This window comes from Amblyomma maculatum, chromosome 8 (genome assembly GCF_055883805.1).
Source record: "Amblyomma maculatum isolate TAMU_Amacu chromosome 8, ASM5588380v1, whole genome shotgun sequence".
NCBI lineage: Eukaryota > Metazoa > Arthropoda > Arachnida > Ixodida > Ixodidae > Amblyomma > Amblyomma maculatum.
In genome coordinates this window covers 3,642,497-3,714,585 of record NC_139351.1, presented here as the reverse complement: position 1 = coordinate 3,714,585, position 72,089 = coordinate 3,642,497, and the positions used below count along the sequence as shown (strand labels likewise).

At 45.5% G+C, this 72,089-nt stretch overlaps 1 protein-coding gene across 1 annotated transcript; it reads left to right on the top strand.

Annotated features, from left to right (window-relative positions):
- Positions 1-27,329: 27,329 nt before the first annotated feature.
- Positions 27,330-53,910, top strand: LOC146180459 (midnolin-A-like). Its single transcript, XM_084576056.1, has 5 exons — positions 27,330-27,640; positions 37,984-38,071; positions 42,443-42,499; positions 43,786-43,956; positions 44,857-53,910. Exons 1-5 carry the CDS (start codon positions 27,480-27,482, stop codon positions 45,346-45,348), a joined length of 969 nt encoding a protein of 322 aa, XP_084432182.1. The 5' UTR covers positions 27,330-27,479; the 3' UTR covers positions 45,349-53,910.
- The last annotated feature ends 18,179 nt before the right edge of the window (positions 53,911-72,089 follow it).

Sequence of the window (72,089 nt, the reverse complement as noted above, 5' to 3'; positions counted from 1 at the left end):
TTCTTATTCGGCATGCTGGCGCCGGTTGATGTGAGTGATAATTCACAGATAGCCGACCACATGCGGTCGGCTTTTGTACATATATGCGTCGCATATTCATGAAGGAATCAATCCTATCGCCTGTGTATATATATTATATATATGCTGCTCACATCAACGGCGCTAACCATCCCAAACATGAAGATTTTCAAATAGCACATCAAATTAAGTGCGTCTTGTGGAAATGCATATATATATATATATATATATATATATATATATATATATATATATATATATATATATATATATATATATGTGAAGGAAAAAAGCCAACAGTCGGCGAGGCCAAGGAAAGCATTGGGGATTGTACTTTGTCAATTTTTTTTCTTTCTTTTTTACTTTTTACTTCGGTAATCACGTAAATTAGTATGTAATCTGTTTACGGGAAAGATAAACACAAAGTAGAAGAAAAAACAACTTGCCGATGGTGGGGACCGAAATCACGACCTCCGAATATCGCGTCCGGTGCTCTTCCAACTGAGCTACATCGGCTGCTGTCCCACCTGCTACTTTCTTGGGTATTAATGTTGTCTGTATACGAACCTTGAGAGTGTTCACCAGCGCCGCCACCAGCTCAATTGGAAGAGCACCGGACGCGATATTCGGAGGTCGTGGGTTCGGTCCCTACCATCGGCACGTTGTTTTTTCTTCTACTTTGTGTTTATCTTTCCCGTAAACAGATTACATTACTAATTTATGTGATTACCGAAGTAAAAATTAAAAAAAAAGAGAAAAAAAGACAAAGTACAATCCCCAATGCTTTCCTTGGCCTCGCCGACTGTTGGCTTCTTTCCTTCATGTATAACGAGTACCCTCATTTCCCCTTGACATATATATATATATATATATATATATATATATATATATATATATATATATATATATATATATATTCCGGTAGGAGGGGGTCGTCAGAAAAGCTTGGCGGAGCGGCGAGCGAGGTTGAGCGGCGAAAAGGCGAAGGAGAACGGCGTCTTGAAGACCTCTAACCACCAGGCGGAGCGGGACTTTCTGGTGGGGGTGATGAACGTCGGGGATAATCATCGAATGAACGGGGGTTAGAGCCGGAGAAGCGAGGAGGGTAGTCTGCTTCAAATGCGTCGTAGCCGCGGCGTTCATTTTGGAGCCTGTCGGGAAATATGGCCTCGGTACCCGCAGTAATAACAAACAGGGCGGGCTGGGCGCCAGGTGGGGTAGTATGTCGGCGCCGCGGCAGGTGGTGCCAATGCGGCAACATGAGCAGTGGTAGGCGCCGGTGGCGTAGGCGCTCCAACCGCAGGCGGCAAGGACGTGACCTGGGCGTACGTTGGCACATGACAGATGATAGGAGCGACCGGTGTTGGGGGGAAGAGGTCATTGTGGCCAGCTCTTCTTTGACAATGCTACGCAGGCCGGCACTTGAAGGATGTGGCTCAGATGCAGGGCGGCACAAATTACCTTGAGCCGAGAGCTCTTCACGAATTAATCTGCGAATAAGCACACGGAGGTCAGCGTCGACAGTGAAACCAAAGGAAGTGGGATCAGGCTGCAGGCGTATTGACTGTAGTTCGTCAAGGCGTTGACAAGTCGATATGATGTCGTCGATGGTTGTAGGGTTCTGCACGGCCAGGGCGTTAAAGGCGAGTGGCGCGATACCTTTAAGGACGTGCCGAACCCGCTCGGCCTCTGTCATGGTGTCATTTATGCGCCGGCAAAGTGCAAGAACATCTTCTATATAAGAGGTATAGGTCTCATTGGACCGCTGAGTCGGGCTTCTAGCTTCTTCTTGGCGGACTCCATGCGAACAGTAGGAGCGCAGAAAATCTGGCGTAACTTTTGTTTAAAGGTAGCCTAGTCCGGAATCGCCGATTCATGGTTTAGGAACCACGTTTTGGCCACATCCGTCAAATAAAAGGACACATTAATTAGTTTAAAAGAATCGTCCCACCGGTTGAAGGCATTGACCCGGTCGTAGCTGTCGAGCCAGTCATCAGCGTCATCGCCGCGGAGACCGGCGTACATCTGCAGGTCGCGCTGACGGCTACTGACAGTCCAAGTGGCAAGGGGAGCTGGGGTAGAGTTGGTAGAAGCCAGAACAGCGGAGTGGCCCTCTTGGGTCATGACGATGGTGGTCGGGGTCAAACGGCGGCCAGAACGGAGCTCCAGGTGGACGCAGGTTACGAAGCAGCGGGGAAATCAAGGCGCACCTCCACCACGTGTAAGGTAACGCGAAGGTCGGACTTGGCGGATCAGGTTTTATTGAGACCTGAAGCCGTGGTCGCACACTGCAGCCAACCACACTCCGCGATGACGATGGGCAGCGATGACAACAGGAGAACAGAGGACAGCGAGATGACGTTTAATGAATCTGTGTGCGTGCCTAGCGCGCACTTTCCTGCCCGCGCCACTGCCCTCGTCTTCCTCCTTCGTCCGTAAAATGACCCGGCGCCACCGAGCGATCGTCCCGATCGTAGATGAGGAAGTTTACCGATGATGATTCCATGGCATGATGAAGGGCGTGTCTAGATGCTTGAAGAAGAGGAAGAAGTAAGAATAGAACGGCTTCGGTACGATGTCTGATGCGTGGGTGATCCGCCTCTCCTAGAGCTGTCAAGCATCCGTCACCAGAGTCCATGGGACCGATGGCTCAAAGTCACGTCGGGCAGCTTGGGCGGGGGTTGCGTGTTCGTGTCCATCGGCTCCTTCGGGTCCTTCGTCTCGGTTCTGATTGCTCTGCCTGTTCTCCTTGTCTTCAGGTCCGGGCTGGGGGCTTGGCGGTGGTAGTTGGTCAGGTCTGGGCTTTAAGGGCTCGGGCGAAGCTGCTCGGCGATGTCCCTGGACCCTCGGTTGATGGTCCCGGCTTACAGATGGCGTCGATGCTTCAATGCGAGGATGGGGATGACCTACGCTGCACCTCCAACCAAAAGGTTACGTGGCGGCAAGCGATGACAACTGGAGAACAGAGGACAGAAAGAAGATGCTCGATGGTCGTGACGTGACATTTAATGAATATGTGTGCGGGCCTATAGCGCGCGCTCTCATGCCCGCGCCACTGCGCACCTTTCGCTGCAGCCGGCGATCGAAGCGCAGATGGTCATGATTGAAGTATATAATCAGCATAGCATGCATCACACCGCATGCTTGTATTTACATTTCTTGAGTACGGCGCGTAGCTGTTACCTTGGCGAACTCGATCGTGTTCTCGTTGACAAGTGCCATTTATTACAACGCACAGGCCAAAAGCATTGCGGCTGGATAATGGCAAAACTTCGTTGTCATGTACTATTTGAAAATTCATCAAGTTAACCGGGACATTGGCGTCGGCTGACGCGATGTTGCACACAGTCGGCCGCAGCTTGTTGGCGACGCCAAGCTATAGCCAAGGCTAGCAGACGACCCGGCCTGCACTCTACCGTTCGTTTGGAAGCTGGTGGTGCCGATGCTGCCTGAACTGCTGGAACTGGTGCAAAGAGTGCAGCTGAATCGAACAGACATTCAGTTTTGCTGAACTTTTCGTGAACTAGACCTGCACGACATCTGCACTTTTTGAAACGAACGGCGTGGTGCAGAGGGCGCCATGTTGCATCGCTGAAACGAATGGCGGAGTGCTGCACCACGTGAACCAGTTCACGTAGTGCAGGTGAACCGTGGGGATCAGCAGCCGGCGGCGCTCGCAGAAACGCACGCGGTGTATGTCTGCTTCCGAGTTTACGGCGGGTTTGTGGGCGATGAAAACGTGGCACATGCAATGAATTAGCGATTTACTGTTTAGAGTGTTCAAATATTGCAAACAGCAAAAAAAAAAAAAAAAAAAAAAAGATCGTAGATTTCGCCGATGCAGCAAAAAAAAAAAGGATACGGATTTTAGGAAAACAAGACACGCAACCACCCGTCTTTTAGATTTACTGGCATCGCTTTGCACGCTTTTTGCATTGTACGGCGCTCACAGGCCTGATCTTATCGCCTCTTCAACAGCGTGCGCGTGTCTTATACGAGTGAGATAGGTAAATTTAGTGTCAAGCCCACGGAAATCAAGGTTCGTGCTCTGACCTGCAGTACTTAAGATTGAATCGATGCAGTCTGGTTCAATATATCGTACTTGACTCAAGGATTAAGCAGGTGAAATGCAGCACTGACAGCGTACTGCCCGGTGGGTTGGCGTAGACTGAGTGGACATCAACTCTGGCTAGAAAACCAGGCACAAGTATTCCCCAAAAATGACATTACGCCGACACTGTACAGGAAACCTCGCCGCACAGGAAAGCTGACTGCTCACGTGTAGAGCGGTAAGTGGACCGAGTTTGCAGAGCTCACAACAAGGCGAATGCTTCTTGCGGTAGATAATCCGGTGTTGCACTTTTAAATGACTCTAAATGATTTCCTGAAACTGAGGGAAGTATAAGGAATTTCTGATGTGTGAGATATTTATAAATAATAAAGTAGTAGTGTAACTATTAATGCGAGACATTACTTCGCTATGTTCACAGATTTCTGACCGCGTCCGCAAAATCGTGTCCACAGCAGTTGTGAGTAACTAAGAAGTGGTGGAGGTTAATGAGTGGTGTCAATCGATAGAGGGTGACGTAATGTGTGTCCGAAAAATAATTGGGTCAAAAAGGTAATTATGTAATTAATTAGAGGCAAAACACGCAAAATCGTGTCAGCAGCAGTTGTGAGTAATTGAGAAGTGGTATAGGTTAATGAGTGGAGTCATTCTATAGAGGGTGACGTAATGTGTCCGTAAAAATATTTAGGCCAATAAGTTAATTAGGTAATTAATTAGAGGCAGAAAATTTAAAGGTAAAGGCGAAAATGGTCTCATTAACCAATGGCTTGGTGTCATATTTGAATGTATCAAATACTAATATAGTTAATTAAATTAGTCAAGGCGACGTCAAGGATGTGACGTCACGCAACCGGAAGTAGAGCCGAAAAAGGGCTTAGGAAGGCATTGGCGCGCAATTTGAAAGTACTAAAGACTAAAATGGGTAAACAAGAAGTGAATTAAGCAACTAGAAGCAACTAACAGCAGCATCCGTGCTTTCGCATTACTCCAGTGCAGATTCTGCAGTGCTCTTTAATTTTTTTTCAATGACAATGAATTTCACCATGTGACAGAACTTTTACACACGTAACAAAATTTGGTACTATCAGCGATTAATTTTCAGTGAACTTCTAAGTGATCGAGGTAAACCTTTCTTATCCGAGGTTGTCGAAGCGCTCCTGCGCGAATGTCAAACCATCCACCGGACAGCCAGCACTTACCACCCTCAACCCAACGGCCTCACACAGTGCTTCAATCGCACACTGGCTGACATGATGTCCAAGTACAACGCCTTCGATCACTCCGATTAGGACAAGATTCTCCCATTTATAACATATGCCTATAACACCACCGTTCATGTAACTACCGGATTCTCACCATTTTGTACGGGCGTGAACCTTCGTCTCTATTCGACACCATCCTCCCATACCGTCCTAATATCTCAGAATATATATTGATTTTAGCAGCTGCCAGGCACGCTGAAGAATGCCGCAAGCTGTCTCGCTGGCTTACTTCGGACGAGCAAGCCCAGAAGAAAGCGCGCAGCGACAGCAATCACTCTGTCAACCAATTCTCTCCCGGTGCTCACGTATGGCTCTGGGTCCCATCGACACCACCAGGTCTGACCAGCAAGTTTACTGCCAAATACCACAGACCATATCTAGTGCCCCAACAGACTTCTCCTGTCAATTATCTAGTTGAACCGCTAGCCGCTTCCCCCGACTTTCGCCGCCGTGGGCGTGAGATCGTTCACGACGACCATTTGAAGCCTTATTATCCGGCTATCTTTTCGTCTCCTTGAGTCGCCAGGGTGGCTCCTCTTTTCTGCGGGGGCCAGATTGTAAAGAAGAAATTCTAATTAAGCGGACAGATCGCTGAGAAAGAGGAAGTGCTTTTGCGGACTACCTGTCTACAAGTTAAGCCACCACCCCTCCGGTCTTGCTCGCTACCAGTGCCCGCTACCAGTTCCTGGATAGCTATAGCTATAAAGCGTACGACCTATTTCTAGACATTTTTTTGTCCTCCTATACTGCTGCTTTTCCGTTGCAAAGGGCTAATTAATACGGAAACAGAAAATAGGAAGCCTTGGATCACTGTAGGGCTTCACCAAAGAATAAAAAAGAACACAAATAATGTTTTATAAATTCCTTGCAACTAAGGATTGTAATTTAATTTTTGAGTTTAGGCGTTTTCGGAACAAATTAAATAGCTACCTAACGAAAGAAAAAAAAAAGAACGTTAATATATGAATCACCATTCTCCACAATAGAATCAGACCCGAAAAAATATGGAAAGAGGTCCAATTTCTTAACAGGAAAAAGTCTGGATGGCAGCACACCTCAACAATTGAAAATTAATACTATGATCTTAGAACGACAGCCCTTAGCTGATGTCATAAACGACTTTGTGAATACAGCAATACCTCAGGCGGACCAGGTTGAAAATGGCTGTAGCTATAGTTACTCAAACGAATTCTCTTACGCTGTTTGGCGTCAGTCCGGCGGAAGTCGCCAGGTTAATAAAATTATTAAATGCCGCTGCTGCGACTTGGTATGACAATATTAAGATCATCATTATCAGTCGGACTATACACTGCAGGGCGAAGGCCTCTCCCATATTCCTCCAATTAACCCGGCCCTGTGCTAGCTGCATTCACTTGATCCCTGCGAACTTAACCTCATCCGCCCACCTAACTTTCTGCCGCCCCTGGCTACGCTTTCCTTCCCTTGGAATCCACTTTGTTACCCTAAGCGGCCATTGGCTATCTTCTCTTCGCACTACATGTCCTGCCCATGCCCATTCTTGATTTCCACTAGAATGTCAGCAACTTTAGTTATTTCTCTGACCCACTCTGCACGCTTCCTATCTCAGCGTTCCCCTACCATTTTTCGTTCCACAGCCCTTTGCTTTGCTTTCCAAGTTGCTCTATGGCATGCTGGTGTGGGTAGCTCTCACCAAAGGTAATTATGAGAGAATATTGGTCTTGTAGAAGCGCGTACTTCGAATCCTAGACAATTATAAAGTTCCGGAAACCTACACACGCAGCCCCTTTTCTCCAAACATATCCTGCCTCCAAAAAAGTACAATTTAAGGCTAACGCAACTCATATACTAAAACGTTATATACTGACCACCATACTTCTGCCAGAGATTAGAAATCCAAAAAGAAAGGTTAAAACATTCCTAACGAACTAGGGCAAACTGCTTAACCTCCATGAATCTGATGTTCACTTTCTGGGATTCGCAATCCCCTGCCCCCATCATAACGACCGCGTAATTAACACGCGTGATTACGCGCGTTCTTAGAGAGGACCGCGAAGAGAGGGCACACTGGCCACCCGTCACAACCTCCCTGTCTCCCGCGCCGACACCGCGCTAAAGCCCCTGGTTTCCCTATTTCCTTCCGGCCGAGCCGGGACACCTCAGCGCGTATGTCGCAACTCGCTAGGGGGCTTTTCGGTGGTAGAGCGCGCACGCGCGCGGTTCATGATTTCCACCGAGGAAACCACTGCCGTCACCGCGAATACCCAGTCACCGTACAACATGCTGTCAGCACGAAGCCGTGCCAGGTAAGCAGACTTCCACTCACCTCCCTGCGTGTGCTTCCCATGCATTAGGTGGTTTAATTCCACCCCGTACATGAGCGGGGCGTTCGCTCGCTACGGCGATTGTATTCGAGTGTTGCGCCTTGCCGTGTAATCGAGCACAATAAACTCTGTTCGAGTACGTAACTCGGTGTTTGTCCCCTCTGGCCCGAACCCGCCTCAGTAGCGATTTCTCGCACCGCGGGTTGGGAGTCACAGCACTGTCTGCTAGGGCTGCGCATCTAGGAGGGAAGCCGGCGGAGGCCACGACGATCGTTGCGGCATCGAAGGGCAAGCCGTCCTGGGAGGCTGCGTTCCTGCGCCCAGGGCCTGCTGTCACCGGCAACTAGGCCAACAAGAAAAACGATTTCCGGTCAACCACAGAATGAGTGAGGCCTCATTCTCACAGCCGGTGCTCCTCTCCGTCGCGGCGGCACCGGCGGGGGACACCGCACAAACACCGTGGTACCAGAGGTGCTGGAATTGAACGGAAAGATGGAAAAGGGCGTGGTGACAGTTAACCAGGAAATAAGAAAGTTAAGCCTGGAGAAGCGTTTCGAAGTGGTTGAGGTAAACAGGGAGGTACATAAAGCAGGTTTTGGTAGGGCTTTTCAGCGAGATGGCATTCATTTTAACGGAAGGGTGGGAGCAGAGATCGGCTCCTGGCAGGCAGGGCTGTAGATTTTTTAGGGAGTCCACGAGGACTCCGTGCACAGAGGTAGTTAGAAGTGAAGCAGAAGAAAGTGTAATAATGGAGGCTGAGCCCCCAAAAATGGCATAGAGTAGGTCGAGAAAGAAAAGTACAAAAAAGAAATTTAACACTAGGATCAGCTACATAAACATGCAAGGAGGTAGAAAAAGAGCGAAATGGCTAGAGATAGAACAGCAGTTGAAGGATGACAAAATAGGTGTGTACTCTCTTTGCGAGACTCATCTCAGGGATCTAGAAGATCCGCCGTTTATAGAAGGCTACGTCTGGGAAGGGTGCAACAGAACGAGAACGGAAAAAAAGGGTGGAGGGGTAGGTATGTTGATACACCAGGGAACAAATTGGCAAATAATTAAATCATCTTGTAAAGAGCATATCTGGGTTTCAGGAACAATTGCCGGCATAAGGACATGGCTAGGGGTAGTTTATTTAGGAACAGGACATCAATGCAGGCAAGAAAACAGGGATCTTGTTGAATGTCTCAGTGACGACATAAGCCAGTTTGCAAACGGGGCCTATATTATTCTACTGGGGAACATGAACGGCCACATCGACGATCTGGATGGATACACGGATTGTACTGGGAAGCTAATGCTAGATTTCTGTGAGCAACACGATCTAGTTATAGTAAATAGAGAAACAAAATGTGAAGGCCAAATCACGTGGGAATTCCGCTACAGGCAGACGACCATTGACTATTGTCTAATGTCGCAGGAAATTTATAGCAAGGTCACAAAAATGGAAATATACGAAGAATGGGAGTGTAGTCTGGGAAGTGATCATAAACGTATTAGTCTGCAGATGGGGCCCTTGATGAAAAGAGAAATGAAACTTAGACAAAACGTAAACGCAAAATTAAACGACAATCAAATAGCGCAGATAGCAGCAGACATAGAGGAAGCCATAGAGAAAAGCCCCATGGAAGACTGGGATTATGAACAGGTAGAACTACTCATAAGGAGGAAAATTCAGGAGGTTAAAGTAGCAAACCGCTGGAATGGAAAGAGGAAGCCACGGAGCTGGTGGAATAAGGAAATCAGGGAAGCTATTGAACAACGACGGGCTGCTTCAAGGGAACACCGAATGGCAAAGAAAGCACAGGTATCTCAGGAGGAAATCGACCAAAAATGGGAATCATATCGACAAAAGAAACTGCAGGTGCAGGCCCTCGTCCAAAGTAAAATAAGACAGTCCACCGATCGCTGGATGGCTGATATACATGATGCCTCTAGAGGCGGAGCAAGAAAATTCTGGAACCATATAAGCTGGCTAGGGAAGAAGAATCAAAGAAAGCAGGATCGGATTCAAGATAACGAGGGAAATTGTTTAAAGGGAGATAACGCAGATAACTACATTACTATTGAACAACGACGGGCTGCTTCAAGGGAACACCGAATGGCAAAGAAAGCACAGGTATCCCAGGAGGAAATCGACCAAAAATGGGAATCATATCGACAAAAGAAACTTCAGGTGCAGGCCCTCGTCCAAAGTAAAATAAGACAGTCCACCGATCGCTGGATGGCTGATATACACGATGCCTCTAGAGGCGGAGCAAGAAAATTCTGGTACCATATAAGCTGGCTAGGGAAGAAGAATCAAAGAAAGCAGGATCGGATTCAAGATAACGAGGGAAATTGTTTAAAGGGAGATAACGCAGTGAACTACATTACATCAGTTATAGCCGAGTCATTTAAGAGCGACGATAGGGTAATCTTCGCAAATCAGGAAGCAACACAAGATAGCAGAATACAAATCAGCTTAGAACTGACCAATCTAAACTGGAAAAAGGCAGAAAAAAATATTCCTAAAAACACATCTACAGGAATAGATGGAATTCCGATCAAGCTGATTAATGAACTCGGTCCAAAAAGTAAGGAAACGTTGTTAAAAGCTCTGGAAACAGTCATAACGAATAAGCAAATTCTGGACAGCTGGCGGTAGAGTAAAATGAATTTGATTTATAAAGGGAAAGGAGACAGAATGCACATAAAATCCTACAGGCCGATTACCATAACATCTGTTATGTACAGGTTAGCCATGCAGGCGGTGAAATTAGAGGTGCAAGCATGGGTTGAAAGTAACAAGATACTCGGAGGACTTCAGAACGGCTTTAGAAATGGTAGGCGCTTAGATGATAGCCTGTTCGTGCTTACCCAATGCATCGAAATATCTAGAGTGGAAAATAGACCTTTGTATTGGCCTTCCTGGACATAAACGGGGCGTACGACAACGTAAGCAGGGAACTCCTGTGGAACATATTAAAAGAAGAAGGTATCGGTTATGAGATAATAGAGTTCCTACAGGAAATATACCGGGATAACAAAGTAAAAATTACGTGGGAAGGGATAAGAAGTACGGAGGATGTCAAAGTATGCAAAGGATTAAGACAAGGCTGTCCTCTATCACCGGTGCTGTTCATGCTTTATATGATAAACCTAGAACGGAGGATACAAGACAGTAACCTAGGTTTTAACCTGTCATATAGATTAGGTGGAAAGGCGGTAGAGCAGCGCCTCCCCGGTTTGATGTATGCAGACGATATTGTGCTGCTAGCTGAAAGTCTGGAAGAATTAACTCTAGTTAAGTATTGCGGAGACGAAGGGGGCGCTCTAGGCTTCAGTTTCAGCGCAGTTAAGTCGGGTCTGATGATTTTCAACGGCTCAACTGATCAGGGTCTTAAAATACAAGGCCTTGAAATACCTAGCTAGTAGCAGAATATAAATATCTGGGGGTATGGGTAAACGAAGGATTGGCATACATTGGAAAGCATGAGCAATCACTTAAGGCCAAAGGCCGAAGGAATGCCGGGATAATGAAGCATAAGGCATTGTGGGGATACAATAGGTATGAGGTTTTGAGGGGTATTTGGAAAGGAATTATGGTGCCCGGACTTACTTTCGGAAATGCGGTTTTGTGCCTACAATCAGAGGTACAGTCGACATTAGAAACAAATCAGAGATCCGTTGGACGATTAGCACTAGGTGCCCACGGCAAAACTAAATGAGGCGGTACAGGGAGATATGGGCTGGGCATCTTTCGAAGTGCGGGAAGCTAAGAGTGAAATATTATATGAGGAACGCCTGAGGAAATTGGACAGTAACAGATGGGCAGCTAAAGTATTTAAATACCTGTACCTAAAAAGCGTTGACTCACAATGGAGGAAAAGAACTAGGAAACTAACTAGTAAGTATGCTAGTAACAAGGACGGAGAAATAAAGAGCATTAAAGGGCCACTGTCCAGGAAAGGCCCTTTTAAGCAAATGAGCCCAGTGTTTCGATCAGGTACCGGAGATAGTCTGTGCAAAATGCTACAGTGACACGCGCGCCGCAAAGCATCGAAAATACAATTCAAAGCTCTCTCATGTTCTCCTCTGGGAAGCCAGCTTGCCCGTTTCCTGCGCTGGCCCGACGGGCCACAGCAATGACGTACGTACCGGGAACGATGTCCATTGGTCCGTCTCGCTGACTGACGGGAGAAGGATGGGTGTCTACCGCTCGCAGCGCGCTTTTCCCTCGCCACGACCAGACAATCCAGCGGCACGCGCTCCCTCGACCGTTTTTTTTTTTTTTTCGCGCTCGCGGAGACCACGTCCCATCTCCCGCCAAACGCGGAGGAGGAAGGGGAATTTGTATTGCGGAGGCTGGACGACCTCGGGCAGGAGAGTGAAAAACCTTTGCGAGGGAACGGAAGGAGAGAGGCATGATAGAATCGGGTGATTGCGGTGGCTGTAACTGCGTTATTAGTTACTCTTTTCAAAAACATTTTGCGGCCTTGCGTTCTAGGGGCGAAGTCTCACAGTCACCGGGGAAGAAAATATTTTCGACCGGCGGGTGGACAGTGGGCCTTTAAGCAACAGGCGAAAAACGCAAAAGGTAAAAATTGGATAAATTCGATGGAAAAGAAACAGAGTGTTGAATTATACCGAAAGTGGAAAATGCAGATCAGTAAGGAAGATTTCTTTGATAACTCAAGAGGCAGTGCCCTACTTTTTGAAGCTAGATCAGGGTGCCTTAGAACACGCAGCTACAAAAAGAAATTTAACAATGGAGATGACGCAAGTGCTGTATGTGGAAACTCCAGTGAAACAATTGCCCATATTATACTCGAATGTAATGGTATCCATCCGGAAGTTGGTGCAGGCGCAATCACTGTTCCTGAAGCTCTGGGGTTTAGAGATAACAGTGGCCGGGTGAATAAACCGGCGGTGGAAACTAGCAAAAAACGACTGGAAGATTGGTGGCTTAAAAGCAGAGAAGTGACATAATGTTAGTAATATAGGAACAAAATTTAATAAATAGAAGGATGGTTTAGTTAACCATTCTAAATCAATAATTAAGATATAGGGAGAAAAATGAGCATGATAGCTACTGCTACCACCCCGTTTCAAAGGGGACGCTCCTATATTCCATCCATCCATCCATCCATCCATCCATCCATCCATCCATCCATCCATCCATCCATCCATCCATCCATCCATCCATCCATCCATCCATCCATCCATCCATCCATCCATCCATCCATCCATCCATCCATCCATCCGGCAACGCCATCTGTGGCAGAAATACACACACTGGGGCGCCGCCGGCTCGGCTCGCTGCCTTCGCGACGTGCGCCGCGCGCTTTCTCTAGATCGAGCACGCGCCCTGACGCGCCTAAAGCCCCTTGACGCGCCCTCACCGGGCTCCTCATCAAAGCTCTTCTGACTCGGAGACAAACCAGCCGCTTCTGCGGTTCAAAGAAATCATAACGTATTATAGCGACAACCACCGCCTTTTCCCGGCTCCTTTTATGATCCTAACACGGATGGGCGATGCCCGCACTGTGGAGAGACTTGTGATGTCTTCCATATGGTGTGGGCATGTACTCGAAATCCTCACCTCCCCCCTTCCCCTTCCCGAGAGGCATGGGAGACTGCCCTCCTCAACTGCTCCACACTGGAGTCTCAACGGGCTCTGGTGAAACGGGCGCGAGACGGGGCCTCGTCATGCGGTGTCCCGGACTAGGGACGCCGACCATGTAGCGGGGCCACTCTGTGGCTCCCAAACTCCAATTAACCAATAAACGTTTCCACCACCACCACCCCCGCAGGGGCATCGCGACATGCCGCCTGCATTCCGTCTTGATGATTGGACAACCTGCCGCGTATTTTCATGGAGGAAACGTAATTATAGGCGAGAAAATGTTTATTCACGTCTGCACTGTAGAGCAGACGACAGACGGCGATGAGTTGATTGTGAATGCGTTTCCCGCGTTAGCGAAAACGTAGGAAGTTTATCGCGAGGTAAGTCAGCTATGTAACTACTATATTGTCGTACATAATATGTTTAAAAACTGCGGTAGTATTATCAGTACTCTGAAATAAAGCTGCTCGCTTGTTGATCATCGTTTTGGCCTGTAGCATGAGATCTATATACGGTTTTGTTTTTATTATTACGACGTTACTAAAGCAAATCTTGCAGTAGATGAATAATCTATAGTCCGAAGGAGATGTTTCTTCAAAGACACGAATGCTACAATCTCAAAAGCACACGCGTGCTCCGCGCGCTGCACGCGACATACCCGGCTCGCTGGCTCGGAAGGAAGGTGAAATCCAAGCTTGTACTACAATCGTGTTTTATTTCGGTTCTTATTAAATGGTTGTGCTTCATTTATATTTGGTTTGCATTTACGAAACCTGTGACGCGAATAGGGGGCTCCGTGCGAGTAGTGTCAATCGAGCCATAACTAGGATCGCTTTTGTATCGCACTTCCAACATATTTTTGTTATGAATAATAATAATGTTGGTTCATTTAGTGGCCAATTTGCGGAAATCTAAAAGCGGCTCAGCCAAGCATGCCCTCCCCCCCCCCCCCCCCCCTCCCCCCAAAAAAAGGCCTCGTTCCTAGATATTTTCTTTGTCGTAGGGCACATTCACACATCATTGTCGATCGCGGACGTCGCACGCTGGATATATGTTGATTTGGTTGCTTTCAGAGCACTCGCAAAGCAGGGAGAGAGTACAGAAAATCGGCAAAGCAAGACACGCGCGGAGCGAAGAGCAGGATAATCCTCCACCCCCTTCACTTCGTATACATGGTGTTAAATCATTGTACTCTTTTGATGCCTCTCAAGACGTCTTTGTCAACTGTCGAACATTTCTGAGTTTATGGAGAAAGGGAAAATTGGCCGTTTTCATTTCCACAAAGAACGCGAGACTTCTCAGAATGCTGTCATGCGGTTGGAAAACAGGTCTTGTGGAAACGCTTCCAATGAAACCTGCAAAGTTCCACACGTGAGCCTCGTCTTTTGGCGCTTCGCCTACTATTGTGGCTACCCATGACACAGTGCTACTTAGTACCTCCGTTTCGCATCAGCGGAAGCGTTTTTGTATCGCCAAATAACCGCCAGGCGCAACTCGATCGTCGCACGTGCACAGGAAGCTAGCGGAGCGTCTGCTCCGGCGACGTCCCTTCGTTTCACATTTCGCAACCATGCCAGGAATGCGGCGCTGCCATCGCGCGGCGAAACTTGAGCTTGGGTCTCCGGTATCCCCCGCGCGCGTGTTTCTCTCTCGGAGCACGGCCGGTCTCGAGGGAGAGCGTCCCTCGGAGCCAATAACCGCGCGCCCTCTTAGGAGCGGGCGGAGGAGGGCGTCTAGGATTTTGCCAATCTAATCGTCCTAATTGCAGTGTTCTGTTGTCCTAATGTTAAGAACACTTTGCCAATTTGGATTACCAGCAGGAATTTTGAAGCGCTGCGAAACATTTTTCTTCGCCATCGTTATCCATCGCAGTAGCACGGCCGCCCCACTGCTGCGCCTCTGCTACCGCCGTTCACGCGCAAGGGAAACGCGCGCTCGCTCTTCGCTCCGCCCGCCTCAGTTGCAACCGGCAGGTCCTGACATTTCACCTCTTATGGTTTATACAAAGACGCCGTAATCAGCGTCTAAGATTTATCGTGTACGAGGAATAAAATATAGTAAACGCCGCTCACGCGCGCGCGCGCCTTCGTAAGTGCGGCCGAGCGCGGTCGAATGAAGCTGGTGCACTTCAACATTTTTTGCCCTTAACTTTTGCTCAGAAATAAATTTATCAGGTTATGCAGTGTTCCTTCGAAAGCTGTAAGCAGGTGTAGCGCTACCTGACGTGAGTGCATGGCAAAGTGTTGGCTGGAGATTCTGTCAACCGCTTCTGTCTTCGTTTAGACCAAAAGAGGCACCGGCGAAAATTCATGGCGCGTCTCAGATTCATAGTAAGGAACAAAATTTACGCATATATTTAAAATTGCAGTTATCTAGTGGAGTGAGCTGTTCTAGCTGCGTTCAAAACAAATCAGTCGGTTGAAAGACAGAATATGTATATGTAGTCTCGGACGCACGTACGTGTATAACATACGTAGTCGGTTTAATACATAGATAAACAACAACTTTTAATCAAGGAAATGGGCATGAACACTTATGCCTAATTGAAAAGAGCGGCAAACAATAACAAAATTGTCCTTCAAAGTTATGCATACTACATATTCATCAATTCATCTAAACGTGACCTGCGGCTAGAAAATTCAGTCTCAATCTTCCTGGCCGGTTTGTTCATATAGGGAGCTGGCCTGTAATTCCTGTCTGTCACTTTCTTGGCATAATTGACAAGAAGGATTCTGATAAATTTTTCAGATATCAAAGAAGTGCACCTTATAGGCTATTATTTATTCCTTTAGGGCAACTCAACAATGGCGATTTCTCAATTGCGCTGCTTGAATCAGGAATTAAAGTACTTCGAGAGCATTTGTGTGTGGCAGAGGCACGCGTTTTTTTTTTTTTTTTTAAGGAATCCTTGTTCAATAGGGCAATAAACTCTGATTTCGGATAATGCAGTCCCCCAGGATTCTTGTCCTCGTAGAAGAGTGTACATGGGGCTGCTTCTTTCGCTAGTTTCAAGAAAGATAGCGCAGCGTCACATCCGAGGTCACTGATTAACTTATCAACGTATCCATCGACGTAAGCTAAACCGGAATATGTGACAGTAATGGGATCACAGGAGATACCACCACAATTCCTTCATTTCCTCGGTAACTGATTGTGGCCGACCAGAAATGATTTCTTCAGCATTGACGAAAACTGCCTTGATTTTGCTCCAAGATGAAACGTCCGTCTTGACAATGTGGTCAAGTGCCACTGTTACGGCCCTCGCATTTAGCATGTCGTTCTCTCCGCTTTTTTTTTTTTTTTTTTTTTTTGTTCGAAACTAAGCCCCCGAAGGAGCACAGCAGGGTTAGCAGAGCCTTACTTTCCCTAAGAGAGCCTCAATGAGGCCACTATTGAGTTTCCTGGTGAGGACGGAGCAGACACCTTTTCCCAGGAGATATTCTACCACTTCTACACTAGACTCGTGATTAACAGCATTTCTTGAAACGTTTCTTCAGTGAAAGTTTTCTTCTTTAGAAGTTTCTTGGATGCTTGCGATATAGCAAGTGAACTCGTTTGTCAGCCACTGCAATTGAGTATCACCATGCAGCTGCGTCATTTATTACCTTCTGTTTACCGCTTCCAGCACAAGTGGTGTCATGAATATCAAACCATTTTTTTTATTGTTTTCATAATAAGCATAATATCATGTAAAATTTCATTAAAACAGCATTTATTTGCAAAATAAAATAATGATTACATACAACACATTTGCTAATATATAAATGATAATAACATTGAAAACTCAACCTCACAGTCTTTACTTTGACTGTTATACTAATACTTTATATCATGCAAGCATTATGCAACTACATTACATTTGTATGAAATTATTTTCATATTCGGTGCTATATATGGATGGTTTCGAATGTAACGCTGAAAGACAGTTTTGCTGTTGCAGTCGAGTTGCTGTAATGTAAGAAGCTTCGATGTGATCCCTGCTCTTTTTTTTTTTTTTTTTTTTGCTATTCTTGTGCACGCTTGAGGAAAATTCGGATTAAAATGGACAACAGTAGCAACCATGCCGCAATGAATGCCATATGCTTGTCGAACGTTTGCTGAGCGACAGTATTTCTTATATAAAGACTCGGTTCACGTGTGTAGTAAGCTGACGACATGCCTCTGCAGCATCTATCTGCTGTGCCCTTTCATTTCGGGGCTGCACTTACCCACTTACCACGAAACAAGCGAGCGATAGAGCGAAACCATGCAAAAGCAACCTGCCGCCGCTGAAGCAGATGCGGAGCGAACAGTGAGCAGGTCGCGCCCCTTGCGGCGGCGGAGAGCGTAACTCAAGGAGAAAAGTTCCCATTGTTCCCGCGGCGATTGAGAACGCCGTAAGAAAGAGCGCGCGCTCTCCATCAAGACCGGCCGTGGTCTATTGGGAGAAGTTATAGTTTCCGCCGTCACTCTCCGCGGGGGCGCCACCACTCCACGGACGGACTGGCGACAGCGGGAGCTTCCGAAGCGTCAAATAGATGAGTTCTTTCTTTTATTACCTTATTTCTTTTTCAGCTAGTTAGGTTAGGTGCAGCCTAAAGAATAGATTTTAGCTCTTGGTCGTAGCGGCCTGGTTTTTCGTGCCGGCAGCTAGGTTTTCTTGGCGTTCATTGTTTAGCTATCTTGTTTAAATAGATATTTTTCTTTCTAGGCTATTGGAATTCGCAGATTTGGTTTTTAACGCGTGTTTGCTAGTCGTTTCTTGTGTCTTCTTTTGGCAATTTGTATATTCTAAGAATTCGTAACAGTTATAGTTCAGTCTGTGAGCGCTTAAGATGGTAAATCAAAAGAAGGTAAAGTGTACTCAGTGTGAGGCGCAGGTTAATGTCAAAGAAACGCGTTTTGATTCTGTAGGTGAAGCGGAAGGCAGCGACTTTTTGTGTCGATGTTGCGTACTGAATGCACGTCTAGATAGATTTGATCAAGAAAGGGGCAGTTTAGTGTCTCGTGTGGAGGATTTAGAACATGAAGTACGTTTGCTAAGGACGGAAAATCAGAAAATGCTTGGACAAGCTTACTCAGATTGAAAAGAAAGGGGCTGACTTTGTCCTTGGAACCAAGAAGGACGAACATTCCAATGCGGGCCACGTGGCTGGGGCCAGCACTGGCATGGAAGGCATAAGCAAAGTAGGTCAGGCGGATCCGAACCGTCAGAGTTATTTAGAAGCAGATAAGACGCCGGAAAAAAAGGAAGAAGTAAGGAAGAATGAAAATCCCAGAGATAAGGACACAGATAACCGAAAGCAGGAGCCAACAGTTGGGAGAGGGAGAGAGAAGGCCCAGGTGCTTATCGCCGGAGATTCTAACATGAACAGGTGCAAGCGAGATATTTTGGAACGTGTAAGGGGTGATAAGAGAGTGTTGGTTGGAGCCTTCCCAGGGAGAACAATGAGGGATGTACTAAAAGAGAGTAAAAAGAGGCTGTTGAAGGATTCCGCAGAGCGCAGTATGGTAATAGTAGCCGCGGGTCTAAACGATGTCCTAAATGGTGACGCTGCAGGAGTGGTGGAAAGTTTAGCTAAGGGAGTTGACGAGATCAGGGAGATAGCACAGCAGACGCAGATAGTTGTATGCACAGTACCAGAGGTGCTAGGATTGAACGGAAAGATGGAAAAGGACGTGGTGACAGTTAATCAGGACATAAGAAAGTTAAGCCTGGAGAAGCTGTTCGAAGTGGTTGAGGTAAACAGGGAGGTACATAAAGCAGGTTTTGGTAGGGCTTTTCAGCGAGATGGCATTCATTTTAACAGAAGGGTCGGAGCAGAGATCGGCTGGCGCTCGGCAGGCAGGGCTTTTTTAGGGGGTCCGCGAGGACTCCGTGCACAGAGGTAGTTAGAAGTGAAGCAGAAGAAAGTGTAATAATGGAGGCTGAGCCCCCAAAAATGGCAAAGAGTAGGTCGAGAAAGAAAAGTACAAACAAGAAATTTAACACTACGATCAGCTACATAAACATGCAAGGAGGTAGAAAAAGAGCGAAATGGCTAGAGATAGAACAGCAGTTGAAGGATGACAAAATAGGTGTGTACGCTCTTTGCGAGACTCATCTCAGGGGATCCGTTTATAGAAGGCTACGTCTGGGAAGGGTGCAACAGAACGAAAACGGAAAGAAAGGGTGGAGGCGTAGGTATGTTGATACACCAGGGAACAAATTGGCAAAGAATTAAATCATCTTGTAAAGAACATATCTGGGTTTCAGGAACCATTGCCGGCATAAGGACATGGCTAGGGGTAGTTTATTTAGGAACAGGACATCAATGCAGGCAAGAGAACAGGGATCTTGTTGAATGTCTCAGTGACGATATAAGCTGCAGTTTGGAAACGGGGCCAATATTATTCTGCTGGGGGACATGAACGGCCACATCGACGATCTGGATAGATACACGGATTGTAACGGGAAGCTAATGCTAGATTTCTGCGAGCGACACGATCTAGTTATAGTAAATAGAGAAACAAAATGTGAAGGCCAAATCACGTGGGAATTCCGCAACAGGCAGACGACCATTGACTATTGTCTAATGTCGCAGGAAATTTATAGCAAGGTCACAAAAATGGAAATAGACGAAGAAGGGGAGTGTAGTCTGGGAAGTGATCATAAACGTATTAGTCTGCAGATGGGGCCCTTGATGAAAAGAGAAATGGAACTTAGACAAAACGTAAACGCAAAATTAAACGACGATCAAATAGCGCAGATAGCAGCAGACATAGAGGAAGCAATAGAGAAAAGCCCCATGGAAGACTGGGATTATGAACAGGTAGAACTACTCATAAGGAGTAAAATTAAGGAGGTTAAAGCAGCAAACCGCTGGAATGGAAAGGGGAAGCCACGGAGCAGGTGGAATAAGGAAATCAGGGAAGCTATTGAACAACGACGGGCTGCTTCAAGGGAACACCGAATGGCAAAGAAAGCACAGGTATCTCAGGAGTAAATCGACCAAAAATGGGAATCATATCGACAAAAGAAACTTCAAGTGCAGGCCCTCGTCCAAAGTAAAATAAGAGAGTCCGCCGATCGCTGGATGGCTGATATACACGATGCCTGTAGAGGCGGAGCAAGAAAATTCTGGAACCATATAAGCTGGCTATGGAAGAAGAATCAAAGAAAGCAAGATCGGATTCAAGATAACGAGGGAAATTGTTTAAAGGGGGACAACGCAGTGAACTACATTACATCAGTTATAGCCGAGTCATTTAAGAACGACGATAGGGTAATCTCCGCAAATCAGGAAGCAACACAAGGTAGCAGTATACAAAGCACCTTAGAACTGACCAATCTAAACTGGAAAAATGCAGAAAAAAAATATTCCTAAAAACACATCTACAGGAATAGATGGAATTCTGATCAAGCTGATTAATGAACTCAGTCCAAAAAGTAAGGAAACGTTGTTAAAAGCTTTGGAAACAGTCATAGCGAATAAGCAAATTCCGGACAGCTGGCGACAGAGTAAAATGAATTTGATTCATAAAGGGAAAGGAGATGCACATAAAATCCTACAGGCCGATTACCATAACATCTGTAATGTACAGGTTAGCCATGCAGGCGGTGAAATTAAAGGTGCAAGCATGGGTAGAAAGTAACAAGATACTCGGAGAACTTCAGAACGGCTTTAGAAATGGTAGGCGCTTAGATGATTGCCTGTTCGTGCTTACCCAATGCATCGAAATATCTAGAGTGGAAAATAGACCTTTGTATTTGGCCTTTCTGGACATAAACGGGGCGTACGACAACGTAAGCAGGGAACTCCTGTGGAACATATTAAAAGAAGAAGGTAGCGGTTATGAGATAATAGAGTTCCTACAGGAAATATACCGGGATAACAAAGTAGAAATTACGTGGGAAGGGATAAGAAGTACGGAGGATGTCAAAGTATGCAAAGGATTAAGACAAGGCTGTCCTCTATCACCGGTGCTGTTCATGCTTTATATGATAAACCTAGAACGGAGGATACAAGACAGTAACCTAGGTTTTAACCTGTCATATAGATTAGGTGGAAAGGCGGTAGAGCAGCGCCTTCCCGGTTTGTTGTATGCAGACGATATTGTGCTGCTAGCTGAGAGTCTGGAAGAATTGCAAACTCTAGTTAAGTATTGCGGAGACGAAGGGGGCGCTCTAGGCTTCAGTTTCAGCGCAGTTAAGTCGGGTCTGATGATTTGCAACGGCTCAACTGATCAGGGTCTTAAAATTCAAGGCCTTGAAATACCTAGAGTAGCAGAATATAAATATTTGGGGGTATGGGTAAACGAAGGATTGGCATACATTGGAAAGCATGAGCAATCACTTAAGGCCAAAGGGCGAAGGAATGCCGGGATAATGAAGCATAAGGCATTGTGGGGATACAATAGGTATGAGGTATTGATGGGTATTTGGAGAGGAATTATGGTGCCCGGACTTACTTTCGGAAATGCGGTTTTGTGCCTAAAATCAGAGGTACAGTCGACATTAGAAACAAATCAGAGATCCGTTGGACGATTAGCAGTAGATGCCCACGGCAAAACTACAAATGAGGCGGTACAGGGAGATATGGGCTGGGCATCTTTCGAAGTACGGGAAGCTCAGAGTAAAACATTATATGAGGAACGCCTGAGGAAATTGGACAGTAACAGATGGGCAGCTAAGGTATTTAAATACCTGTACCTAAAAAGCGTTGACTCACAATGGAGGAAAAGAACTAGGAAACTAACTAGTAAGTATGTTAGTAACAAGGACGGAGAAATAAAGAGCATTAAGCAACAGGTGAAAAACATAGAAGGTAAAAATTGGATAAATTCTATGGAAAAAAAAAAACAGTGTGGAATTATACCGAAAGTGGAAAATGCAGATCAGGAAGGAAGATTTCTTTGATAACTCAAGAGGCAGTGCCCTACTTTTTGAAGCTAGATCAGGGTGCCTTAGAACACACAGCTACAAAAAGAAGTTTAACAATGGAGATGACGCATGTGCTGTATGTGGAAACTCCAGTGAAACAATTGACCATATTATACTCGAATGCAATGGTATCCATCCGGAAGTTGATGCAGGCGCAATCACTGTTCCTGAAGCTCTGGGGTTTAGAGATAACAGTGGCCGGGTGAATAAACCGGCGGCGGAAACTAGCAAAAAACGGCTGGAAGATTGGTGGCTTAAAAGCAGAGAAGTGACATTATTGTTAGTAATGTAGGAGCAAAATTTAATAAATAGAATGATGGTTTAGTTAACAATTCTAAATCAACAATTAAGATATATGGAGAAAAATGAGCATGATAGCTACTGCTACCACCCCGTTTCAAAGGGGAAGCTCCTATATTCCATCCATCCATCCGAGGCGGCGCCGGCACGGACGAGCAGACGACGCGGAAGGAGCGCGCTGGCTGTGTTGGCGCGAGTTTTCGTTTTGACAACTCAGCATAACCGCGTGGTTCTCATAGTTCTGCATGCGTGTCATCGGCGCCTGTGTCAACAGCGTGCTAAGCGTATGCAGCACCACGCCAGGCAACTGCTGTGTGCCGCTGTACACCACGAAAGCAAGAAAAGATCGGTTATGAGTTCCCGTGCGATTCACAACGTCGAGCAGCATGGCTGAAAAACATATCTCGGGAGGGCTAGGATGGAAAAGGAAGCGGGTGGGAGCCGAGTGACAAGTCACTGGTATACTCCACTGCACTTCACAAATGACGATTACAGGAAGAACATAAAACTGAAGATCCTGCTTCCTTCAGCCGTCCCCTCCGCGTTCCCGAACTGCCCACATTACAAGTTAAGTTACTCACGCGGGCTCATGTTTAGCCAAACAACCTTGAAAAAATGAATGTGCGCAGACCAATAGATACATTTTCCCCACTTTTTATAGCTTCACTTCATTTTCTCCTGGACAACCACCCGTGTCATCCTGAAGCATGTGTGCTTCAAGATAGCTCCGCCACGATCACATTTATGACAATCTTGCGCAACATTGCATAAGTGAAGCCAAGAGGAGCCGCTCTATTTGTCAGGTGACGAGCGACTCTCTTGGTTTGAGTTGGACGTTGCCATATCGAGGACATTCAGGTCCAAGGAGGCACGTCGAAGCAAAGGCTAACCAAACAAACGTACGGAGCAACAATCATGACAACCAGATCCACAGTGGCCCAAATTAAGTACCTTCTTGATCACATCAAGTATCTTACATCAATGTCTTCTGTGTGTCTTACTAGTGCATTGCATTCAACCGAAACGTATTTTCAGCTTCCGATACGCCCTAAAGCAGGCCCTCAACAGCGGGCCTGTAGTATCGCTTTTTAGCAGCCTAAGGCAATTCAAAGGCGGGAACGACAAAGTTGACGCAAGGGCTGCAGTTTTCACCTCGGAGAAAATACTGAAGGTACCACTAGCGAAAAAAAAAAAAATATCGACTGAGATTGTACACACTTTGCCATGCTTTGTGCAGGTTGGCAACTTGCAAGCATCAGTCTGCAAGTGCACCTATCAGCAATTAGGCAACTATAAAACTTGGCATCCATGTTTTCGTACCTTGCCAACTGCCATCACGTTGCTGCGAGAGAGTTTTCGAGTCAGCTTGGATTTATTCATGTGTGGTGTGAACCAGCAGCTGACATAAAGTTAGCACCGATTGCATTCTTGGTTGGTTACCTTGCACGTCCATTTGAAGAGAAAGTAGGAATAATTTTCCAGAATCTCACGCAACATTTTTATTCATTCTGTTCTCGGTGTCTGCCCGTGTTTTCATTATTTATATATTACCAAAGTTTAAATATCTTCTAGTGCTTACTTAAGAGTGTCAATAATTTTATTTTATTAGTCCCCATCCTTTTATTAACTTTGTGCCTTGTGATTCCTGCAAAACTCTGAACTTATCAAAATTCTTGATGATGGACGCCTAAGGTATCTGAAAATCACCATGCACCTTTGTTAGCAAGGTGATAAAGTGCCCGGAGGTCAGAAGAAGCGGCAAGCTATGCAACATGTTAGTTTTATCCCTTCTTCCCTATGTTGTGCAATTTCCGGAGTTGATTTGCGATAGAGAAGACCGCAGTCACACTAAGGGCCTAACCAAACTAATGCGACCACTGCTGACCAACTGGACAGTTAACATCAATCTGAGAGTGGAAAAAATCACGCTTGCACATAAACCTTTTTCGAGGAAAGTTCTTCGCTTGTAAAATAAGCTTGTGTGCCTTCTGTGCATCACGCGACTTCATAATCAAACGAAAAAAAAAATTGCCTGAGCCTGCGGGCATGTCGACGAACTAGCTGTCTTGTGTTGTCTCTTTTGCGACAGTTTGTGTTAGCTAGTATGTTTATGTGGTGGTACCCACTTGAATATTATTCCCAGTGAAAACGGATCGAAGAGGCTGAACAATAATGTTGAACGCTACGTCCTGAATTGTAAGTTTCCGGAAAAGTGCACGCTGAATAAATGGCCCCAAGCCTTGCCCCGATTTCAATATTATAATATGTAATATGTTATTACAGTCGTTGAAACGCAACTAAATGGGTGCCCACTCAGCGAAGCACACGACTGCCTCGATTCTCGTTGTAAACGGAAGACCACGAATGACTTGGAAAAGCCCAGTGATGATCACCTTATCAATAGAAAACTTATACGTAACATCACATAATGTGTGAAGCGCCGCTCATAAATTCTAAATTGAGCAAGCGCCGGCCGCGCGGACGCCGAAACGAAAGCGCAGCCACGGACGCTGCGCGCAGCTCTCCGCCCGGACTCGGATGGATGGATGGAAAATAGGAGCGTCCCCTTTAAGCCACCAATCTTCTAGTTTTTTGCTAGCTTCCACCGCCGGTTTATGCACCCGGCCACATGGTATCTCTAAACCCCAGAGCTTCAGGAACAGTGACTGCGCCTGCATCAACTTCCGGATGGATATCATTACATTCAAGTATAATATGGTCAATTGTTTCACTGGAGTTACCACATACAGCACCTGCATCATCTTCATTGTTAAATTTCTTTTTGTAGCTGCGTGTTCTAAGGCACCCTGATCTAGCTTCAAAAAGTAGAGCACTGCCTCTTGAGTTATCAAAGAAAGCTTCCTTCCTGATCTGCCTTTTCCACTTTCGGTATAATTTCACGCTCTGTTTCTTTTCCATCGAATTTATCCAATTTTTACCTTCTGTGTTTTTCACCTGTTGTTTAACGCTCTTTATTTCTTCGTCTTTGTAACCAGCATACTTACTGGTTAGTTTCCTAGTCCTTTTCCTCCATTGTGAGTCAATGCTTTTTAGATGTATTTAAATACTTTAGCTGCCCATCTGCTACTGTCCAATTTCCTCAGGCGTTCCTCATATATTATTTTACTCTGAGCTTCCCGTACTTCGAAAGATGTCCAGCCCATATCTCCCTGTATTTGTGGTTTTGCCATGGGCACCTAGTGCTAATCGTCTAACGGCTCTCTGATTTATTTCTAATGTCGACTGTACCTCTGATTTTAGGCACAAAACCACAATTCCAAAAGTAAGTCCGGGTACCATAATTCCTTTCCAAATACCCCTCAAAACCTCATACTTGTATCCCCACAATGCCCTATACTTCATTATCCCGGCATTTCTTCGCCCTTTGGCCTTATGTGATTGCTTATGCTTTCCAATGTATACCAATCCTTCGTTTACACATACCCCCAGATATTTATATTCTGCTACTCTGGGTATTTCTTGGCCTTGTATTTTAAGACCCGGATCAGTTGAGCCATTGAAAATTATCAGATCCGACTTAACTGCGCTAAAACTGAAGTCTAGAGCGTTCCCTTCGTCTCCGCAATACTTAACTAGAGTTTGCAATTCTTCCAGACTCTCAGCTAGCAGCACAATATCGTCTGCATACATCAAACCGGGGAGGCGCTGCTCTACCGCCTTTCCACCTAATCTATATGACAGGTTAAAACCTAGGTTACTGTCTTGTATCCTGCGTTCCAGGTTTATCATATATGATAAACCATGAACAGCAGCGGTGATAGAGGACAGCCTTGTCCTAATCCTTTGCATACTTTGACATGTTCCGTACTTCTTATCCCTTCCCATGTAATTTCTACTTTGTTATCCCGGTATATTTCCTGTAGGAACTGTATTATCTCATAACCGATACCTTCTTCTTTTAATATGTTCCACGGGGGTTGCCTGTTTACGTTGTCGTACGCCCCTTTTATGTCCAGGAAGGCCAAATACAAAGGTCTATTTTCCACTCTAGATATTTCGATGCATTGGGTAAGCACTAACAGGCTATCATCTAAGCGCCTACCAATTCTAAGGCCGTTCTGAAGTTCTCCGAGTATCTTGTTACTTTCTACCCATGCTTGCACCTTTAATTTCACCGCCTGCATGGCCAAACTGTACATAACAGATGTTATGCTAATTGGCCTGTAGGATTTTGTTAAATTGCACCTCCCTGTTTCAGCCAACCACTTCGAAACGCTTCTCCAGGCTTAACTTTCTAGGGAAAAGAATCAAAGAAAACAGGATCGCATTCAAGATAACGAGGGAAATTGTTTAAAGGGAGACAACGCATTGAACTACATTACATCAGTTATTCAGTTCAGGCGTTCAGTCGTGTCCGACTGTTCGTGACCCTATGGACCATGTCACGCCACGCTTTCCGGTCTCTCACTATCTTCTTAACATCACATAGCTTCATCTGCAGCGCCTCGAGAATTAACCATCGCGTTCGCTGCCTACCCCTTCTCCGGTGACCCTCAACCTTTCCCAACATCAAATCTTTCTCCAGCGACTCCTCTCTTCTAATCAGATGACCAAAGTAGCTGACCTTTAACTTTAGAATTTGACCCTCCAATGGGCAGTCAGGGTTTATGGTCGACAATATCGACGCTAGGGTAATGTAATGTCCGCAAATCTGGTCACGGAGCGGTGGCCCGGTGGCGCCGAAGCGGTGGCCCGGTGGCGCCGAAGCGGTGGCGATGAGAACTATGCGCAATACGGTTCTTCCGGGCGACTCGACGGGCCGCACCCAAGTGCCATTGAGCGGCCGTGGCAGTAGTGACGTCTGTTGCGACGCCAGCGCCGTCGCTGCAGCTCTGGAGGAGTACGGGGAAAATCAAGGGAGGGAACGAGAGCGGCGTGGGCAGCGGCGGTGGTAGGTCGGGGCGCGTAGCGGCTGCGCGCGAGTGCCGTAAGTGTCGCAGTTGGTGTCGCTAGTCGAGGTCGGTCGGTGCCGTCGGGTCCCGTCATTGTAAGCACCATGTCGGCCGAGCCCCGCATCACGGTCAGCGTCCACACTACAACCGGAGGCCGCATGCAACTGCAACTACAGCCACAGTGCACCATCGCGTCGCTCAAGAGGACGCTATCGGCGCGACTGCGGCTTGCCAAGGACCGAATGGTGCTCCTACACCGCAACAGGTCAGTGCTTCGCTATTCGCTTGTGCGGTTTGTATCGTCCGCATTGGTCCCGTAAGTGGAGGCCCCCCACCGAGTGCATCGGCCAGGCTTGTGCGCATCCATGAAGAGTCGCCGGGAGTATCGCCGTTCGACATTTGTGTGTGGTCACAAAGAGCTTCGTGACGAGCGCCTACACCTCCCCGGATGAATAGCTCGATGAAACCGAATACCGGTCGGCGGACGAGTCGTGCTAGCCCGAACGCCCACGCACGACCGCCGCTGGCACGCGAGGGCCGACCTCTGACGTCCTGTGTGCTGGTGAGCGCAGTAGTAGATGGAGGGAGCACTGGCCCGACGCTTTTGCAGGGCGTCTCGGGGTCGCTCACCGTGTAATCAACATGTGGCTCATGATTTCGAAGTGCGTCGGGTAACAAGGCAACTACAGCGCCGTCGCGAGAGCTTTCATTGCCCCACTTTGTTACGCGCGAAAAGCACGCTGCCGTTGTGAGAAATGGAGGTATCTTCTCTGCATTGTTTAGGGCGCGTGACGGCATCTCGCAAACACAACTTGGAGCTGCTCGCTCGAATCCGCGTTCCCGGCGGTAGAGGCCGGAAGTCGCGCCGTAGTCGAGGTGTGCGTACAAAACTGGCTGCCTACCGCGACATACCGGTTGGCTGCCTCCGACGACGAACGCCCACGGGTCGCCTTCTCAGAATCTGTGGTGGGTGGCTCGCGTGGGAACGCCAGCCGTGGCGATTTGCCGGGAAGCGACACCCACGCTCGCCTCGCGGCGGAAAAAGAGCGTCGCACATACTTTCCTTTTGACGCCTTCTTTCGTGGCCCTTCGCGGGGCCGGGACCCGGGGCTGACGTCGGCGGCGCCGCCTGTTGGCCCAATCGGGATGCCCCATCTCCACTCCCCCCCCCCCCCCCCCTTCCTTTTTTTTTTTTTTTCTTTCGTGACTGTGCGGGTTCAGTGGCTCGCTCTTCTGTAGCGGTGCTCTTTGCCGAGCGTGGGAGGCGATAACGGTGGCCGCGATGGCCATGCGCGACAAATGGTTGTAGTACTTACCATAGCAGTGGTAATCGCGATCCGTCGATATAGCGACCAAATTCTTCAGCGCTTGCGAGCACAGACACAGGACTGAGACGAAACAAACAAAAGGTCCAAATTGGTAGCATTATTATAATTTTTTTTTTTCGCAAGCAGACTTTTATGTGCGTTTGCATTTGTGAACATGTGCAGTCTTTTTACTGTTCGCCGGGTCGCACCTAGCGCGCTTTGAGTGTACTGCTGATAGGATGTCACGTTGTGTGTTTGGCTGCCGAGATCGCGTAATTGCGAATAAGCAAATACTGCTAAAACTGGTAGTGTGTTATTGCATTTTTCGATTTTGCAGTTATGCGACAATGCCACTTTTCAATAACTTTCCCTTCTTATCTCCTCTCTCTCTGTGGTCACCCATCCCCGCATCTTGCCATTTCTGAGGGATGCAGTTTGTGCCGCTTGCACCCCTTCCATTTCTCAAATGAATGACTACTCCCATCTCTTTAGGGAGCAAACTTTTCTCTTTGAATGATACGAGATGCACTTAGGACATGAAATGGTGAAATCAGAGAAATGACCATGACAAATTGAATGTACTACGAGCGTACTGCCACAATGCATGTCTTTGTTCCTTCTTTCCCGTCCCTCAGTGACGGGATACACAGTGATGTATATGGGCTTCACTAAAGCATTGTACTCCCGTTACCATTCTACGAAAAGAAGTGATGTTCGTAAGTAAAATTTAAACTTGAGCATGTTTGCTGTCAGTTAATGGTCTCATTATGCAGCATCCTCTGTAATTCAGAGGCATAGCAATGCTACTACTGACACTAGTCGATTATTCACGTGAAGCTTAGGAGCAAAATGCCGTGATGCCAAATTAGTCTTATCACGGCTTTCTCTTTCTAAGAGAGCTACTAGTGACCTGAAGCTTAAGAGCAAAATGCCGTGATTCCAAATTACCATCTTATCACGGCTTTCACTTTCTAAGAGAGCTACTAGTGACCTGATGAGCAGTAAATATAAGCCATGCGGTCTTTGTTTTTCAAAGTTTGCCAGCAAATCTTCAATTATAAACATGTTTGAAATCGCTGCACATGAAACTGACACTTGTTCTAGGGTTCCATTGCATTCATTCTTTGTATAAAACTAGTGTAGACTGTACATTTTGAAGTTTTAATGCTGGGTGCTGTGCTACTGTCATCAGTGACACTATCTTCATAGCACCGAAGGGATCAAGTCTGTGTGATTCTCAAAAGTGAGGAATACTCTGCATGATCAGTATGCGTATTGTGCAATTGCACTTTTTCAAGTTACAGGGTGTTCTAGCTTCCTTAATTATTTGAGTTTACTAATTGTCATTGTAATAGCTACAATGATGGGGGATTATTAATTTTATGTGTACACTTAATGGAAGTTTCTTTGTCTGCTGTCATTCTTATAAACACTTCACCATTGTTATTTATACATCAAATTAAGTGGTACTATTGCATCTTTGGTCGGTACTCAATAATGAGAAGTCCATTTTTTGGAGAGAACATTTCTGAAAATTCATACTTTATTAACATAGGTGTAAAATAAGCGATATCTGGTACACTGTTATTACAGACTTGTTTGTGGCGAATTTCAGTGCGAAAGCATTTGGGCTTAATTTCTTTTTTTTTTTTTTATCATATAGATTGAAGTGAAATGCCAACATGACCATGTGCTGTGCAATGATAGTTCACATTAAGCAACTGTTGGTACTTTAAATAAATTTGGAGCTCTCCATCATGGTGTCTCCTAGACTGTATTCAGCTGTGGTATGTTAATCCCCGAATTATGGTGTTTTTTTTTGTCTCCTTTCATTGTAGGAATAATTGATGCAGGACACTTTATCAAATGCTGCCTTGACATTTGAAGGCTTAGCAGCAGTGTGTTCTGCAAATGTTTGTTTGGCTCGTTGTTCCTCCTGATGACTTTATATCCCTGCCACAACACTAAGTGAACTGCATTCTGTGAATTCATAAACTGAGCGACTAAGATTTCTGCCAATTGCAGCCGGCCGAGAAGTTCACTCACCTGGAAGGAAGTGGCCCACCACTGTAATTCCAGGTGTAGCTCTGCTTGCTGTTAGTTTGAAGCCACCAATATGCTTTATTTGGTTTTAATGCCTCTTGTCAAGCGCTCGCAGAATATGACTAGCAGCTTACCAGCGTCACTCGAGAGGAAATGTCCAAAATTTGCATCTTGCCTGAACTCACCTGGCTATATACAGGGCACAAACATGGAGGAGGACAGTGCAGAGAGCTATGAAATGCAAAATGGTAGGTGTAACGTTAAGAGATGGGAAGCGTGCAGAGTGGGTCAGAGAAATAATTCAAGTTACCGACATTCTAGTGGAAATTAGGAAAAAGAAATGGGCGTGGCGAGGGCATGTACTGTGAAGAGAGGATAATTGATAGCCGTGAAGGGGATTCCAAGGGAAGGAAAGCGTAGCAGGGCACGGCAGAAAGTTAGGTTGGGGGGTGAGGTTAAGAAGTTTGCATGGGTCAAGTGGGTTAATTGCAGGAATACAGAAGAGGCCTTTTCCTTGCAGTGGGTATATAGTCAGGCTGATGATGGTGCTGCCTTTTGTAGCAAGTGCTTGCATGCATGTGGTATGTTAAAATTGAGGCACCAGCTCTGACTTCCATCAGAATCGGATAGCTGCATGAATGCGGTTGAGGCTTCTTGCATGCTTAGAGACCATTGCTGCTCTGAATTCAATGTCATTTGTAATAGCTAACTTCCAGGAAATAACTGAATCTAGGTTAAGTTTTAGTTCTTCAGCCAAAATAAATAAGAAAATATGAAGTGTTTTAGTTGATGACATGATCTCTTTATTTGAATGGAAGGAAGAAACAGCTCAAATGGACGGGACGTGTAGAAAGGCGAGACAGACTCATCCAGTCCGTTTGGGCTGTTTCTTCCTTCCGTTCAACATGAATCAACCAGCCCGACAAAACCCTCTCCTTGAATCTCTTTATTTATATTGCTTTAGGGGTGTTGTGGTCATTATATGAAGGGGAACGGTACATGTACCAAACTCTGCACTCAAGCGTGAACTTTGAGCATGGGATGCTACACACAGCCAGGCATAGTGGGGAGGGCAGTGTAGTTTACAAAAGTCCCTTTATAGAATTCGATAAGATTTTCAAAAAGTTTAAAGTAAAGTATAATATAGCTATGGCTGAACAAGTGACATTGCATTAGTAATACCAGAGCGTGACATAATGTTGTGATGGCAACTCCATGAACGGATCCTTGCATGCAACACCCACGAAGGGCCGAACTCTGTAGCACTGACAGCAATATGTTTGGCAGGTGTCAGAGTGCAGAACCACTGCACCTTCTGGCTGTGCTCACTTCTAAATTTTGCAAATTAACTTTGAAGATGAGGTGCAAAAAGAGTCTACAGTACTGAAATTGGATTACGGCGCAGACAGACAAAGGAACGGAGTGGCAGTATAGAGTGCTAACAACTCCAATTTTATTGAGCGATCAGTCACACATACCGGGTGTCCAAGCTAGCTTTAGCCAAGGGTTAAAAAATAAAACATTTGAGATATGCCGGAGAAACCACTTGTATACAGCTGCCAGCCATCTGTTGCACCACAGGCATTTTTATTTTGGTTTTAAGATTAAGTTCACAAGAGCGATGTGATGGGCTAGTTGGTACTGCATATCAGTACACAAGCAGCGCAGTTTAACAAGACACATGAGAAAGACGTGGAGACGGGAGTTGCGTGTCTCCTTTCTCGTGTGTCTTGTTAAACTGTGCTGCTCGTATACTGATAAGATTAAGTAATTAGGATTAAGTAAAATGTGATTTCAAAAGCACCTTCTGAAACCCCCATTCCATATATGTGTGATAAAGACACGTATATCGTTTTTTCAAGCTCGAAAGAAAGCCCGTGAAATACAAAAAAAAAAAAAATCACGTGACTAACGCATTCGTGAGCCACGATTGTGGTGCTCTCAAACGTGGTTTGAGTGAACGCAATTAGCTGTCTTCAATCGCATATCTTCTAGCAATAATTGAATGGGTTCATCGCATTCATTTATTTAGCATAAAAGATGACAAGAATGCTTAAAGGACTATATACACCTAATTTTCGGGTTCGTGTTTTATCCTTTGTAATTATGCCTACGACATTACTGTACACGGATCATCGCGTCATATTCGCCTACGAACGCTGAATAATTTATAATGTTATTTCTTTTCTTACCTGTTTCGGTTTCAACAGCCAAGCGATGGCTGTCAAGTCTAGGTGAAAAAACAGCGATATAATCGTTACTGTGTCGTTTCAATTAACTACAACGATAAAGCCAGCTTGTCTCCAGAACAGCAATCACTACAAGTGAAAAATCGATTATATCGCTGTTTTTTTCATGTCGCGCGTCAAGTCTTGATTGCGACGTCACAGCAATCTCTCTGCCCCTGAAAGTCCTGAAATCGAAACTGGCGATGAAAGAAAACTTCAAATTATTTAGTAGTCGTAGGCGAAAACTGCGTGCGGAATGTCTTGGGCATCATTGATAAGAAGAAAAATGCTACCAACATTTGGTGTCTATGCTCCATTAATTACCAAGTGCGGTTGAGCTTATAAACGCATTTTAAACAGTTTTTGCAGCGCGTAGCCGGACAAGGACGGAGGAACACGTAAGACACACAGGCGCTTCGTCTTTGTCCGGCTACGCGCTGCAAAAACTATGGAAAACCAACTAGCCCTGTCCTCTTCAAGCATTTTAAATGTTGCCGCTAGCAAATTTCTGCGCTGCTGCATGTGGAAAACGCCATGGCGAATGCAAAGATGAACTGCGTATATTCTTCCGCTAAACTGGTTACCTATTTCAAGGCTAGCGCAAAAGCTGGTGGCGTTTATGTATTCGAGAGAATGGGTTCCCGCGCCTGGCGTCGTCGCATCGAGCGACGGCCAAAACTGCGAGCATTGGCAGCATAGGACACAGACAAGAAAGGGACACCGCACATGTCCCTTCGTTGTCTGTGTCCTTGTTGCGCTGCTTTTCATTTTCACACTAATCTCTCGGCTGCTGAAACCGAAATGGTGAGAGAAGACAATTCATTTATAAATTATTTGGCGGTCGTAAGTGAAAACTACATGGTGATCCATATACAGAAATGTCTTACGCATCATTAACAAGAAAAAATGCCATCAAAAGTTTGGTGTCTATATTCCTTAAAGGACTTTCGAGGGTGAAACACTTGTTTATGATGATATGAAGGACTTCAGCTGCTGCCTGGAGAACGAAGCTGATCCGCCGCGAGCCGGACAGGTGGGGTAGGCAGAAGTTGCCCAGCCGACGTGAAATAGTTTAGGACGCATAGAGCAATGCGAGGACTGGCCGTGGGTCTTCATTCAGATCAGCACAGCGAGAGTTAAAGCCTCATCCACCGATTCTGCAAGCTAATATGCAGGCTGTCGGCGACTGCTCTCATCCGCAGCAAGCGTGGCTGTCGCGAGCGGTACGTGGCGCGCGCTCCGTCTAATTTTCGGAGACTATCGTTAACTGTTTCTGCTCGATGCAGGGTATCGCGTGATTTCCATCGATGACCGGAAGGGTTCCAACCGAGCCGTGTCATGCAGGCAACGCGTTGGACCTTCGCTGACGTCATTATCCCGCCCACTCATCGATTCCCCCGTGCCGTGTTCTCTCTGCCGCAAAAGTTCCAATTTTTCGCCAGTTTCGATTCGAAAGTTGCCAAGTTCACTCATGAGCGGAGACGATCGCTGGCTCCTAAAAGCAGGGTAGCGATGGACGTAAAGATACGAGTTGCAAAATTGATACAGCATACAAGAGGGTGCTTCTAGATAGTGCTATAGAAGCGACATGAAGAGTGGTGGCGCAAAAGCTGGAAGGTTCGGTAAAGTTACAAGTGTAGAAATAAAAAAAAAAAATAGTGGCTGCTGTGACGAAGTCTACTGGTGTGAAATATGCAGGCTCGAACTCTCGTTCAAAAAAAAAAAAAAACGCGGATTTATTTCGAGTTGCTGTCCCAAGATCACAAAACAGCGCGGCTACTTGGTACAAACAGAGAAGGGAGAATAACGGACAAGCGCTGACTAACAACTGAAGTTTATTCGAAAAAAGCACAGGTAATATACACTTTTTTTCTTCAAGAACCAGGACGCATGCGCTCCCAAACAAGCTTCAGTCTAATCATGGGAATCCAAATATACAATCTCAGTGTCATGCAGAAGCACCGATGGCGTGCTCACGCAACTATCCCCCCCCTTTTTTTTTTTTTAGCTCAGATTTCCGTTCTTCTGCTGTCCTTTCTCAGTCTTCGAAGTGCCTCCCTCAAAAGGAGGCTTTCGGAAGTCTCGGCTCTCGCAAGAATCTGGCGACACCTCCCGGCTATTCGTACTCTAGCTGTTACAGACACTAGTGTTGCACTGCCAAATGCAGAACGCTTCTCTCGGCAACACCACTCGCTTATTCCTGCTGTCATTTAAGGCCATTTCGACGCTGTCGCCAGATCTTGCACAGCGTTGACGTGGTTGTATCAGATCGAGTCATGCGCTGCTCCGTCCTCTTCAAAGCCTGCCTGCAGCGGCGTCTTTGCCCTTTCGGCAATGCTGGGAACGAAGGACTCCGAAATTTCTTTCCCTTTAAAAGTGAACTCGGACCCGTCCTTTCCTCGACTATTGCAAATTTGTGGCCTGTGCCGTGGTGTCGGCCGATGTCCTCTTTCGTACTCTGCTGTTCGGGCGAGCGCTGAGGGGGCGAACTCCCGGCATGAATGGTCTCTGAAATGATGTTTCTCAAAAGGACTTGTACAGAGGAGCCCACACACGAGGTTCGCTGAAAAAAGAAAGACCAATGTGGGAATGCATGTGTGCTGATCGTGTTTTGAGAAAATTTATTTTATTGGTGCATGCATTTTATGCCGTATCGCCAGGCTCTTTTTTGTGGTTGTGCTGTCGGTGAGGTTGCTCCTCTGAGGACCATCGCTTTCTCGGCGATTGGCAGCAGTATTGTGGGAAGTTCCGCCGATGTCAACGACGCAGTTAGCCAGTGAAATTGTCGGAGGCGAGTAAGAGTGGCCCGTTCACTTCGAGCGCCAGTGCGCACGCGCCGATTGGCTCTGATGCAAGGGGGCGTTCTACCCGCCAGCCCAGTGGGGGCGGCCGTTACCTTTACCCTTTTGAGGTCAGACGTGTGCTGTATTACGCACGGCAGTCTCCTGCTGCCCAACTTGATGCCAGCCTCCTTCGCCGACCTTATTTGTCGCAGAGCCGTAACGGCTCTGATTTGTCAGCCACTGTCCTGCTACTGCGAGGGGATGTGCCTCGTTTCTTGGGGGAATCGACCCTCGCCCAAAATGGGGAAGCATCGTGACGTCAGCAGACACACTCGAAGGCTTGACCTTAGGGGACAGCTCGGCAACAGCAGCGCGCGCGCCCACTCCTGCAGAAAAAGAAGCCGCGCTACGAAGCAAAGAAAGAGCGGGCGCGCGCGCAGGCCCTGACCCCCGGCCCATTGACGTCAGAGTTGACGTCACGCGGGGGTCGATCGATGCCGGGCGTCCGTGCCCGGGTTCCCCGACCGACCTCCCACCTTGTCGATGTTTGTAAACTACTGCTGCTGGGCCGTTTCTTTGTGTCTCTAACGCGGGGCCATTTTGAGGGCCGCCTCCTCTCCCCTCCCACACGTGGACGCCCCCGCCTTCTCCCCCCTTGTCAGGCTTCAGGGCTCTACTGCCTTTTCTTTCGCCTCGGTGTATGAGTCGCTTCCCGGCACAGTGCATTATTGTCGCGCCTTGCATTCATTCTCACACGCTCTTTTTTTTTTTTTACTCGCAACTGGGTGCGTCGCAAATTGCCCGCAGAAAAGGTTAACCAAGTGCTATGCTCTTAGCATGGTTTAGCAACTGCGATGCCGTCAAGTCTTTGGAGACCAGGAGAATATTGTGGGCACTTGGAAAATGTCAAATGCTTGATTGGGTCGCAGTAGAGGTTGGGGTTTTTATTTTCTGGAAGCCTGGAAGAGCAGGCATTTCTGATGTTTGCTTCAGAACACACTTTCAGTCTTTTATCGGTGAATATTATTTGTAAGGATGATTTGCCATTCATGCTTTTCTCCTTTTCTTTGTAGCATTTATGTGCAGTCAGAAGTGACTATTATAGAAATAATTGGTTTATGAACATTGGAGTTGTAAAAAAAATCGATCACCAATAAGAATTCCAAACATCAAAATCATACCAAAATAGATTTTCATACTTGCAGGCACACAGTAGAACATGACAAAGCAATTGTAATGCTTAAGTGCAAAACCGATACATGCAGGCTTAAATTGCCTTCTTATGTGGCTACCTTATCACTTAATACATTTTTGTCTGCACTTCTTTCCAGCTCCAGTAATTTTAGTGTTTTTCAGAGTGTATGGGGTCTTTCCAGCTCTTTTTTGTCCGTTTTTTTTTCTTCACTTTTGCAGATGTAAATTCAACATATTTGTTTCTGCTTTGTGTAAATTGATTTTTCCTGGAGAAACTTGACTGTGTGCATCTTTGCTTACCTTTTTTTGATGTTAGCTATAACTGGCGATTTTATCTGCTGCCTACTGCAGACCATTGTGTCCAAGCAGAGGGGATCCAAATACATATAAGCAACAACAAAGAAATCAAGAACCGATACAAATTTATATTCTTTGATGCTATAGCGCTAAAAGCCCCATTCACCGAAAATTCGGCTTTGACGGCTGTCCGCTGGTGTTGGCGTTGTGAGCAAAAAATCACAAGCATGGCTGAGCATGTAAGTCTGCATGTTTGGTAGGAGCTGCTAACTTAGGCCTCTTCATTCACATGGGAGAATGACATCAGAACGATGTTGCATTCATATTACCATGCAGGCATATTCTCACGGCTTGGTTGAAGCGGGGCTTTATATGGGGGCTGGTAACCTACGCTACTGCGTCATATTCTTAAAAGGCAGAGCTCAAATGTCCTTCATAATTTATAATTGCACTGTGTAGCTGTCTGTTTCAGTTCGAGAGAATAAAGTAATACTTAAACATATCAGTCCAAGCATATCAGGGTGTCAGTGAGTATTGTGTGCAATTGACATGGGCTCCCTCTTTCTTTCATTCCAGCCCTATGTGGCTTCTGGTACAAAAGCAGTTGGTCACTGTAGTTATTTTGACATCTCTGGCACAGATTGCTGGTGAAGTAACTGCAAAGGCCTGACCTGTCAATTTGTTTTTAGATGACTGTGTGGTTGAAAGCTGTTTTCCTGCCGAGACTGGACTAATCTTCTCTATCCTGTCTTGCAGGCAGCTGAAGGAAGGCACATTGGATTCCAACAATGTTCGCGATGGAGAGCGGCTTACTCTGCTGCCCAGTGTGGAAACTGGCCTCCAGGTGAGACCAGTGATTTGTTGAACAGGACATTTATCTTCAAAAAGGTGTTTTACAGGAAAAAAGCAGCAACCTGCACTGACATTTCTTTCCGGCAATCGCATCCAGATACTTTCTTCACTGTTTCTTTTTATATAGCAGACTTCTTTCTTTGAGTCTATCCTTTGGCTAAGCTTGCCCTGATTAGCACTGTCCAATTCTGTTTGTGGTATCTACTGGCCCCAGACATCAGTATTTTATCGTTGAGATTAGCGATGCTTGATCTTGTGCTTTTTGAGCACATTTTCAACATCTTCCCCATTTTTGTTTTTTTATTAGGTCTCTTCCAAACCCTGTGGGTAGCATTTGAGGCAGGGAAAATAGGAGCTCTGAGGGAAAAAAAAACAAATGCTGCTACAACATTTCAAATGATGATATTGTGTCTTAACATAATGCAGTTCGACGCACATTACGATTGCACACAACATACAAAAGAAGCCTAGCTTTTTTGAGCCATATAGAGCAGGAAGCGATAGATGAAAGAAATACACAAAAGCCTTAGAGGCAACCTGAGCCATTGCAGTGTTGTTCAAATGCGTATAGTGGGAACAGGGATGAAACGAGATGACTGTATGTGGAAATCCCAACCCAGTCGAAATAATATCTGCAAGGCAACAAGGAATATCTCTTGCTTTTGGACTTCCTTAAATTGTGTGCGCATGATGTCTTCAAGGAATTCTGCAGATGGGCACGGGAAAAAGTGATAGCAGAAATCGAAATAACTCTGCTTTGGCCATGCTTTTGTGCCAAATAGGTCACATGACATGTGCAGCCCATGCATTGCTCTTTGGGATTGGCACTAGTCGTGTCTCAAGCAAGGCCAAGCCACATCGAAATTCCAAGCCTGTGTATACATTTTCGCATGCATCGCATTCGGCACTGGGGCAATCAATTGGGTGTACTTTGTCAAAGAATTTGGGCCAGTTAGGTGAGCTGGACAATTTATGGTTGGCATATTGCCAAATTTGGTGTCTGCAAGTGAAGCTTTGTCTAAACGTAGTGTCTGTTTATTTATTAATACTAGAGTCGCTTGACTCCAAGCAGGGGTGGGCACAAAATAACACAATAAAATATCATATATACAAAGACATCTACATGCAGACAAAGATAAAAGATAAAAATTTTTCCATCATTGTAACGGTTATTTGCTTGGGAAACATGGTAATATACTCATGAGCATTGATTTTGATTAGATTGACTGGTGGATGGAAAAAGGCGCAGCAGCAGATCATATTTTCCTTACATTTGCATAGAGCTAAGCATCTACCCTGTTAAACTTTTTCGAGCGACACTTTGTTAGGTGGACAGAATCTGGAAACTAAGTGCTAGGCTAGAAGGCTTTCACGCCGAAAAGCAAGAAGCTGCAAAGTGTTGTCGAAACAAGGAAATAAAATATTTGCACAATTCAGCTATTACATATACTAAATTTAGATATTTAGACGGGAAACTTTTGTGACTGTATGCATGACAAGTAATTTAGAAGGTACAAAATTTGCCACAGTGTCGTGTTTAATTGAAAAAATTTGGTGTGCCTGTCTAGATTTTTTCAGTGCTGCTCGGAAGCAGTGGTCGCCATTCAGTCCCCATTCTCCTAACTGCATTAACAGAATGTACTTATTACACTAACCAAATGCAATGGAGCTAAATTACAAGGAGGTAATGTTATGTGGTGAAGTCCATTTTGTTGTGACAATCTAATAACTGTGATTAATTGCTAAAAATATTGATTCAGCTCGGTATTCTGCTCACTGCACAGTTTGTTTTAAGGCAAAAGCCTTTAATGGCTCATACTGTCGTTGACAAAAGCTGTCCGCGAGTGGCGCACCTGATTGGTCGACAGAGAAGCGGCACCACCAAATTCGAAGCGACCAACTAGAAGTCTTATGCCCAATCACCATTGAATCGATACTTAAAAAATAAATTAATAAACCTTGTCTTCCACCGAGGAATCAAACCTCCATCCCTTGGATTCCCAGCACAGCGCTTTACCACTCCGCCACGCCCTGGATCGGGAAACACTCTTCAGAATTCCCCTTGTCTGCAGTGAGAATGATAGCGGGATTCCGCGAATTACAGATACTACGCCTTTCCTTTCCTGTAAACGAATTATAGAACGCCAGTGAACTTTAATGCGTTCAATGAAATGCTGGTTGTGCTCGACAAGGGGCGCGCGATGTACCATCACAACAGGTCATGACGTCGCAAGGCGATTCATGCCTATACGAAGCTGACCCCACGGGGCGTCCGATCCAGGCGTCCGCTTCCTCAAATGCCGCACCACACAGCAAACAGAAGCAGACCCAGTGCTGTGCGATGTCAGTGCACGTTAAAGAACCCCGGGTGGTCGAAATTTCCGTACGGCTTCTCTCATAGCCTGGGTCACTTTGGGATGTTAAACCTCAAAACCAAACCAAACCAGATGTCTAGGAGGCATTAGTAGAGCAGGCATCAGCGGCGTTTCAAATTGATTTACAGGGTAGAGAAGGCACAGTATCTGTCACAATTCTCCGCGGACATATGTACCTCGCCATAAAGGAAGGGAGGAATGTGAAACAGTAGTCACCCTTTATTCGAAGCATCAATCACCGCCACATTCGCAACAGATGCATAGCAGAATGCGGCACTCAGGCTTTCGCTTTTCACCACTTTAGTCGCCAAAGTGTCTCGTAATATTTTGCATTTTCAAACCTTTTGTGGATGTTGGTGTAAGAGCTTTGCACTTGGAAGAACCACCTTACGTGCCTAAGCTTTTTTTGTTGCTGAAACCCTAGTGAATGCGAATAAAACAGCAGCTACAGACACTGAGTAACTGCTGAAGAACAAGGGGAAGTCACAAGTGCCGTAAAAACCCGAATATAATAAGTTTTTTCCCCAAATTCTGTAGAGTCAAATTTCTACCTCATATTACATACGGATTCAAACAATTCTCAGCTCAAATTCAGTTCTGCTTTCGTTATTGCTCAGCGCTATCATAATCAATACTCTTCTTGTTTTGTTTTTGTTTCTTGTTGCTCCGCCATTTTGATCGTGTTGACTTGTGGAAGCGCACACATTGGAAAAGTGGAAGAATTTCCCACGATGTCAGAAGTGCGAAGGTAGTATTGAGCTGCCTTTAAAAGCAAGGTTATCTTTGCTGCCCTGACCATCGGGAATTGTGTAGCTAGGCGGCAGTTCGGCGTCACCGAGGGCAGTGTTTGGGGCTGAAGAAAACGGAAGAAAACCCTATTTGCATGCATGCAGCGGCAAGAGAGAGTTTTTGGAGACGAAAGAGTGGAGTGTTTCCTGAAATTGAGCAGGATCTCGCCGCCTTCATCCAAGAACAGCGTGCAGCACACCTGACAGTAATCATCGAGCTGCTCCAAGCTAAAGGTTGAGAGATTGCCACGGATAAAGGCATTCCGCGGAGTGACTTCAAAGCTAGCGAAAATTGGGTGTGTCGTTTTATGCACCGAGAAGGATTTTCGTTGCGTCGGCGAACTTGCATCTCTCAGAAACCCCAAAAGCTAAGAGGAACAGCTAATGGCTTTCCAGCGACATGTAATACCACTATAGAAGAGTCACAATTTCCAGTTGGGCCAAATCTGGAATGCTGGCCAAACTCCCATGTACCTTGACATGACGTCGGCGCTCACAGTGCACGAAAAAGGCTGCAAGCAGGTTTGTGTTCGATTGACAGGAAATGAGAAGACGTGGATTACCATAATGCTGGCCTGCCCCGCGGATGGCAGCAAGCTTTTTTGTTGTGTTCAGACAGAACACTCTGGCCAAAGGTGAGAAACTCCGGAAAAATGTTGTTGTCCGGGGTCAGGACAAGGGGTGGATGGACGAAACTTTAGTACTTGGCTGCGTCAAGTGTGTGTGGTGCCGGTGGGTTCTGATCATTGCTCATGTTGGATGCTTTCCGCTACCACCTGGCCGACTCAGTAAAGAGGCTACTGCGCGAACCGCACACCAAACTTGTCATTCGGGGAGGGGTGATGTCCCAGTTACAGCCACTAGACGTTTGTACTAACAAGCTATTTAAGGATGCTGTCAAGCGGCGCTACCAGGAGTGGATGAGGTCGGGAGACCTCGAAGTAACTGCTTCCGGGCGACTGAAGTGGGCCTCTTCAGCGATCATTTGTAGCTGGATCGCGGATGCTTGGGCCAGCATTCCTGAGGAGTTTGTAAGCCGCTGTTTTAAGAAATGAAAGTGAGCCACGCGGGAACCGAAACCACAGCTGTTATACCATCTGCCCAGATGGGACCACTAGTTTCAACACACGGAAATTCTTGTTAAGCTATGCATTGAAAGTGGTGTGAGCAGTGGAGGAAGCCGTTGTTTTTCCTTTGCAGGCCATCAAACCTGAGCAGAGTGTGATGCAAGCCCTGGAGTCCCTGACTGATGCGCAGGTGGGTGGGTCCTCCTCATCATTGTGATGGACCGCTGACAGTTGATCAAGTTGGAATTACATATATTGAGGGCGGCAGGTCTGCAGTGGGCAGTGCAAGAGGAGGAGGGGTGGGATGGAGTGCAAACCCTGTTAGTAGTGATAATGGTCTAGGTGTTTTCATAAATTCAAGCACCCCTGTTCTGGGTGCATTCATTTCGAATTCTCTGTGGGCATCAGTTACCTTTTGTAAATTTTGGATCCTGGTAGAGTTGAACTGAATGGGATCACATGCAAAGATGTGGCGCTGGATGTGGCTCTTGTGAGTTTGGATAGGTTCAGTGTAATCTGCGGAACAGACAAAACCAGGGCGTTCGAGAGGTGACTTGTCCTTCCTTCCTCTCTCGTTGTTCGTCGCAGCGCTGGTAATTTGCAATCATGTACCTGCTAGCTCAAGTTTCCATATTACTACAGTGACTCAATACTGTTACCACTGCAAGGGAATTTGTATATAAAGTGATCAAATGTGTCGCGAGATTCACAGTGGATTAATTGACATTGGGTATGTGGAGGGGACAATATTTCTGACGTGTACTTAGGTTTGGTGTAAATGAAAGTCATGTATGCAAGTTTGTGGATTGATAGCGAAGGCAATGAAAAACTTCTAATGAAGCTAGCAGAAAGTTTAAGGATATACTTAGCCCATGTGGGTTACCCACTTATTATGACACCAGAGCACTTGTGTGATTCAACCTGTGGGACAGTTGCAGGAACTTGCACTTAGTGACCATAAGCTACTTCAAGTAGCAGGTTTCTATTATATGAGACTCATTTTGCAAGCTAACCTGGTCATCATGAGAAGTGTTACGGCATAGCAAACAGTCTTCAGTAGAGAGAAGAGTGGATGACAATATGCCAGAGGGGAGATTGTTGATAAAAATGAGGAAAAGCCCAAGGACAGAACCTTGGGCTGAATGCTATGTTGCGAAATGTTTGTCCAGAAAAGAACATGAAAGGTCAGGTGTTACAAAGTTGTGAGGTACAGAAGGGCTTATTCAAAGACAGCTTTTGGTGATAGGGATGAAAATTTTTTTCGGTAGATACCCTCAGTAGCAGAGCTAAAGCTGGTACGTAATGGCCAGTGCCTCGGGAAAGCTTCAGCTGAGCGACCTCTGTTCAGTTCATCACCATGGTGGGGAAGTCAGCTGCACCATTCAGTTGCTGTCTAAAGGAAGTTTTCTCTTCTCCCTCCCCCCCCCCCCCCCCCTTTCGAAGAAAAAAAAACAGCTGATTGCCTCTGTGGTGCAGGTGGAGAACTTTCTGTGTGGGCGTGCACCCCTGCACCTGACAATGCGGCTGGGTGACCACGTCATGTTCGTCCAGCTGCAGCTGTGCCCTCCGCTGGAGACGCCGCCGGCCACGCCCACCTCGCCCACCGCTCCACCGCCACCACCTCCAGCAGAGGCGCCACCTTCTTCGGTTAGTACACCTGCGGCCAATTCAGACCTTACTCACATTTGTGTAATGCAGTCGGACCTGTGTTGAAGCTTTTAATTGGTAGTGTGCGGTGTTAAACTTCCCAGTGTGACATAGGCCATAGCAGAGACCCAGTTTAGTGCTGTCAATGCTGCACCAGTTGCATCAACCTGTGCCATTGCATTAATTTTGCTACATGCTGCTCATATTGTTGGTTTTTGATGAAATACAAATCAGGTTCTCATCTGGGCGAAAACTTTATATGGTTCTGCACAAGTGTCTGGTAATTATCACCTTAGCTTGTGGAAACCCCACCAAAATGAGAAAACAGTGAGAGCATAGATACATTTTTTAGAGTGAGTGGAAACTAAAATCTTGCTCACTTTTGGCCTAAGTAGTAGTTGTGGACCTGAATCACTTTCAGACTTGAAATCAGGGCTTTCAAAGTTGTCTTCCAACTGTTTGCTCCTAGCCTGATATGAAAAATCTGCAGCTAAAGTGGCCGAATCATGCTCTTGACACCAGCTTCTCCTGGGTGTGATGTGAAGTGAGCTCATTGTTATTTCTCTCCATCAGCCGCCACTTCGCTGCAGACAAAAACACATTTTATCTTTAGGAACATGTTGGAATAAAGTATCTGTAAATACAGTGCAGGTTCAGTTTTCAAACTACTTTCTGGCAGCGTGACATGTTCCAGCACATAAATATTTGCTTGGAAGAACGTACAAATCGATCGTTCATATCTAAACGGTGGCCCATGGCCAGTCCTGAAAGAGTTAGAAAAGACTTATGAGACTTGGCAAATATCCGAGCTCTGCATGTCAGGGTCTGACCATAATGAGTAAGGAATAGATATAAAACTGAGGTCAGTGTCAACTGAGAGGCTGTGTGTTTGGTGAGCAGGTGCCAGGCAGTGGTGGAGCAGTGATCGACCAGCTGCGCCACTTGGGCCAGGGTGTCTACTCTGGCAGCTTCTCGGGCACCCTGGGGCCCGAGCTGCAGGATGGCGAAGGTCGGCCGCGCCGACATGTGGCCACCATCTTGCACATTCTACGGGATCTGCTGGGTGCCAGCCAGGGGTGGCGAGGACCACCCACCCCTACTGCCACCACCACCTCTGCACGCCTGACCACCACTCATCTCCAGACTGGTGAGGGGAACCCACCAACTTCTTCGACCTTGCCAGGCGACGACGTGACGACGCCACCGGCGTCACCGCGGCTCGATGACCTCCACCACCAAGAGGAGGAACACCGGGTGCTTCGAGGCAAGTTGGACCAGATTCGAGCTACGCTACGGGAGAGGCGGAGGGCAAGGCGGAGGGCATCCCCCTACCCAACAGCCGGCACTAGCGCACCACCTGCGCCAACGTCGGATGAGCCAGTCCTGGTGTGAGGAAAAGCCTCAGGGGGGGGATACCACTCCGACCGGCACGACGTGTTGTCACCTTGGACAGCATATGGTGCCTGCGTAACTGTAGCCCCAATGTTTCCTCTAGTATGCACTGATGAGCATCACATGAGAGAGCACATTTGTGAGGCTAGTTTTGAACTGTAGGGAACAAAGAATGGCTGGCAGCCGTTTGGTCACACCAGTGGGGAAGCTTTCCATGCAGCGCTTCAGTTGGACCAGGGCTCCGAGGTTTGCCGACTCCTTCAACATTAGTGGGCAGGGATGTTTGCAAACGGCACGGGTGTCTGCGAGCAAAATTAGTGTGAGATGCAGTCACAAAAACTCATAAATGTAGTAGTTCGACTGCTGAATTAAAACAGTTGGCACACTTCAGCACTTTCCAAGTTGGCTGCCAGCAATAGCTTTGATTTGCTGTTTCACCTGCGAACATCTGCAAAGAAGCTGCAGGTGATAGGTTTCAAAGTGAGCTCCTGCACGTGGTGTGATCAAGAAGCTCCGAAGGTGGGGTGAGGCCCAAGAAAACTTTGCATCTCGGTAGATGCAGTATGCACGCCTAGCACTGCTCGGAGGCTCTGGCAAAGTTTCTGGTGGGCCCAGCTATAGAAGCGATGCCATGCTTGTTGAAAAGTTTTGCTTTGTGCAACCAAGGCATTGAATCCTCACTGACTTCAGCTTATATTTTATCAGTTGATGCAAGGTGTTGGCATCGTCTGTGCGGATTGGATCATTGAGCATTGGTTGTGCTAGCACATAGAACCAAAGTTCGCAGGGTTTGTGGCGTTGCACGAACAACTGTAGTGCTCCGAGGGTGGCTTTGTAAAAGCTTGCTTGCAAGCACCATCCCTGTGAGAGCTCTATTTTTTGTTTCAGTATTAGAGTTTTGTCTCCCTTTACATATTTTTCATGATATCTACTTGGCTTTCACGCTTTGTCCACATTGTCTTTATTTTGTTCCTTTTTTGTTTTTTTGTCAGTTTCACACGAGTGGATATGATTATAGGTAATTCGGAGTGCATTAGTCTGAATATTTCAAGTCTCGGAGACATCAGAGGAAAACGAGGCTTCTCTAAGATTGGTGTGCAGATGTGTGAAGTATTATCGTGCAAGTTTCTTTGTCTAGCCAAGCTGCTTCACAGCTGCTTGATTCTTACTGCACCTGTATGACACAAATGTTGCCAGTGTGGATGAGTGTCATTCTGCACTGTACGTAATTTCTCTACTTACATTTTAGTTGGTTACCAGGATAAGGTTTAGCAGAATTGGGTTGATAGACAGCAAAGACTGCATGATATTTTTAATCCTATTGTTCTGGATTGTTGATCAGGCTAAGCTGTTACTGAGCCTCCTTATCTCGAGCTTCTGGTTAGAATTTCAGACCTTTTTGTTTGAATTTTTCTTGGCTAAGCGAATACAAGTGGCAGCCCTGACAGTTTTTACCTGCAGCTGCAGTGGCTTTGAATCCATGCAGCTTTGACACCAGTGCAGAACACTCGGCAGTGAGCCAGGGGCTCTTAGTCAGCGGATTGTTCATTGTTGCAAAGTATTTTGCCTTCTAGGTGAATACATTTCTTTATTTTCTGGTCTTCTTCAGATGTTCACTATGTTTTGACCAGGTATTGTTTTTAACAAGTCCATACAAAAGGCAAACTGCAGTTTATGGTGTTGTGTACTTGGATTATACGGGGTGTCTCATGCAACACCTGCCGAGAGTTGGAAATGTATTTTTGTGGGCTTTCAAAACTGAAGCAGTATTTTGGGTGGTCACATCAACAGAGGACAGTATTTTTTATATTAACTGAATTGATTAACCAAAATTGGATTCCCAGCTCCTCAAGGTACTTTGGTTTTGTGAATAAGTATACACAATCCAAAATGTATGGTGAAGTGCATATTATGAAGAGCATTCATCAACATGCACTTCTGAGCTTGATAATTAGTAAAGAATAAACATTTTCTTTTATCTTGTGCTTTTTTTATTTATTTCCCTCCGGGAACAGTGGTTATTTATGATCTTTTGTTGTGCACAGCATTGTTTGGGAGTGTAGAAATGCGAGAATGAGAGCAAGACTGCATAGACTGGAGGAGCACTAACATACTATTACCACTTCTCTGTTTGGAATCTTTATTTTGTATTAGTTACGCAGCTAACACATTAATTTTTGATGCAGGAAAAATACTCGTGTTGGCTGTACATGAATGTTTGCAACGTTGCATTAGCTTGTAATTCTGCCGTCGTATTGTAATTTCATCCAGTGCATATTGGTTGTTGATCTTTTCAAAACTTAATGTGTCACTGGAGTTTTTAACCTGGGGCTGCGTCTATGAAGCTGAGGTTTCTAATAGATTACGAATGAGTTTAAAAACATGCTCAAAGAGAGAATTGGATTTTCATCTTCGATTTTATCTTTGCTGTTCAAAATGCATTGAAGTTTTTTCACAATGTCTGAACGTTTTGGATTTCTCCATTCTCATGAGCTTTATGGTCTTTTCGCTTGTCGCACTCTTTTATCGTGGAGCTCTACTTCTGTGCATTGCAGTGGAGGCATTTATAGCAGCTGGTTGGTGAATGGAAAGAGTTGGAAAGGGAGCCATCAAAAGGAAAGAGGATAGGCGATAGACGGGATGGTTTTAAACACTACAGCAGCAGATGGGACACATTGGAAGACTCAAGCTTTGGTCTTTGAGGGCAGAGCCAGCCTATGCAGTGGCTTGTTGTAAGGATGCGTATGTGCTGTGTGGATGTCTGTATGGGTTGAAGAACCCTTGGAGGAGTTGAAATTGATCCTGAGTTCTGCATTTGCACTCCCACCACCATGCCTTCCTGTGCAGCTCTGTTTAGGTGTCCATAGTGGTGAGAAAGAGTCGAGCAGTTTGGGCTTCTCTCGCCAATAGTGGATGACATCAGCAATGAGCTGAGGCCAGAGTCAGAGATGGCAGATTATTGCTTCACCTTTCTTTTCCTCGTAACCAATTATTGTGAATAATGCCGATCCAGGATATGTCGAATTATTGCTGATATCGAACTGTCTGAATATCCATCTTCAAAAGCATAGCAGTTTGCGCATTCATGAAACTCCCATTAACGGCACATTCGTTATGTTTATCCTCTGCTCAATTCTGTTCTCTGTACAATTCTGTGCAGTGCAGTAACAGTCTGCCCTTTAACAGTATCTTGAGAGGTGATGAGAAATTGGGTTCAACTTCAAAAATCCAACGCAAAAGTACAGTCGACGTCATCCCTGTGTAGAGCGCTCGATCGGCGCACTTCCCTGCATAAAAATCGATAGCTCGTCACAGTTTCTACATTTTACAAGCAATGCTTCTAAGGAAGTAGATCCACACAGACCTATGAGGAAGATGAGCATGAGCACTTTGTCCGCAAGTCGTGGGTTCATTTTTAATTTGTTTTTTTATTGCGCGATGAGCAATGCCTGAGCGCTCTACACAAGGGTGACGTCGACTGTACATCAATGTTCGCATTTATCAAACTTCTGTTAATGGAACGTTCGATGTATAGAGATGAAAAATCGGAGTTAAACCATGTTTTTTATTTTAACAAGAAAAGGCTTTCTGTATGATCTTTATTGCACCCATTCCTTCTGAGAGTGATAAGTAGTACTACATCCACTCCAGACTGGCTGTCAGAAGAGGCAGGCTGTGGAGGATACACAGTCAGCTCATGCCTCACTCTTTGAGAGTTTAAAATGTAATTCCTCTCATAATCTTGGGTTCCGTGCTCATTATATTCACCATATAGGATAAGTTAGCATCCTATACTCGTTTCTTGGAGGGACTGTCCCTTTAATTATGAACGCTCAAGTAGCATCTGTGCTTGCAGAACATGCTTTGATCAAATTTTTGTGCTATGCTTCCTTTTCAGTAAATATTTGGCCGTCAACAATGTTTCGCTTCTCATTTTATTCTATTTGGGTAATGCCCGATGATATTAAATGAAGGTTAGGACAAGTGTGTAACACTCGTGTGTAAGAGATCCTTCTTTTGATTACTGTGAAGGAGTGTTTGTTTCCTTACTGTTAGTACAGTGCAGTTGATGCATAATGACATTGAGAAAATTGAAAAATGCAATTATAACAGATTATTACTGTGCCTGGACCGGCGGAAAAAAGAGAATTGGATACCAAGGGAAGGAAAGCTTAGCAGGGGGCGGCAGCAAGTGAGGTGTGCGGACGAGGTTAAGAAGTTCGCAGGGGTCAAGTGAATGTGGCTAGCACAGGACCAGGTTAATCGGAGGGATATGGGAGAGTGGGAGAGGCCTTCGCACTGCAGTGGGTAGAGTCCAGCTAATGGTGACAAAAGTACCCCAACATTTTTCCATGCATGTAGGCTTCCCCTCTAACCAGCATGATGAGTCAATCAGGTCGATCAGTGCAAACATCATAAAGGGCTTAGAACACTTTTTTACCGGATACGTAAATAGACATAAAATAACAAGCATGCTTAGTTGGAAATTTATGCTTGTTAGATGGCCCATATACTGGTGGCAGTCCTTGGGGGCGGGATAGCACCCAGTTCCTAACTGTTTGCAATGCTATCTAATTGATTTCTCCATGCCAGTTTGCTTTCAGCACTTATGCAGAGTTTTGATGACATTCACACAAATTTTCGTGGTAAACATTTTCCGGGCAGCAAAAAGCTACCGTTTTATCTGATGTGCCGCTGGTAATCAATTGCTACATATGGTTTATTTTAACATAGGGGCAAAGGAAAAACTGATAAATCCCGAGAATTTGGTTTGTTATAAGTGATATATCGTTATATCTGGAATTGTTAACAGTGGATTACACTGTCTTCATGTTTTGAAGGGCCGCTGAAATGCTACTTGAGTTAAAATTTCAATGCGAGAATTCCACAGAGGTGGTATTTGTATTTGAGTCAAAGTTAATAGCTTTGCGCGGAACTGATAATTTACAAATATAATTATTAAACAGTGCTCCTAGCGACCGCTTGCAACTGATTTGGACAATGCATCCCCACGTACAAACTTCTCCACCGACGTCAGTGCTTAGCATGCCCACTCATTAGATGCTCCCAAGTTATGCAGGCAGGACAGGGCAACTTGTGAAGAGGAGGAGCATCATTTTCGATCGCCCATATGTTCGGTGCTATTGAAGCTAGCTTAAAAAATTTGTGTTACAGAGAGGGTGGGATACCTATTGCTCATTTGCTTTTTTCTTTCAGTAAAAGGCTTTTCACGGGCACCTTAAATATTCCAAAGGGGCTGATTTGATTTACTGGCAAATTTTTTTTACTCCTTTTGCAACGTCACTGCATGTTAGAGCCCCAAGAGGTTGAAAATAGTCTAGAGCCCTCCATTACAGTGCCTCTCATAACTTTGGGATGTTAAACCATATAAAGCAAAGCAAACCAAAAGCAGCAGCTTTGATTTTAGGCCGAGAGAAATAGCTGACCAGAAAGGCATTCCATCCACTTTGGTGCATGTATCTTGGTGCATGCCCCATTGGTCTGCTGTAGTTGTGCTTTGGAGTCATCCTTTCCTTCATTGGCAGATCATGTGTTTTGCTTTGCCATGCTGAGGAGCTGGATAGTCAACAGGATCGTTCACACTTATTATGCTTGGTGTGATTGAGTGCTTCTTTCAAGTGACCACTTAGAATTTGTTTTTAATTTCTTGGCTTGTATTTTGTGGGACACCCTGTACACCCAACGCAGAGGCCTGTGGCATAGTTGTAGGAGTTGTAGGAATAAACAACACAGTGTGTTTATTCAACTGCACTCTAGTATTTCTTGCCATCTTTGATAGAGCATTCTCAAGTATTAAAGATGCACGACAACTGTATTTGCACAAATTTTATTTTTTCTTTCCTTCCTTTGTTTCTATGGGTTCCATGAGAGATGTCTTGTGTAAAATTGATTGCATAGTATTTTAATTTGTGACACTTGCCTACCTCAGTATTTTTGTTTAGTCAGCTTAGCTGCAGTGCTGTGCACAGATGGACAGCTGGCACAGTTGTGTTGCGAAGAGAACAAACTAGAGGTGCAATTGATTGGTCATGCGTCCGATTTTGTTTGGTGCTTGCTTTGGCAAGTTGTGTGGCCTTGGTGTACAGGTAGCGGCATCATGAGAACGAGTGCGTGAGCCAATGGTAAATGCAGGCCCGTTGCATGCTCTTGGGGGTAAACTTTATAAAAGGAGGCCATGTGCCACGTGCTTCGGAAAGTGGCGTGGAAACCATGCGTGCCAAAGTGCTCGTTTCCAGAAATTCAAAGTCACTGTTTCACAGAACTTGCAGGTAGACTGGATGGTTTGTTTCAAGAAGCAGCATGGCATATTCAAAAGACATAGAAGAGAAGGCCACAGAACACTGTTCTTGATGCTGTTCTTGGAACTATTACTGTTGTGAAAACATGGAGGCATGCATTTAGCATACACTGGTGCGTGCCCCCAGTTCTGAGATTAGAGAGGTGCCCTGTTGGTTTGCATTGGCACTGGCTTGCTTGCTACATGGGTAAAGTGATGAGCATGGGAAACTTGCTAAAGTGGTTGTGGCTGGCATTTGTGGTCGTTTTTCATTCCGGCCACTTTTCAACATCTTTACTGCAGGAGGCATGCTGGAGAGTGTACACGCTGATGAAATTGACATACCTTTCGAAAGAAACATGGTGCATTTAACACCTGGGCTATGTTTATCAATATGCGTTCACGTGGCGAAGTACTGTCAGTTGCAAAATTTCACCCTCCATCACACTCTTCATTTTAATGGTGTGCAACAACAGGTGGTACATTGACAAAGGCACAGAAGTTTCAGTGCAGAGCTTAGCCTTGAGCAGTTTTATGCAATTTTCAGTGCTGATGTATGAGTAGTCACCTTTGTGGTTTTGGGTTTGTTTTGGGTCCCTTCTAAGTGCATATACTTGAAGGCTACGGGTTGCCTCAGAAGAACAATTGATACCTTGAGAAGAGTTACAGTTGTAAACAAAGTGGAAGGAGAGCAAAATGGCACAAATGTAGTTTAATGCAAGCATAATACATCTCTAGAATGAAGTCTGCTTCATAATGGTAGTGGTTGCCATCATGAGGCAGCATAAGCTGAAACAGTGTCTGTTGCATGACAAAAAGTACACAATGGGCAACTTGAGGCTGCTGAAGCTCGGATTTATACTGCTAATATGACAACTGCTGCCACTTCAGCAAAAGGTAGCTTTTAAAATGCCAGTATAGGAGATGGCTGGCTACTGGCCCATTTTTGCAGCTGCTGCTGCTAAAGGTATTCTTGACAGTCTGGAAGCCTCGCTCGGAGATAATAATCACTGCAGAAGCCATCTTCCCCTTAGCATATGCACAGAATTTGTACCATGCCTCAATTCCTTTGTTCAGAATCTGTCACGCTCGTCTGGTGTGGTCAGACAGGTGTCCAGAACTGCGCGTCCAATGCATTGCACGGTGACTGGGTTCGAGATAAATTGGCATATAGCAGTGCGAGCGTTGGCACAATGTCTTTCACGGCTGATGGAAATCCAGGCCTGTGTGTTTGTAGGCTGTGAGCACTGATCCTGTATTGCTGAAAGATCAGTGCCAGCTGAGCTGCGAGTGTGCCATGCTGCTGCTATACTGTTCGCAATGCATCATGGCATCGCTTGATAGCGTTGGAGCATGTGCGCATGCTTTGTCAATTTTTTTGCACATTTGCAGCTGTGCAGTTGCCAGTGCTCTAACAGTGACGCAGAGCTGTCACTTGTGACCCACAGATCACGCAGGCCAGTATCTTGGTAAACTGTGAATGTCACGGTATCCACTGTGCGTGGCACCTGTCGGACTACTCAATACAGGCGTGATCGAATTTGTACTTCTCATGTACTTTCAACAAGTCTTTGTTTGTTCATGAGGTGGCAGGCGTGACAAGGTTATGGCTCCAATAATATTGAGTCGTATGCACTGACAGTTCTTGCAATGACTACCAACATGTTATATTTGGGACGCACATGTTCTTGTGTTCTTCCTCATGATGGCTGTTGTGATAAGTGAAATGGGAATGGTCACCCGTGAGAGGAAAATGCCGAACTGTATGTCCCACTTTGTTTGTGGTTATAGCCATGTTCACTGGAACACTATATGCCTCAAGTGTTATGCCACGGTCATATTTCTATTTCTGGTTCACATTAAAATGGCATCGTTCCCATGATGTCGCAGCAGTCCTTAATAAACAGTACAGTGTTGTCACTAAACACCACTTTGCAGTCATCATGTTAGTAGTTGAATGGTGTACCACCACTGTTACGTTCCCCATCTGACATTACTTCTCAGAAAGGCGTCGCTGCCTGTGTGGTCGTGTGCAGAGTGCTTGAGCAAAAAACAATATTCGAGAGTTTTTGCCACCTTTGAGAATATCAACAACGATTACATGCAAATGGCCTACGAATGTACAGCCTGTTTTTGTGCTTTGCGACAGTCAACCAGTATTTATCTGTTCATGTTTTTGTCCTTTCTCACCGTGCCCTCACGCAACGGTTTCCAGTCATAACCTGAAGGTGTACTGATCGGAAATAAATCCTGGTCAACAATAATTTTTTCCGTCTGCCTGATTTATTTTGTGCTTGCACATTGAAACCATATATTTGGTGCAATTAATTTTTTAACGAGATTGCAGCGCAATAGTAGCAGGGACAAGAGAAGTCATACACAAGTGCTTAGTAAAAGCTATTTTATTGCCCTGAACCAGATTATATAAGCACTAGGTCTAAAGCAACAAAACGAAGAACCAATTAATGCCAATTTATGCATCTGAGGCATGATTATCTGGGGCCCACAGAGGGGTTAACGACATATCTGTGCATTTAGAGATCACCAGAGCCCCCTGCTTTCACCCTTGTGGTCATGTCCCTACACTTGCAAAGAATATGTGAATAGCTGTTCTTTCAAGGCCAGGCGAGCAGCCCCTGCACAGTGGCTGCAATGTAAGACAAGTTCCCACGATTTTGGGTCCTCTAGGTTTCTTTTATGTTGCCTTTTTTTGTTCATGCATCGTCCTGTTTGGCCTATGTATGTGTTGCCGCACGACACCGGAATCGAATACACATCTTTTTTTGCAATCTATACGAGACACAGACTGTGCCTTGTCACGCAATCGGGCTCACATTTGGTGTCGGAATTCACACATTTGCATAACTGATGCAGTTTCTTGGGGGTTGAGAAGAAAGTATTGAAAGGTGCAGCGGTGGCGTAGCGGTAGAACATCCGCCTCGCATGCAAGAGGACCGGGGTTCAAATCCCGGTGCCGCGCAATTCTCCACCGGATGAAAAAAAAAAAAAAATCCGCGTGTCGATGGAATTGCACATACAGGTTTGGGGTGCGACCTGATGCCGGTAAAAACCTCCGGCAACGCACTCCCTCACCAGAACAGGAGTTGGCCACCCTGGTGCAGTAATTGACCACAACCTCCTATGATAAGCTCCATAAAACCCCGGCCCTCAGTCACCAGCGGCTGCGGAACAACTGACCACGGCGGCGGTCAGACCTGTGACGCAGCAGGGGGTGCTAAGAAAGCCTGGCTCCGCTGGACAGGCCGCCATTGGAAACTGACCCTGGCAACGTTTAATGCTAGAACCCTTGCTAGTGAAGCTAGTTTAGCAGTGCTGTTAGAGGAACTAGAGGGCATGAAATGGGATGTCATAGGGCTTAGTGAGGTTAGGAGGCCGAATGAGGCATATACTGTACTGAAGGATAGGCATGTACTGTGTTATCGAGGTTTACCAGAAAGGCGACAACTAGGGGTAGGTTTCCTTGTCAATAAGTATATAGCGGGTAATATAGATGAATTCTATAGCATTAATGAGAGGGTTGCAGGCATCGTAATTAGGCTTAATAAGCGGTATAAACTGAAGGTTGTACAGGCCTATGCACCTACATGTAGTTATGATGACCAGGCAGTTGAAAGCTTCTATGAAGATGTAGAATCGGCAATGCGAAAAGTAAAGACGCAGTATACTGTGCTAATGGGCGACTTCAATGCCAAGGTAGGGAAAAAACAGGCAGGAGACAAGGCAGTAGGTGACTATGGCATTGGTTCTAGGAATAGCAGGGGGGAGTTACTAGTTGAGTTTGCAGAGCGCAATAACTTACGAATCATGAATACCTTCTTCAGCAAACGGAAGAACCGGAAATGGACATGGAAAAGTCCTAACGGAGAGACTAAAAATGAAATCGACCTCATAATGTGTTCAACCCCCGCTATTGTGCAGGATGTAGAGGTAATCGGGAAAGTTCGATGTAGTGACCACAGGATGGTGAGGTCCCGAATTAGCCTAAATCTGAAGAAGGAACGCTATAGATTAGTAAGAAAGAAACCTATCAACGAATTAGCAGTGAGGGGGAGGGCAGAAGAGTTCAGGATCTCGCTAAGTAATAGGTATTCAGCTCTAACTGAGGATGGCGACATTACCCTAGAGGCAATGAACAATAATTTCAGAGGTATCATTACTGAGTGCGCGGTAGAAGTAGGCGGTAGGATAGTTAGAGAGGATACCGGTAAGCTGTCTAAGGAGACGAAAGATTTGATTAAGAAACGACAGAGTATGAAAGCTTCCAATCCAACAGACCAGATCGAATTGGCCGAGATATCAAAGCTAATTAATAAGCGCAAGGTGGCCGATATAAGGAAGTATAACATGGAGAAAATTGAGCATGCTGTAGAGAACGGGGGAAGCCTTAAAGCGGTAAAGAAGAAATTGGGCATAGGCAAAAACCAAATGTATGCGATAAGGGACAAGGCGGGCAACATCATCACTAATATGGACAAGATAGTCAAAGTAGCCGAGGAGTTCTATACAGATCTCTACAGTAGCCAAAGTAGTCAGGACCGTAATGAGATTGGCGGTAGGGAAAAACAGTCAGACGTTCCACCAGTAACGAAGGACGAGGTCAAGAAAGCACTAGAAACTATGAAAAGGGGGAAATCAGCTGGAGAGGATCAGATAACTACAGATTTGCTGAAGGACGGGGGGGATATCGTGCTAGAAAAACTGGCCACCCTGTATACGCAGTGCCTGGTGTCATCGACGGTACCAGAAGCATGGAAGAATGCAAACATTATCCTCATTCACAAGAAAGGGGACTCTAAGGACCTTAAAAATTACAGACCAATCAGCTTACTGTCTGTTACGTATAAGGTATTTACTAAGGTAATCGCTAATAGAATCAGGACAACCTTAGACTGCAATCAAGCAAAGGATCAAGCAGGGTTTCGGAAACGGTACTCTACTATCGATCATATCCATACCGTCAATCAGGTGATAGAAAAATGCTCGGAATATAACCAGCCCTTATACATAGCATTCATTGATTACGAAAAAGCATTTGACTCAGTTGAAACCTCGGCGGTGATGCAGGCATTGCGAAATCAGGGGGTAGACGAGCCGTACGTGAAAGTGCTGGAAGATATATATAGTGGCTGCACAGCAACCATAGTTCTACATAAAGAAAGCAACAAAATTCCCATAAAGAAAGGTGTTAGGCAAGGAGACACAATCTCCCCAGTACTATTCACAGCTTGTTTAGAGGAAGTATTCAGAGACTTGCAATGGGAGCAGTTAGGGATAAGGGTAGATGGAGAATACCTCAGTAATCTGCGATTTGCTGATGACATTGCCTTGCTAAGCAACTCGGGGGATGAACTGCAAATAATGATTGATGACCTAGACAGAAAAAGTAGAAAGGTAGGCTTGAAAATCAATATGCAGAAGACTAAGGTAATGTTCAACAGCCTCGGGAAGGAACAGCAGTTTACATTAGGTAGCGAAATACTGGAAATAGTAGGCGAATATGTGTACTTAGGACAGATAGTAACCGCAGATCCGGACCATGAAAAGGAAATATCAAGAAGAATAAGATTGGGATGGAGCGCATTTGGCAAGCACTCGCAGATTATGACTAGCAGCTTACCGGTATCGCTCAAGAGGAAAGTATACAACAGTTGCATCTTGCCTGTACTCACCTATGGGGCTGAAACATGGAGGCTAACCAAGAGAGTTCTACTTAAGTTGAGGACAACCCAGAGGGCTATGGAACGAAAAATGGTAGGGGTAACATTAAGAGATAGAAAGCGTGCAGAGTGGGTCAGAGAAATAACTCAAGTTACCGACATTCTAGTGGAAATTAAGAAGAAGAAATGGACATGGGCAGGACATGTAGTGCGAAGAGAGGATAACCGATGGTCGCTTAGGGTAACAAACTGGATTCCAAGGGAAGGAAAGCGTAGCAGGGGGCGGCAGAAAGTTAGGTGGGCGGATGAGATTAAGAAGTTCGCAGGGGTCAAGTGGATGCAGCTAGCACAGAACCGGGTTAAGTGGAGAGATATGGGAGAGGCCTTCGCCCTGCAGTGGGTATAATCAGGCTGATGATGATGATGATGATGATGATATTTCCTCTTTTCAATTTGTGGGATACCGCATGTAAGTATGGTACCACAGCTACGTTTCTTTGACCCTTTTTGCGATTTATGCTCTCCGCAACAGCAATTGGGAGATGCGCAGGATATTTCGCTTGCGCCTGATGACGCGCTTGCCTCTGGAAGGCTTCTTGATTTGGTTTCAAAGGTTTAACATCCCAAAGCTACTTGGGCTGAGATGCCATAGTGTAGGGCTCCGGAAATTTCGACCATGTGGCTTCTTTCACGTGCACTGCCTGTGAGGTAATTTGAGGTGCCTGAACACAAGATAAAAGCATAAAAAGTGTAAGAGATCCAAACTGATGTGAACTTGCCTTACATTGTAGCCAGTGTGAGGTGCACCTCTGCCCTTAAAATAACAGATATTCTTCGCAATTAAGTGTTGGGACACCACCCACAAGGGTGATAGCAAGGGCTCTGGTGCTCTCAAAATGCACAGGTAAATGTAGGCAACTCCTTTGTGCACCTTAGTGAAAGAGATGTCATTTCTGAACGCTAATGATAAGATATGAAAGAGAAAAGAAATATGAATTAACTACTTTAGTCTCTGGTACTTACGTCACCCTCTATTGATTGACACCACTCATTAACATCTACCACTTCTAATTACAACTGCTGCGGACCTGATTTTGTGTGTTTTGCCTCTAATTACCTTCTGGCCTAATTATTTTTCCGGCACAACATTACATCATCCTCTATCGATTGACACTACTCGTCAACCTCTACCACTTCTCAATTACAACTGCTGTGGACACGAGTTTGTTGACGCGGTCTATGGACAGAAATCTGAACATGGCGAAGTAGTGCCTTCACATTAAAAAATGTAGCTTACAATCGCGTCGCACCTTCGGGCTTCGATATTTTTCGTGAGTTTGGCTTGCCTTCCTTTCAAACCGTTCACTTCTGCGGTTGTGCTGCGACTTTTCTGGACCGATGATTTTCAGACACCTGCATGTTAGCCCACACCTGCTTCGCAAAAGAACTGCGTTTTGTTGTTACGCGTTTCACGACTAGATATGGAGCAGCAAGACGGTGCGTGTATGTTGCAAATGTGTTTAACAATTTGCCAGATGAATGTTATTGAAGCGTTTATTAGACATGTTATAATACTGTGAGTGCAGTGCGCGAACTTTTACCCCTCTCATCTGTACGGGCCCATCATCATCGCTCGTCGCTGCTCGGAGCATCTCGCGCAGCGTGCCAGATAAGCTTGTCCTGGGACAGACGTTCGTTGAAGTGCTGTCTTAGAAGTGGTGGAGGTGCGGAGATACGTTTTTCACGTATCAGTATACATGCCAAACCTTCTTCCTGCAACTGCTCCTTGATTTCAATAATGCGAAAGCATTACTTCGCTTTGTTCACAGATTTTTGTCCGCAGGCCGCGTCAGCAAAATTGTGTCCGCAGCAGTTATGAGTAATTTAGAAGTGGTAGAGGTTCATGAGTGGTGTCAATCGATAGAAGGTGACTTAATGTTGTGCTCGAAAAAATAATTAGGTCAATAATAATTAATTAGAAGCGGAACACGCAAAATTGTGTCCGCAGCAGTTGTAATTAAGAAGTGGTAGAGTTTAGTGAGTGGTGTCAATCGATAGAGGGTGACGTAATGTGCCCAAAAAATTATTGGTCCAATAAGTTAATTCGGTAAGTAAATAGAGGCAAAATGTAGAAGTAAAGGCGAAAATGGTCTCAGCCAATGGCTTGGCGCCACGTCTGAATGTGTCAAATACTAAAATAGTTAATTAGATCAGTCAATTAAGGTGACGTTAAAGATGTGAGGTCACGCAACCGGAAGTCGAGCCGAAAAAGGGCATAGGAAAGAATTGGCGCGCAAATTGAAAGTACCGAAGACTAAAATGGGTAAACAAGACGTGAATTAATGTGACGTCTCGCAACCGGACGTAGAGCCGAAAAAGGGCATAGGAAGGTATTGGCGCGCAATTTGAAAGTACCAAAGACTAAAATGGATAAACAAGAAGTCCATGCCTTTGTAATCAGCAGGACAGCTTATGCCACCCCCTTTCTCAATCTCAATCACGGCCGGTCTCGAGGGAGAGAGCGCTTCTCTTCTCTTACGGCCTCTCCAATGGGGTCTGTTTCCACCGCCCGCCGCGCCTCGGTGGGGTCGCCACCGCCCCACTGCTGCTCCTCCGCTACAGCCGTTCACGCGCAAGGGAAACGAGCGCTCGCTTTTAGCTTCGCCCGCGTCAGTTGCAACCGGCAGGTCCTGACACTTCGCCCCTTATGATTTATACAAAGTCCGTCATCAACATCGAACATTTATCGTGTACGAGGAATAAAATACAGTCAACAATCCGCTCACGCGCGCGCTCCTTCGCCAGTGCGGCCGTGCACGGTCGAATGAAGCTTCGGGTACACTTCAACATTTTTTACCCCTAAGTTTAGTACAAAAATAAATTTACCAGGCTATGCAATCTGCCTTTGAATGTTTTAAGCAGGTGTAGCGCGACCTGACGTGAGTGCATGGTGAACTGGTGGAGATTCTGTCAACCGCTACCGTTTTCGTTTAGATCAGAAGAGGCACCGGTATAGTGCTCTAGAATAGCACCGGCAAACAATCATGGCGCGTCTCAGATTCAGAGTAAAGAACAAAAATTTACTCATATAGTAAAAATTTCACTTGTCTAGTGGAGTGGGCTGTTCTAGCTTCGTTCAAAACATATCAGTTAGTTGAAAGACCGAAGATGTATATGTAGTCTCGCGACTACTATTAATCAAGGAAATGGGCATAAACAGTTAAGCAGAATCGAAAAGAGCGGCAAACAATAAAAAAATTGTCCTTCAAAGTTACACATTGCACTATATACTCATCAATTCATCAAAATGCGACCTGCGTCTAGACAATTCAGGCTCAAAATCTTCCTGCACGGCTTGTACACACAAGGAGTTGGCCTCTCGGTCTTCTCTGTCACTTTCTTGGCATAATTAATTGAGAAGAAGAATTCTGAGAAATTTTTCAAATATCAAAGAAGCGGACCTAATAACATAGATGTTGTCAGTTCCTTTCGGGCAACTCAGTGTTGAGTTTTGAAATGCTGACTGAATCAGGATCTTAAGTACATCGAGAACATTTGTGTGTAGTAGGTGCACGGCAGCTTTTTCAAAAAAAAGAAGCTTGTCCAATAGGGCAATAAGTTCTGGTTTCGGATAATGCAGTTCACTAGAACATTGTCCTCGTAGAAGAGCGTACTACATGGGGCTGCTTCTTTCCCTAGTTTCAAGAAGAATAGCGCAAGCGTCACACCCGAAGTTGATTAACTAAACGATATGTCCAGCGACGTAAGGTGAACCGGAATATGTGACAGTGGGAAATGGGATGGTAGGAGATGCCATCACTTCCTTCAGTGCCTTGATTTTGCTCTCAGATAAAACGCCCGTCTTGACAATGTAGTCATGTGCCGCTCTGTTACGGCCCTCGCATCTAGCATATGTCATTCACTTCCGCACATTAACCTATACTTTTCCGAAGAGAGCCTCAATGGGTCGCTATATATAAGGCTTGAAATGAGTCTTCAGTGAGAGTGTCCTTCTTTAACGCTTTAGAAGTTTCTTGCATACTTTCGATATAGCAGGTGAACTCATTTGTAAGTCACTGCATCGATTATAACCTTCATCATTTATTGGCCTCTTTTTATCACTTCGAGCACAAGTGGTGTCATGAATATCAAACCATTTTTTATTATTTTCATAATACGCTTAATATGTAAAAATTTCATTAAAACAATGTTTATTTGCAAAATTAAAATAATGTTTTAAAACCACACATTGGCTAATATATGAATTGTAATAACATTTAAAACTCGGCCTACAACGTCTACTTTGACTGTTATACTAATACTTTATATCATGCAAGCATTTTGCAATTTACATTACATTTTTTGAAATTATTTTCATCTTCGGTGCTACACGAATGGTTTCGCATCTAGCGCTGAAAGACGGTTTTGCTGTTGCAGACGAGTTGCTTTCATGTTAGCCTTGAAGAAGCTTCGATGTGATCACTGCTCATTCAGTTTTCTTTTTGTTCCTATTCTTGTACAGGCTTGGGGAAAATTCAGATTAAAATGGACAAAAGTAGCTACCGTGCCGCAACGTAACGTTTGCTGAACGACAGTGTTTTTTATATCCGTTCACGTGTGGTACGTTGACGACATGCCGCTGCAGCATCTACCATCTGTGCTTTTTAATTTCGGGGCTGCATTCACCACGAAACTCGCGAGCGACAGCGCGAAACCAGGCAAAAGCCACCCGCCGCCGCTGAAGCAGACGCGGAGCGAACAGTGAGCAGGTAGCGCCCCTTGCGGTGGCGGAGAGCGTAACTCGAGGAGAAAAGTTCCCATTGTTCCCGCGGCGATTGAGAAGGCCGTAAGAAAGAGCGCGCGCTCTCTCCCTCGAGACCGGCCGTGTCTCAATCCTGGTGAAGTAGAGAAGTTAGAGAAAATGATGGTATCATTCAAAAGGGCTTTTAGGCATCCCCCCCCCCCCCCAACTCGTCGGCAGAGAAGCTTCTAGCTATGGAAATGCATAATATCTGGGAAGAGATTGCTAAAAGCGGTCAGGAAGGCCCAGATTTGGCGGCTCAACTCTACTGTAGAGGGCCGAAAAATACTACAAGAACTACAGCTTCAGTCAGGTGAGCCACCCTATGTCGCTGAATTCCCGGAGCTTGAGACGCGGAAACTATTCAAAATTGTATCGATCACTAAGAATATGCACCCGATTCATAACAAAGAACGAAAACAGCATAGAGCAAAAGTTATTCAAAGCAAACTAATAAACGGCTCTCTTGAATCGGCTTATTGCGATGCTGCCTGCGGGCTAGAAGGGGCCGCGGTCATAGCAGTGGTAGATGAGAACCAGCTGAAGAGGCTGCGATAGCGCTAGCATGTACAGGCACTCAAAACTATCCTTTCAGATAATAAGGCGGCTGTTGGGAACTTCGGCAAAGGCCTAATTTCCAAGCAGGTGGCCAGTCTACTGAGAAAGCACCCGCTAAACCGGGAGGTTTCAGTCGTCTGGGTTCCAGCTCACGAGGGTCTACCAGGCAATGAGGCTGCCCATCGCCTCGCTCGGGATGTATACACCCGAGCGGCCATAGAGACCCCGCTACCCGGAGACAAAGACCCCTTCATCACCTACAAGGAGCTTTCTGAGACTCCTATACTAAACAGAAGGATCTATCGTGCACCACCAGATAGGTCCCCAATACCCCCAGAATGCAGGACCTGGCGAAAAATTCAGGCCAATCGTTTCTTTCCTCATAATGAGTTGACAGGTGACCCAGAGGCTTGCAATATCTGCAACGTACCTCTGAGTCAAAATCATCTAATCTGGTAATGCCCCGATTTTCCGGGAGCTAAAGAAACTGATCCCCTTGATCATATTACCTGGGAGTCCTATCCGCAGTCCAAATGCGGATGAACAAAAGATCGTCCTACTCCAAGACCTTCTCTACGGCCACGGCGCAGGAGAACCGGCAAGCAAACCCTCCCTCTGGCTGAGCCCCTGCCCCGAGGTCTATGTCGGTGTAAATAAAATCTTCTCTCTCTCTCTAAACAAGAATGGAATTAAGCAACTAGAAGCAACTAACAGCAGCATCCATGCTTTTGTATTACATCCTATGCAAATTCTGCAGTGCTCTTCAATTTTATGTTTATTAACAGGTTATACAATCTGTTTTGCCAACGTCCGGAACAGAAAACGCAAACTGTATAGCGTATCTCAACCACGACCTCCTCTATGAACTTCCGACGTGCACTGAAGCGCCGCCCCTAAGGTGGCGCGCGGACCTAAAACCTGTTGCGTAGAAGCCGAAGCTGCTGCCAGATGCCGCCTGAACTGACCTCCGCAATAGACCAAAAGAACGAGCAACCAAAAGAAGGTTAAGTGCACACAGTGTGATTCGTAAGTTAACCTGAAGGAAACGCGTTTAGACTCGGTAGAGGAAGTGAAAGGCACTGACGTTTTGTGCCGGTGTTACGTACTAAGTGCGCGCCTAGACAGGTTTGAACAAGAAAATGCCAGTCTAGAGTCGCGTGTGGAAGACTTGGAAAAAAACAACAACACTAGGGATAGTAAGGGCAGAAAATGAGAAACTGCTGGGATAGTTTCTTCAAATAGAAGAAAACATGGCCGACACTGTCTTTGGAAGCAACAAGGACGGACATTCCAGTGCGGGCCACGTGGCTGGCGCTGGTATGGACAGCGAAGGAAAAGTATGTCAGGCGGGGCCGAACCGGCAGAGCTAATCAGAAGTAGCTACTAAGGAGTCGAGAAAGAAGGAAAAAGTAGGGAACAATGAAATCCCCAGAGAGGACATAGGTAACCCGAAGGAGCCAGCAGTTGGGAGGGAAAGAGAGAATGCTCAGGCACTCGGGTGCTTATCGCCAGGGATTCCAACGTCAGCAGGTGCAGTCGAGCTATCATCATCAACCGGACTATACCCACTGCAGGGTAAAGGCCTCTCCCATTTCCTTCCAATTAACCCAGTCCTGTGCTACTGCATCCACTTGACCCCTTCGGATTTCTTAATTTCATCCACCCACATAACTTTCGGCCGCCCCTGCTACGCTTACGTTCCCTTGGACTCTATTGGTTACTCTCAGAGACAGTCGGTTATCCCCTCTTCGAAATACATGTCCTGCCCATGCCCATTCTACAGCAGACGACGCAATGTCGCGCATGACGGTCCTGGCTGAGCGCTGTGCGCGTTCTTCTTCTGCTTTACGTGCTTCTAGCGTGCTAAGTGATTCACGGGGTTTAAGGGATCATGAGAGCTAATATTTGAGCATAAATTGATTATTTCGTTTCACTCCACCTATGTAAAAGTATAAATCCTCGAAATTCGAAACTCATGCGGTGCAGTAGATAGTTTTAAAATGAATTTTTATTATTAATATCGAACTCAGCTTTATTGTCTGGCAACGATTAACTGCTGACTTGAGAAGTGTACCTACAGGGGACCGCAACTTCGTAAGGGGGCGCTGCAGGCGCCAGTGAAAAGCGCCCTCTTGGCGGCGTCCAGATAATTGACCGGGCAGGCCGGTTCCCCCTCCCATTGAACAGCTGCGCGAGTGGCTCTTGAAAGGGGTCAGTTCTGCACGTGTTGGGCTGCTGAAGATCTGTTTGTGCAGTCGCGTGCTTGCTCATGGGTGCTTGAACGCTTACGCATGCGCATTCTTCAGAGAATTACGAAAATTTGTCAGCGCAAACGCGAAAAAAAGAACTAGTGGATCATGTCCCCTTCGTGAGGCAAATTGACAAAAACGCCATTATGTTAAGGTGCTTTTAGTGCCGCAAGTAATTAAGTGGCAAGACAGTTTACAGCGTAGAAAGTAAATCCCTCTTTTACATACTCATCTTCACAATGCAAAATTTTATTCGATGGTCAGTTTGGTGCAGGCAATTGCACTGACTTAATAGCTTGGATTTGATACTTTTGGTGCTAATAATAATGAAAATTACTTTTATTTGAACACAAATTAAGTCTTAAAGGCGATATGCGAGGCTGAAGAGAAATACGAGACCATCCACCTAATATGCCTACTAACTGCTCACTTATGGTTAAATGAAAAATGTCGTTAGCTTGGTTAATAAGTGCCATAAAGAAAAACGGTTGCTTATTTCTTTCATGCTATCACAGCGCACGCGTACCCTCAAGACAACCTACCTGCATAGCCATCGATTATAAGTCAATGCTCACTGATGTGGATGACGCATATTCTGACTTTTCACAATTCTTTTTTCGAAACTGCATTTGGCCACCATGAACACTCGTCAGAAAATAACGATAACGGAGAAATGCTTACATAAATGCTACGATTCCGTGCAAAAGTTTGGTAAATAAATGTTTCTACAACAAATAATGCAATTCTTTTTTCAATTGGATACAAGTCTGGTCTAGTTGGAGGCCGCTCATGGTCTCCTCTTTCTCTGTACTCGTAAATTGTACGATAAAGAAGTTTCATCGCGAACATCTTTTTTAGCATTCATGGCTATGCTCTCCAAAGCAGCAGCTTACAAGCACTGGTAAATGCACTTGCACAGCTGGCATTCTGTGGCACTGCAAGCATGGTGCTGTTTGCTTTTAATGAAAACAACCAAGAGGGGCCATTTCGCACCCCTGGACACAATCACTTTTTTTCCCTCTCTGGACGCCGTGGAATGCCAGCCAGATTCCCAGCGACCAGCAACATCTTTTTTGTGCACCTGCGAGTGAGACAGCGCGTGCATACATTAAAGGGGTGGGTTCCAACGGCGCGAGCAGCGCGCGTACCAGTCGGGACGTGGGTGGTTTAATGCGCTCCTCCGGCGACGTTCCCGACCAGTACAGAAATGACCGCCAGAGGAAGGAGGCGGCGCTGGTATAATAGGAGCAAACTTCAGGTGCGCTCCCCTATAGTTTCTTACTCTTACCTAGAGGGAAAGCTGTGCTGCTATGGAGTTAACATGGAGTTTCCAGACGACCAACCGACGTTTATAGATATACGGGTTGCAATTAGCACGGCCGCTCAATGGAGGCGAACTTGGCTGCGGCCCGTCGCGTCGCCTGGAAGAGCCGCATTGCGCCTAGTTCTCATCGCCACCGCCGCGGCGCCACCGCTCCGTGACGAGTTGAACAACGACGGGCTTCTTCAAGGGAACACCGAATGGCAAAGAAAGCACAGGCTTCTCAGGAGGAAATCGACCAAAAATGGGAATCACATCGACAAAAGAAACTTCAAGTGCAGGCCCTCGTCCAAAATAAAATAAGACAGTCCACCGATCGCTGGATGGCTGATATACACGATGCCTCTAGAGGCGGAGCAAGAAAATTCTGGAACCATATAAGCTGGCTAGGGAAGAAGAATCAAAGAAAGCAAGATCGGATTCAAGATAACGAGGGAAATTGTTTAAAGGGGGACAACGCAGTGAACTACATTACATCAGTTATAGCCGAGTCATTTAAGAACGACGATAGGGTAATCTCCGCAAATCAGGAAGCAACACAAGGTAGCAGAATACAAAGCACCTTAGAACTGACCAATCTAAACTGGAAAAAGGCAGAAAAAAATATTCCTAAAAACGCATCTACAGGAATAGATGGAATTCCGATCAAGCTGATTAATGAACTCGGTCCAAAAAGTAAGGAAACGTTGTTAAAAGCTTTGGAAACAGTCATAGCGAATGAGCAAATTCCGGACAGCTGGCGGCAGAGTAAAATGAATTTGATTTATAAAGGGAAAGGAGAAAGGATGCACATAAAATCCTACAGGCCGATTACCATAACATCTGTAATGTACAGGTTAGCCATGCAGGCGGTGAAATTAAAGGTGCAAGCATGGGTTGAAAGTAACAAGATACTCGGAGAACTTCAGAACGGCTTTAGAAATGGTAGGCGCTTAGATGATTGCCTGTTCGTGCTTACCCAATGCATCGAAATATCTAGAGTGGAAAATAGACCTTTGTATTTGGCCTTCCTGGACATAAACGGGGCGTACGACAACGTAAGCAGGGAACTCCTGTGGAACATATTAAAAGAAGAAGGTAGCGGTTATGAGATAATAGAGTTCCTACAGGAAATATACCGGGATAACAAAGTAGAAATTACGTGGGAAGGGATAAGAAGTACGGAGGATGTCAAAGTATGCAAAGGATTAAGACAAGGCTGTCCTCTATCACCGGTGCTGTTCATGCTTTATATGATAGACCTGGAACGGAGGATACAAGACAGTAACCTAGGTTTTAACCTGTCATACAGATTAGGTGGAAAGGCGGTAGAGCAGCGCCTCCCCGGTTTGATGTATGCAGACGATATTGTGCTGCTAGCTGAGAGTCTGGAAGAATTGCAAACTCTAGTTAAGTATTGCGGAGACGAAGGGGACGCTCTAGGCTTCAGTTTCAGCGCAGTTAAGTCGGGTCTGATGATTTTCAACGGCTCAACTGATCAGGGTCTTAAAATTCAAGGCCTTGAAATACCTAGAGTAGCAGAATATAAATATTTGGGGGTATGGATAAACGAATGATTGGCATACATTGGAAAGCAAGAGCAATCACTTAAGGCCAAAGGGCGAAGGAAGGCCGGGATAATGAAGCATAAGGCATTGTGCGGATACAATAGGTATGAGGTATTGAGGGGTATTTGGAAAGGAATTATGGTGCCCGGACTTACTTTCGGAAATGCGGTTTTGTGCCTAAAATCAGAGGTACAGTCGACATTAGAAACAAATCAGAGATCCGTTGGACGATTAGCACTAGGTGCCCACGGCAAAACTACAAATGAGGCGGTACAGGGAGATATGGGCTGGGCATCTTTCGAAGTACGGGAAGCTCAGAGTAAAATATTATATGAGGAACGCCTGAGGAAATTGGACAGTAACAGATGGGCAGCTAAGGTATTTAAATACCTGTACCTAAAAAGCGTTGACTCACAATGGAGGAAAAGAACTAGGAAACTAACTAGTAAGTATGTTAGTAACAAGGACGGAGAAATAAAGAGCATTAAGCAACAGGTGAAAAACACAGAAGGTAAAAATTGGATAAATTCGATGGAAAAAAAAACAGAGTCTGGAATTATAACGAAAGTGGAAAATGCAGATCAGGAAGGAAGATTTCTTTGATAACTCAAGAGGCAGTGCCCTACTTTTTGAAGCTAGATCAGGGTGCCTTAGAACACGCAGCTACAAAAAGAAGTTTAACAATGGAGATGACGCATGTGCTGTATGTGGAAACTCCAGTGAAACAATTGACCATATTATACTCGAATGCAATGGTATCCATCCGGAAGTTGATGCAGGCGCAATCACTGTTCCTGAAGCTCTGGGGTTTAGAGATAACAGTGGCCGGGTGAATAAACCGGCGGTGGAAACTAGCAAAAAACGGCTGGAAGATTGGTGGCTTAAAAGCAGAGAAGTGACATAATGTGAGTAATGTAGGAGCAAAATTTAATAAATAGAATGATGGTTTAGTTAACAATTCTAAATCAATAATTAAGACACATGGAGAAAAATGAGCATGATAGCTACTGCTACCACCCCGTTTCAAAGGGGACGCTCCTATATTCCATCCATCCATCCGAGTTGACAGTTGACAGCCGTGTGGTGCGGACGCGTGTTCCATCGCTCCTCCGATTGCACGTGGCTACCGGAAACGGACGGACTGGCGACAGCGGGAGCTTCCGAAGCGTCAAATAGATGAGTTCTTTCTTTTATTAACTTTATTTCGTTTTCAGCTAGTTAGGTTAGGTGCAGCCTAAAGAATAGATTTTAGCTCTTGGTCCTAGCGGACTGGTTTTTCGTGCTGGCAGCTACGTTTTCTTGGCGTTCATTCTTTAACTATCTTGTTTAGATAAATACTTTCTTCTAGGCTATTGGCATTCGCAGAATTGGTTTTTAACGTGTGTTTGCTAGTCGTTTCTTGTGTCTTCTTTTGGCAATTTGTATATTCTGAGAAATCGTAATAGATATAGTTCAGTCGACGAGCGCTTAAGATGTGCAATCAAAAGAAGGTAAAGTGTACTCAGTGTGAGGCGCAGGTTAATCTCAAAGAAACGCGTTTTGACTCTGTAGGTGAAGCGGAAGGCAGCGACTTTTTGTGTCGGTGTTGCGTACTGAGTGCACGTCTAGATAGATTTGATCAAGAAAGGGGCAGTTTAGTGTCTCGTGTGAATGATTTAGAAAATGAAGTACGTTTGTTAAGGGCGGAAAATCAGAAACTGCTTGGACAGCTTCCTCAAATTGAAAAAAAAAAAAAAGAAAAGGGGCCGACTTTATCCTTGAAACCAACGAGGACGAACATTCCAATGAGGGCCACGTGGCTGGGGCCAGCACTGGCATGGAAGGCATAAGCGAAGTGGGGTAGGCGGATCCGAACCGCCAGAGTTATTTAGAAGCAGCTAAGAAGCCGGAAAAAAAGGAAGAAGTAAGGAAGAATGAAAATCCCAGAGATAAGGACACAGATAACCGAAAGCAGGAGAAAACAGTTGGGAGAGGGAGAGAGAAGGCCCAGGTGCTTATCGCCGGAGATTCTAACATGAACAGGTGCAAGCGAGATATCTTGGAACATGTAAAGGGTGATAAGAGAGTGTTGGTTGAAGCCTTCCCAGGGAGAACAATGAGGGCAGTGCTGAAAGAGAGTAAAAATAGGCTGTTGAAGAATTCCGCAGAGCGCAGTATGGTAATAGTAGCCGCGGGGCTAAACGATGTCCTAAATGGTGACGCTGCAGGAGTGGTGGAAAGTTTAGCTAAGGGAGTTGACGAGATCAGGGAGATAGCACAGCAAACGCAGATAGTTATATGCACAGTACCAGAGGTGCTAGGATTGAACGGAAAGCTGGAAAAGGACGTGGTGACAGTTAATCAGGACATAAGAAAGTTAAGCCTGGAGAAGCGTTTCGAAGTGGTTGAGGTAAACAGGGAGGTACATAAAGTAGGTTTTGGTAGGGCTTTTCAGCGAGATGGCATTCATTTTAACAGAAGGGTGGGAGCAGAGATCGGCTGGCGCCTGGCAGGCAGGGCTGTAGCTTTTTAGGGGGTCCGCGAGGACTCCGTGCACAAAGGTAGTCAGAAGTGAAGCAGAAAAAAGTGTAATAATGGAGGCTGAGCCCCCAAAAATGGCAAAGAGTAGGTCGAGAAAGAAAAGTACAAAAAAGAAATTTAACACTAGGATCAGCTACATAAACATGCAAGGAGGTAGAAAAAGAGCGAAATGGCTAAAGATAGAACAGCAGTTGAAGGATGACAAAATAGGTGTGTACGATCTTTGCGAGACTCATCTTAGGGATCTAGAAGATCCGCCGTTTATAGAAGGCTACGTCTGGAAAGGGTGCAACAGGACGAGAACGGAAAAAAAAGGGTGGAGGGGTAGGTATGTTGATACACCAGGGAACAAATTGGCAAAGAATTAAATCATCTTGTAAAGAACATATCTGGGTTTCAGGAACAATTGCCGGCATAAGGACATGGCTAGGGGTAGTTTATTTAGGAACAGGACATCAATGCAGGCAAGAAAACAAGGACCTTGTTGAATGTCTCAGTGACGATATAAGCCAATTTGGAAGACTGGGATTATGACGATGTAAGCCATGGAAGACTGGGATTATGAACGGGTAGGACTGCTCATAAGGAGGAAAATTCAGGAGGTTAAAGTAGCAAACCGCTGGAATGGAAAGAGGAAGCCACGGAGCTGGTGGAATAAGGAAATCAGCTAGGGAAGCTATTGAACAACGACGGGCTGCTTCAAGAGAACACCGAATGGCAAAGAAAGCACAGGTATCCCAGGAGGAAATCGACCAAAAATGGGAATCATATCGACAAAAGAAACTTCAGGTGCAGGCCCTCGTCCAAAGTAAAATAAGACAGTCCACCGATCGCTGGATGGCTGACATACACGATGCCTCTAGAGGCGGAGCAAAAAAATTCTGGAACCATATAAGCTGGCTAGGGAAGAAGAATCAAAGAAAGCAGGATCGGATTCAAGATAACGAGGGAAGTTATTTAAAGGGAGACAACGCAGTGAACTACATTACATCAGTTATAGCAGAGTCATTTAAGAGCGACGATAGGGTAATCTCCGCAAATCAGGAAGCAACACAAGGTAGCAGAATACAAAGCAGCTTAGAACTGACCAATCTAAACTGGAAAAAGGCAGAAAAAAATATTCCTAAAAACACATCTACAGGAATGGATGGAATTCCGATCAAGCTGGTTAATGAACTCGGTCCAAAAAGTAAGGAAACGCTGTTAAAAGCTAACAGTCATAACGAATAAGCAAATTCCGGACAGCTGGCGTCAGAGTAAAATGAATTTGATTTATAAAGGGAAAGGAGACAGGATGCACATAAAATCCTGTTATGTACAGGTTAGCCATGCAGGCGGTGAAATTACAGGTGCAAGCATGGGTAGAAAGTAACAAGATACTCGGAGAACTTCAGAACGGCTTTAGAAATGGTAGGCGCTTAGATGATAGCCTGTTCGTGCTTACCCAATGCATCGAAATATCTAGAGTGGAAAATAGACCTTTGTATTTGGCCTTCCTGGACATAAACGGGGCGTACGACAACGTAAGCAGGGAACTCCTGTGGAACATATTAAAAGAAGAAGGTAGCGGTTATGAGATAATAGAGTTCCTACAGGAAATATACCGGGATAACAAAGTAGAAATTACGTGGGAAGGGATAAGAAGTACGGAGGATGTCAAAGTATGCAAAGGATTAAGACAAGGCTGTCCTCTATCACCGGTGCTGTTCATGCTTTATATGATAAACCTGGAACGGAGGATACAAGACAGTAACCTAGGTTTTAACCTG

What these genes read in the sequence shown, in the direction of transcription:
- LOC146180459 (XM_084576056.1), top strand. Translation starts at nt 27,480, where the DNA reads ATGTCGGCCGAGCCCCGCATCACGGTCAGCGTCCACACTACAACCGGA. An exon ending in GTGTGGAAACTGGCCTCCAG is followed by an intron (nt 38,072 to 42,442) that starts GTGAGACCAGTG and finishes TTTCCTTTGCAG; the next exon opens with GCCATCAAACCTGAGCAGAG. An exon ending in AGTCCCTGACTGATGCGCAG is followed by an intron (nt 42,500 to 43,785) that starts GTGGGTGGGTCC and finishes TCTGTGGTGCAG; the next exon opens with GTGGAGAACTTTCTGTGTGG.